Below are 72,089 nucleotides of genomic sequence, written 5' to 3'. Positions count from 1 at the left end.
TATTTAGGTGCAATATCATCTACAATGGAATTTTAACATTCTCCTTTGGATCCATGATAATAGGAGGTTCATACAACTTTAAATTTTCAACATTTACAACTAAATATATGTGCATGTGTGGAGGCAAATTTAACCATAATGCATTGTGCCCAATCTTTTCAACAATTTCAAAAGGTCCATACCTGATCTATTTTAACTTTTTACCTTCACCTTTCATCCTTTCTTTTCTAATGTGTAGCCATAATTGATCACCAACTTGAAAGTGATGATCCACCCGATTCTTATCATGGCGCATTTTGTACCTGGTTTGACTTTTCTTCAATTGATCCTGCACTGCTTCATGAATCTTCTGCATTCTTTGAATGAATTTGATTTGTTTATCGACATCTCCATGTCCACCCTCCTGAGCTTCATCACCAAACAAAAAGTCCTTTGGTGATTTCAGTAGGTACCCAAAACATGTTTCAAAAGGAGATTTGCCTGTAGAAGAATGCATGGCCCGATTGTAAGCATGTTGGACATAGTGTATAGATTCATCCCACAACTTAGGATGTTTGCTATAATAGCCCCTTAGAAGTTGTACCATTGTGTTTTTCACCACCTCTATTTGATCGTCCGTTTGTGGATGAAAAGTTGTGCTCTTTTTCATCTTAGTGTCGATGGGTCCCCACAAAGTGGACCAAAAATCTCCCATGAAACGAGACTCCTGATCTGAAATGATGGAAGTAGGAAACCCAAAATGAACCGATACATTTGAAAAGAACATATGTGTAGTCTGTTCAACAGTTACTTTCTTTCTACATGGAACAAGAATACACATTTTACTAAATCTGTCAACCACAACATATAAATAATCATGCCCTTTTCTAGACATAGGAAGTCCTCCTACAAAATCCATAGATATATTGTCCTGTGCTCTAGAAGAAACTGGAAGTGGCATATACAAATCCAACTTTCTATTGCTTGGTTTTCTTGTGGAACACATGATACAACCTTTAATGTACTTAGCAATTGTTTCATTCATTTGAGGCCAATATCAATACCTTTGTAACTCTGCCATTGTCTTACCTACACCAAAATGCCCTGCAACATGAGAAGAATGTGCTTCCTTGATCACATGCACTCTTTCTCGCCATGGTATGCACAACTTGTCAAGATGATACAATAACTTGTCATGAACATGGTAATTTACTTCTTCCACTTGAGCACCATGAGTTAGTGATTGATAAACTACTTTATTTGTGCTACCTTTCTTATACTTAATCACTAAGTGGAATTGCTACAAAAAGCCCATCCATCTATAATGTCGAGATTGCTGCAACTTAGTTTGAGATTGAAGGTATTGAAGTGGTTGATGATCTATGTGAATCACTGTTACTTTACCCATTAACTAATGTTTCCATTTCTTAACACTTTCTACTAATGCAAATAGTTCTTTGTCATCAGTTGGATACTTTGCAACTTCTTTAGAAAATGTTTCTGAATGAAAACAAATAGGCTTTCATTTTTGCAATAGCACTGCACCCATTGCATACCCACTAACATCAGTTTCTATTTCAAATGGTTGTTGAAGCTCTGGTAATGCTAATAGTGGAGTTGTCACAATTTTCTTCTTTAAAGTATCAAATGGTTTTTGTTGTTTTCCTCCCCATTGGAAAGAAACTTTAGAACTTGTTAAAGCATGAAGTGGTGATTCAATAAAATAGAAATGAGAAATGAATTTCCTCCAATACTGAACTGCACTCAAAAAACTTCAATTCTATGGTCTTGGCTACTTAACAATCACATCAATTTTAGCTAGATTGATTTTAAGCTGCCCATTTCCAACTATGTAACCAAGATAGATTAAGGAAGTTTTTCCAAATTCACACTTAGAAATTTTGAGATACAGTTTCTGTCTTTGCAACACATAAAAAACCTATTTAACATGCTTTACATGTTATTTCAAACTTGAACTAAAATAAGAATATCATCTAGATAGACTATGACAAACTTATCAAGAAAAGAATGAAACACATCCTTCATTGCTGTCATAAATGTTTTTGGAGCATTGCATAAACCAAATAGCATAACCAACCATTCATAAAGTCCTTGTCTAGTCTTAAATGCATTTTTCCAAACATCATTCTCTACCATACAAATCTGATGATAACCACTTCTTAAATCCAGTTTTGAAAAGTAAACAACATTCTTTAATTGGTCAAGCAAATCATCTATTCTTGGAAGATGATACCTATTCTTTATGGTGATTTTGTTTAAATCTCTAAAATCAACACACCTTCTCCAGGTTCTATCTTTCTTAGGCACTAAAATGATTGGTGATCCACATGGAGAAGAACTTGGTTGAATCCTTTATCAACAAAAAATCCTGAATTTGTTTCTTAATTTCTTCATTTTCCATGACCGACATATGATACATGACAATATTCAGAAGAGGGGCATCAAATTGTAATTGTATCTCATGTTGTATTTCTCGTTTTGGAGGTAGACTTTTTGGTTCTTTAAACAATTCTTTATAAGAATCAACTATTTCAACCAACTTATCCTTAAACTGAGAATCACACCCTTGAAAAGCATCAATCTTATCTTTAGGTTGTTCCTTAACAAACATGAGAACATACTTTTTACTTGAACTTATGAGTCTTTTCATCTGACTTACATTGATTAAATCCAAGCTTGTTTTAATCTTATGTGCCCTGACAACATATTCAATTCCATCCTTAACAAGATGATATTTATTCTCCTTTCTATGAAATATGGCATCTCAATCATAAAGATAAGGACTACCCAACACAACTCCACATATGTCTAAAGGAATCACATCTAAATCAACTTCATCAACAAAATTAGCTGTGATTGCAAATCTTAACCGACATTGTTTTGTGACATGCATCTGAGTGTTTTCCTTTAACCATCCTAAAGGGTAAGGTTTTGGATGATTCTTAGTTTCCAATCCCAATTTCTTTACTAATTTCTCAGATATTAGATTTTCCTGTGATCCACTATCAAATAATGTATCAATCTTAGTGTGTTTGGATATTATCCTTATGTGAAACAATTCAATTCTCTTCTTATCTTCAATCACTTCATTAGATTTAGAAGAGGATGCAGAACAAGTAGAACTAGAACTTGCTTCAGAAGGATTACATGTCAGACCCATAGCGGTTATATTTTTTTCATCACTGGAGTTAGATCCCAAGTCTTGTTGGATTCCAGCATTAACTTTCTTCTTACCCTTCTTCTTAAGGAGCTTCTTTGCTTAAGTTCTGGATGTAGCTTCCAACACTTGGACTCATCATGTCCAACCCTCTGACAATGAGTACAAGTAGGCCTTTCTCCTTCTTTGGTAGCTGTTGTCGATTTCTTCCCCTTTGATTTTCTCTTCTCTTTGATGTACTTAAAATATCTGTTTTCTAAATGCTTGAATGGTTTCTTTGAAAACTGAAAGGGTCTAGCACTTGATTCAATATGAATTACTTGTACACATACTTCATCAAAGTCAGTTGGATTAAACATAAGCAATGTATGTTGCAAATAAGAATGCAAACTTCCAATATACTTTAACAAAGTTTCCCGTCTGTTCAATGGAATATCAAGTGATAAAGCCTTTTTCGTAAACTCCTGTGTAAAATCTTGCACACTCTTTCCTTTACTCCGCCTTAAGTGATGTCATTCTATTACATACTTTTTCATATATCCTAAAGGATAGAACTGCTTTATAAGAGCTTTAATAAACTTATACCATGAAGCGTTAATTTTTCCTTTATGCTTTAAATCTTAATGTGTTTTAATTTCCCACCAAATCAAAGTTGTTCCCCCCATTCTAAGTGTAGCTAACTGAATTTTCACAAAATCATCAACAATATTCTGAATTCTACAATAAACTTCAAGTTGTTTAATCCAATTATCTAACTTTTCAGGATTCAATTCACCATCATATTTCAGCAATTCAAACTTAACATCAAGCTTCAAAAAAGGATATTTCTTATGTTTCTTCTTTGATTCAGAATCTGAACTTGAATCATTAGAAGAAGAAGAAGATGAAGATGGAGGAGAAGGAGGTTCATTACCATCAGTTTTCTTCTTGTCCTTTTTCATGCCTTTAGAAGACGAAGATGGAGAAGGAGGAGATTCGTCACTATCAACTTTCTCCTTACCCTTTTTCTCCTTCTTACTTTTTGAAGACGACGCTGCATCTCTGGTCTTCTTGTCTTCATAAAGTTCTGCAATCATTCTTTGCATATTAAGGAACATCTACTGAAATTGCTCCTCACTCTTTGTCTCAGGAGCTTCTCCTTCATTTGAACCTGCCATCTTTTGCGAGAATTTCCTCTTTCCAATCTCTGGATTGGCCTCTTCAAGTTTCCCTTCTCCATGTCGCGACTTAAATCTGGTCAAAATTCACATTGGTAAATATCCTGCTTAAATATGATCAACCTCCCTCTGATACTAAAAATATGATCTAAAAACTTACAGGATTGTTTATTTGTGAAACTTTATAAACATTAGCTAAGGTTGCATAAGTGTGAATTAAAGAGGGAAACTAATTATTAATATGCCATAAACATAAACTTGAGTGCCATGAAAATAGAAAAATAAGAAACAAACACATCAAATTGTTGATGCAATTCGTCCCTCCTAGACTACGTCTCTAGGTCCGCTTCCAAATGGGCATCCATTGTATTAGGAAATGATTCGAATAGTTTCTTTACAAGAGATTTCACCAACTGATCTATGCACGTAGGCACTGCTGGTTACTGTAAAAAGAAATCCTCCTGTCTCAACTTTCCAACGCCTGTCTTCGTTCCCAATTTGACTCAAGGATGGACAAGATATGCTTACATGAATGAAAATTGTCAATGACACCATTCTATTTTGCAATTCACTAATTACTCCTCCAAGCACTGGTTCAATGGAAAAAAAATTATAATTCCCAGGGCAGGTTCGCGGATCGAACATCCCAGGCTATTCATGGCTTGCTGTTTTGGTTGGTTTCAACAAATTACATGGTGGCCAAATAATACATCTCAGTGCCAAGGTATGTATTTAATATAGTGTTTTTAAAACTATATGATATAGTTTGATTGGACCACGCCCGAGATCCGACTGTTCCATATTAAATACCAAACCTTCATATAAACCATAAATCATTTTAGCTTTGGCACACAATATTTTTTTTTTTTAACCACATCGTGAATTGGTAACTGCCAGGCCTAATCTATGGGAGACCAAGGATCAAACCTCATAGCTGCCACTATAACACCAAGATCATAACCAACCACCTGCAAGTCGGGTATACTAAATTCCAAGATTTTAGCAAGAGCAGACTCACGGGAAAGGGGAATCCGCCCCTCTAGCTGCCACCACAGCAGGTCATTGTACTCAATGAGATTTGAACTTCGGTCTGCCCGGGCTTCGCCCATGTGACTTACCGTCAAACCACACATCACTGTACTTGGCACACAATATTAAACCAAATGATGGCGCATAAAGTTGGTACACATGTCGTGTCATTAATGCGGTTTGTTTGGACGGATAGGGTGACCTTGACGGTCAACCGCGACCCGACCCATGGCATCTAACTGCGCTGTGTACCTAACACCTCCGCTGTTGTGTTCCTGCTGGCTTCCGAACTATAGTCTCACTGTTCATACCCGTTGCTGGCTCTCGTGTCAGATGGACCTCTGTTGTCACCTTAACCACTCCGCCATGTGGGTGCCAACATGGCATATACACATATGGTTTGACTCCGCACTATGGTTTGTTGTCCATGGTTTTGGATACAATTTTCACACCATAATATATCCAAACCATTTATCATTTGTGCCACCCTTATAAATTTTTGTTTAAATCATATGTTCCGCTCCAACTTTATACCATACCCTATAGTTGAATACGCATTTTCCACTCTTATGGTTTTAATAACCATAAACTTTGTCATATCCCTTATGCGCTCCAAGGTTTTCTTTTAATATAAGGTTTGATAAATATAAAGTTCCCCTCCAACATATGTGCGCCCACCATGAACACCATAGATCATCAAACTAGAGATATGCACCGGAAAAGAGATTTTACTTGTTGCCATGTGTTGAGCTGCTGAAACGCCACATGGCCAGAAAGGCCCCTTCGGTATCTAAAATTTGACGGATGTTTTCTCCTTCATCCAGAGACCAAATGAGAAATTGAAATTAATCCTGGATTTAGAACGACAAGATCTACTACTTGGCATTATTTCTAACAACAAATGAAACCTTTGGACTTGGATAAACTGGAGAATCCTCTCGGATCAATATCTGTGACTACAATGTTTAGTACTACACTTTTTACAAGGATTTGTGCGAAAGTTACAACTAAGTCGTTTATGAGTCCAAGACAAGGAACTTTCTTGGATTCAAAGGTGTACAAATCATGGTAAGGTTTATTAATTTTCAATTGTAATTGATCCATGATTATTTTGGGCATTAAGCTGTGAGAAGCTCTAGAGTCTAACATGAAGATATATAGAAGAAAATCATGAACTTTAAGAGTAAGATAGAAGGGAGGAATGTTCTCATCAATCATGTCAGAACTAGGACCAAACTCCACTAAAGGTTTTTCATCTTGTAAACTGATCACATCCCCTTTAGCATATATACTTGAAGATTGGATCCATTTTGATACTTGGTTTTTATATCCTGGGTTTTTAGAGAGTCGAGATAATGGAATAGGGATTTTGACTCTCTCTAACTCTATTTATACATTGAAAAATGTTGGAACAATTTTTTCAAAAGTATTCCTTTCATTGGGTTGGACTAATGGTTGAATTGCAATTGTTTGAGTTTGATAAGTTTATATTGTAGGCTCATTGATTGTAACATTCTTGGTTGGCCTACCAGGGCTTGGTCTAGGCCTGAAGTCATATCTTCTATTTAATTCAGCTATTAGAAATTCTGAGAAGGCTTGATATTTAGAAAACTGTGAAGTTTCCTGATTTTGAATTAAAGCTTGATCATTGGAAACTAGAATAATAACATTCTACTGTGATTGATCATAGAAATAATTTATGTCATTAGAAACTAATGATCCAACTTCTTCGGGTTCTTGATCATCAATCATCAATGGTGGTTGAATTTGTTGATCATGGTTGGGTCTTTGTAAAATTTGGGGTTGAAAAGGTCTTTTGAACTGGGCTTGAGGTCTATTTGATTCTTGATGTACAATTCTAGATTGATATTCAATCTTGGAAATCTTGTTTGAAAAAATTCTAAGGAAGTGATTTCATCAATTTTGTAATCCTCAGTTTTTCTTTTAGAAGAAGAACCTCTTTCTTCCCTAGCATTCATTTTTTTTCATCTTTTTCAGCCTTTGCTTTGAGATTGGTTGAGGCTGATCTATTTGCCTCAACCTCAATAGCATTAGTCTGCATGTCTATTAGGGTTACAAAAGTTCTTTCCCTAAGAATAACTGCAAAGTCATCATCAAATCCTTTAGAGAATTTGACTTTGGCAGTAGCTACTAGTGGCTTATAATCTGGTGGCATTTTAATGTAAATTTTATAAAATCTTTTTATAAAGTCAGCCATAGGTTCACCAGGGTTTCTTTTAAGGCCATCAAATTTAGTCAAATAGTATACTAGATCTTTTTTAACTCCCCATTGGTTTTTTAAAATAGTAACTAATTCATTCCAAGAAGGGATTGAATTAGCTCTTAATTGTCTAAACCATATCCTAACATTGCCTTCAAGAGATTCAATAAATAATCTCATGTAGACATATTCATGCTCTATATTCATGTTATCAACAAAGTCTAAAAAGGCTACCAGATGATCTTCAACAGGAAAACTAGTTTCACCATTGAATCAAGGTAAGTACTTGAGGTATCCATCTGGGAAATTATTTAGCAGATGTAGGAGAACTAAGGCTGCATAACGAGCTTGAATGATGGGTCGAATACAAGCCATTAGATCTGATGAATATGAGGAACATGAAGATGAAGATGATGATGAATACGAAGATGAAGGGGATGAGGATGAACTTCTAGGAGTTGTAGGGGGTGAAGATGAATTAAAAGGGTTTCTAGAAATTTTTATTTTTCTAGGTGTTTGTATTATTAATTTATGTTCTTTAGGACCAAAATTTCCTTGATCATCAAACAAAGGATTTGTATAAACATAAAAGTTGTCCTCAAAGCTAACAGAAGTAGATGGATAAGTGTGAACTACTAAAGAAATAAAATCACTAGGCTTTAATTCTGGTAAATCTAGACCTAGTTCTGTTTCTGATTTAGGAGATTCAGAAAGGGTTTCAGGAATCTAATAAGATTCTAACTGATAGACAAGGATAGATTATTGCAAATAAAATCCTTGAGATAGAAGTTCTAAAACTTTTAGTGGTAGATATCATACTTTAGGAGGAATTGGAAAAGGTCTAAAAGGATCAATTTCAGAAACAAATTCAGATGGATGAATTACAGAAGAAAAAGTAGAGGCTTCTAGTCTTTGCCTTGCGGAGGCAATTCTTACTAGTCTCTCAGGCTCTAATAGTGGAGAATAAAGTTGTGGGTTTGAGAGAGACCTAGTGTGTCTACGTGGAGCCAGTTTGTTTTTGTGGAATCACCAGGTGAATGATTTTAACCTACTAACCTTTTATTCACCATTAAAAGGTAATCTTTTAATTCTTATCCCAGGGGAAAATAATTCAATTTTGTTCCTCGGCAATGACGCCAGTCTAATGTTGTACCTCTTAATACAATTCTAGGTTAGGAATTATGTCAGAGCATCTAAAATATTTTATTGGTTTTTAAAATGTTTGGATGACCAATGTTTTAAACTATTTCAAGCAGGTGTTGAATCTTAATTAATCATGATATAATTAAAGGGCTATTTCTCCACCTCTTCAACAGAAATTTGCTTTAAAAGAGATTTGTAAGGTAGAAATAAAAGAGTCTATGGCCTATCAAAAAATCAGAGAATTATTTAATTAACCATATGGAAAATATGCATGTAACCAATGTTTATAGCCCAATAAAAATATATTTAAATTGATGAAGAAGTGATAATTTAAAGATGTAGAGGAGTTATTTTAGACAAATAGCCCAATAAACTAATCTTTGTAATATATTATAACTTCATAGGGGATTTCAGGCAAGTTGATACTCAACCTTATCTTACCCAAATTTCTTCATTCAAAATTAAACACATTCAGAAATTTACAGTATGAAATGAAAAACAATGAATAACTCACAAGAACACAACAATTTTGAAGCAAATTCAGAGTCCTTTCATTAAAATCATAGAACTTCATATGGATACAATTCTTCTTGATAGCTTATCCCAAGGGTTCAACCCTTTGTACTTCGATATATGAAGTATTTATACAATTTTCCCCAAAATATCTTGATAACATATCAAGGATTCATTACAAAATATCTAAAAATTTGTTTACAAAAATGATACAAGAAAATAGCAAAATTAAATCGCTGAAGCTTTTTGGCACTGATTTCGAGGATTCTAATGATGACTTGGATTGAAAAGGTTGTTGCTTTCTTGTTGAAGGTTAATACCCATTTACTCAAAAAGCTGGCATAATTTATCCCATCTTTCTTCATCTAGGATGGAAAATTTGATTAACTTTCTATAAGTTTCATCCACTTCAATATATTTCTGGAAAGTGGGCTTGACTAAAAACAAATGTTTTATTTCATGCTTGATAAATAAGTCGAACTTAAAGCCTTCCATGAAAGATTTCCTTGTAATAGTTCCCTTTATGGTAGAAAATTTGGATTTATCTCTTGCTATGGAATATACTTTCTGTTGATAATCTTCCAGTGGAGCTAATTTGTCTTCCATTCCCTTGAAATCTGGAAGTGCTTTTTGATGCAGAATATTAAACTTTCTATGAAATTCTTGAATGTTGACCTCCAGATTCTGACATTTATTAACTAACTGTAGCATTAAATTTATTTTAGTAAGAACTCCTCTTACTTCAATAATGATGTCAGTTCTATCTTGAATTTCATATATTGCTAGTTCTTCTTGTCTTTGAATTTAAAACTTTAATCAAATCTGCAACTTCTCCTGATTTCTGATCCAATTCTTCCTTTACTTATTCTATGGATTCCCTTGATTTCTGCACTAACTCTTCTTGCTCGAAAATAATTTCAATTGAAGGTCAAATTTCAGACACAACCACATTAATCTCTACCCAGATATTCTCCTTTTCTTGTGCAATTGTCTGTGCCATGGCAGATTCATTTTCTAGAAATTCAATTCTCTAACTTAATCTGTGAATTTTCTGAAGCTCTCACAAATATACATTATCATTTTTTAACTTTTGTTCTTGGATATTATTAAGTCGATCTTTCGTTTTTTCAATCTCCAACCCTTTGATAGATAAATCTTCCATAGCTTTGATTAACTTAGTTGATGCATCTGTAGACTCTGTCTCCACTATTCTAGTAGCTGTTGAACTAGAAGCCCCTGCTATTGATGTACCTGTGATTGGAACTGCTGTTAGAGGAATGACTGCTAATTGACTTGATTGTTGTTCTTTTTCCTTTAGCAATTTTTCTATTTCAGTCTCCATTTCTTTAATTTGTCTGTTCTATTTAATGATAATTTTCAACATATCTTCTTTCTCCTTTTCTAGTTGACCAACTTCCTTTGTTTGTGGATCTTCAGTAAATGGAAGTTTGAGCTTCTTCTTTAAGGCTTCAATATCATCTTTTTTTCTCTCAATGACCTCCTTAGCAACTTTTACATTACTGGGATCATATCCCAGTTTAATTAGCAAATCTTATAAGGACTTTATCTTTGTGTCTTTAGCCAAAGAAGATGTTTTTTCTAATTTTAATTGAGACTAAATATTGTTAACTAAAGCCTAGAGTTTGGATGCTGCCATTGTTGAATTTGTCAGAGTAGAATATATCATTTCACTTGTCTGTTTATGCAAGTCCATTTGATCAATAGGATGAATTTGATCAATTTTAAAAGAGAAAATGGACTTTTTGTAGTCATCTATAGTCTTAGGAAAAGGAACTTCGGCTTCAAGGAAAGCTATTTACATTTCCTTTCTCATTATCAAAAGCAGAGAGAAGTCTATGCTATGATGATGTTGTTTGTTTCCATAACTGAGAATAGGTTGTAGCTTTCATAATTTCATTCTTCTTTTTGATTTACCTATATCTTGTAAATATACTTGGTTCAACCTGATCACGAGCTAATTCTCCTGATTGAGATGTTTCCAGTGGCTCTTGAGAAGCTGAAGATGATGGTGAACCTATAAAAATTTCTTCATTTCGAGGGAAAGTATAAGCATAGGGACATGTTAAAACTATTGTAGACTATGTATTCTCTTCCTACAAAGACTCTTCTGCTGGATTGGTTTTCTGCCTCTTTTTTTATATTTGGAATTCTTTCCCTTCAATTTCTGAGACTTGAAGGGGAAACACTTTCCCTTGGTCTTTTATCCTACTTTTCCTATTGCACTGGAGTCTGTGATGAAGAAAGTACTTATTACTCTGCCTCATGCAATGTATTTTCTTACCATTCATATTGATTCATATATTGCACAATTTCAGGTCTAGAAGTGTGAGTATAGGGAGTAGTTTTCTTCTCTACTCTCAACTTTGAGGTAATTCCTAAATGATCATATGACCAAGTGAAACTGAGTTTAAATTTCATTTGTTTAAGGATAAGATCTACTTCTTTTCATGTTGTCCTGACATTACAAATGAAAGGCCCAACTTGTGTTTTGATTTTAAACTGAGATTTCTTTTTGGTTGACACAAAGTGCAGCTCATCCATATTTATCGTTTTCTTAATATACTCTAATGAAAAAATTCTTATGGGAACAAGTTTAGGCAATTTATATGGAGGCAATTGGCATCCATACACTCTAATATCAGTGTAATTCTGATATAGGTACCGGTCACCTGTCTTTATCTGTTCACTGAGATGTAGAATTCTCTTAATCTTAGGTCCAATTCTAGGTTCAACATCATTGTTAAGTAGGCAAGAAACTCTATACAAAAACTGGTCTACATAATCACTGAATGTGAATTCATTGGTATTCTTCCTTACCAAGGAAGTCCAATAAATTAAAGACTATACATTTCCCTATTCATCCAGTTTTTGTAGTGGAAATTGAAATCTATCTGCTTGATGAAATAAAAACAAGTAAACCAAGACTGAAGCATGCTTGAAAACTCCTTCTGTAGAAAATTTAAGAAATTGTTCATGGATGAATTCTACTAAGAATGATCTATAATGAAAAATAATTGAAGGGTTTTCTCCTGCTGAGAATACTGATAGAAAACCTATAATTTCTTCATCAACCCATTAATCAGTTTGATAGCCCAATAAACATGAAACTATAAAAATGATTTATTTTGTCATTTATGGAAACATTTAGGATGAATAAGGAGGGTTTCTTTTGTGAAATTGGACATTTTCAGGAAGAAATGTCTCAACATTTTTGGCTATGTGGGGAAAAGTCAGGTTTTTGTAGAGTTCCATGAGGGAATCTATAGAGAAGGGGTGAAGAGAGACTGAATTTTGGATATGGATCATTTGACTTATGGAGTCGGCAAGAAATTGTGAACAGGATATCATTATTCTGGGAAATAATAACTCTTTTACTGGGTATGTACCTTAAATAGCACCATGAGACGAATTCTGAGAAATGGTGGGTTTGTGGAAAGATGAATTGAGGTAGGGAGGATTCCCACAAGCTCAATTCGTCATTGAGGTAAACAAATTTTTGCTTTAACCAATTGTGGAGTTTGCATAGATTAAACTCAAAATTGGTTTCAAAATTTGTATAATGTTGATCTACTAAAAGATGGTGGTCTACGTCAATTACAGGGGGGAGCATGTGGCTTTTGATTTACCCTTTGAAGACATTTTGAAAAGAAATTGAGTAGAGGACTGTAATTGCCTGAGAGTTGGTTGGTTGAAAATTGTTTTGGCTCGATTCTTGGTTGCAGTAGCAGTTTCAGGCATTCAGTGTCATGGAATAGTAGACAAAAGGAAAGTTGAACAAGGTTTTCTTTTGTTTTATAGGCGAGATCATTTACCGTTGAAACTGTTCATTTAATGGAGTGAAGTCATTAATTTGGAAATGATTATATCTTAGAATGGATACTTAACGGTAAAATGATAGGTACAAGGGATGTGACACCTAGCAGGAGTGGATTGAAGTGGAGGGAGTAGGGTTTATAGTTGTTATTAGGTGTGAAGGAGGAAGGCAGATTTCAGAGGGCGGGTGAGTTGTAAGCGGTTTAGGCAGAGTGGGATCCGAAATCGATGAGGGGTGACATGTTGATAAAGTGGGATTGATAGAATCCACCTTTCGGATTCCCCCTTTGATTAATTGTCAGAGGGGCAAAGGGGGTCCAAAGTCATTGGGAGCCCTTGATCTAGGCGGGATAGATTGCTGCTCTTGATTATAGTGCGATCATTGATTACATATGACAAAAAATAGTCATCTCAAAAATAACTTTATTAACAACTTAAACTAATCATGAATAAAATTCATGATTTAACTAATTAAAACCAATTTATTTAATATCTAATGCAACATTTGAGCTAATTCGCATATTTAATTTTTTTCTAAGGGTTTTTCATCACTTTTTCTATTTTTTTTTTTAAATACCCTTTTTACCCTATATATATATATATATATATATATATATATATATATATATATATATATATATATATATATATATATATATATATATATATATATAGATACAATAAAAAATATTTCTTTCTTTTTCTTTTCCTTTTCATTTTTTTAGACAATAAAAGTAAAATTCAGAATAATTTTACAACCGGGTAATGGTTCTAATTTTTATTGTTACTTCTCAGTATTTATTGTTTATAAGGGCAAGCAAATGCAACTTTTTTTGGAGAAATGTGAGTGCTTTTAACAATATACTATTTGATGTTTGTATTATTTCTCTCGAGCTTTTTTTAGACTAAATCATTGGGACTATTTTTTCTCCATTCCTCCCAAGATTCTAAACAATGTTGCTCGACACCATTGTTATCCTTTTTTCCTATGACAATGTGATGTGTCCTACAAAGTGATTAGTGATATTCTTAGGAGGATGATCATAGAACCCTTTATCTGTTAAGTGGGTGTATTATGAACTCACTTGGGGAACTAAGGATTTTATCTAGATTTCCTTTATTTCTTGCTTTATCTTACTTATGTCCATCTCAATTCTAGGTATATTAGGATCATTAAAAATATATCAAATAATTCATTCTACAAAACTGGCTAAAATACAATTTAGTTCCAAATAAAATATGAGTATGAATAGCTGATATTGTTCACTATAAGTAGGTTCTGTATTCAGTACTCTGAATGACTCATAATATTTCTTTCTACTCAACTATTCAAGTTAATATTCAATCATAGTACTCCAAATGAATTATCTCATTATCACTGCAGTAGCTAAAGTCAAATATCTTTGATAGAACTCCAAATGGCTCAAATGCTATGCTACTGCATGTGGGCTAAAATTTTAGTTTGACATAACTATCATTGGGAATCCATCAACAATGTAGGTGTTTAAGTCCTAAATAACGCATGGGATTCATACTAAGAAATATAGTTCCATAGGCTTCAAGGCGTTTTTTTCCTTGTTTTCTAGGACTTCAGTTGTAATCATGGTGAGATTGTTGGATGTTTTCCTTTTGTCCTAGTTTTTATGTAATATCATGGTTATTGAATATTTGTTCTTGATCATTTTCCCTTTTAGAAAACACTTCAGGAAAAATTTAATTCATTTCCTCACCAAAACCTACAATTTTTTTAATGCATTAATGTATTTATTAGGGTTTCTTCACATATTGTTTTGGAACATAAAAATTTTCTTTCTGAAAATCAAGTTCATGTAGCATCATTAGTATTTAGCATTAGCAGTTAAGAGATGGCCAACATTATAATAATTTAATTAAAATTCTAATCAAGGGAAAAGAGGAGTCTCAATTTGGCTATGCTATGCCACTTGTGTCCTTACCCGTTGTTGGGAGTTGTGTTGTGAATTTTCCTTAAGGTCACAGTGAGTAGGTGCAGTATTCTCAATTATCTATTCACTATATTTTTATATTCTAAGTGAATTGCGACAATTTTTTTAGGATTATGTAGTTGATTGTATATATATTCTTAAAATTAGGATGTACTTGTGATGTAGGATACCTCTCTAAACATGATGCTTTTAATTCTTGATTGGGTTATCCATATTTCAAGAACAAAGAGAAAACTAATGGGTCCTACAAGGTGATTGGACACTGGGGCTTTAACTTAATTGAAAATAATAATAATTATATAGATGGTTTACACTCCTACATTGTTTTCTGTTGGAGAAGTGGACGAGAGAGGAATGTGATGGTTCTATACTGATCATATGAGGAGATTTCATCCTGACGGTCGCCTAGAGGTTATTGATTGTTAAAAGGACATCGTTAAACTTCAACGTGGGTAATATGTCTCTTTAGGTAAGGTATTGATTAGTCTTACCAAAATATTTCATATTTGTAAGTTTTCCAGTATTTTTCAGCTGCCACATCCCAAGACGTTTCCTTTGTGTTAGTGTAAGAAAGTTTGTTAGTGTGCCATTATTTGGACAATATCATGTTACATATGAATCTATTCCACAGTTACTATGTGGATTTTGTTGTTACATCCCATCAATCCCTTGAAAATTGGGCTCAAAAAGAAGGAATTGTTTACAAGGATTTTGCTAACATGTGTCAGAAGAGTGAAGCAAAGAATTTCAGAGCTCAATTTTACAGGTCTGTTATGGTGTCCACCACTTTTTTTCATTATACATTTGTAGTAATATTAACTCTAGTTTTTTTCTATCGTATTCATAATATCTTGCAATTCATATTTGTTATGGCACATGAAACATGCTCTCTTATATAATAATGTAAGAGTTTCTTTGTCAGGGCAAATAATAAAAGGTTGCATGGAGGCTTTTCATGAAAAATGATGAAATTGTTGCTTTTAATGACAAAATGTTGGCCAACTAATAGAATATCACTTTATGTGCATCGACTCGGAATGGAAAGAATACAAAATATATATATTAAGACTAGTCGGTTGATTGTAAGAGAGTATTAATTCCTATGGTTTGTGGAAAATATGGACGAGTTCTAAGATTCAGAGATATTGGGGTTGTCTTGGTTTTTGAAACATATATTTTTCAGGATGTAAATGAATATGAATGATGAAAATCAAGTGGGTACATTTGGTTAGATACATTGGAAGGGGGTGTAAATGACATAGTTTTAGAAACAATTCAAAAATTCCATTTGTTTGCATATCTAACATTTTTGGTAGGTATGTGGAGATATCATGCGAAAAGGATACTATGGAGTACAACTAGTCAAGGATGAAATTAATTTTTAATTTGTGGACTCACAAAGGAGAGGCAAGGCCAAGATGCAAGCAATCAATCATTATGTTAGCATGAGTTTTACTTCCTATGGACCCTAAGGATTATGGCATATTAGGGCATGTTACCCACCCACATGTATGGGTAACCATATGAGAAATGTTTTCTTCTATGATGCAATTTTCCAACCAACTATCATACATTATTTATTATATGTTGTCTTTTTCTTTCCATATTTTTTCCCAAGTTATCTATTGCCTGAACTTTTTAGCATGTAACTTAGATGACATGATTTTGTGTAAGCTTTTCCTAAATGTTGAATACTAATTTTATAAGGTCTTCTTTTTTATGGTGACATTTTATTTGCTTTGTGTATACTAGTCATCTAGCCACACGGTGGAAACTATCACCCAACTAAAGAAAACTTGTTCGAGTTTCTTACGTTTCACAGGAAAAATTGCATTGACATAGTTGACACTGAGGTATATGCTGTATATATACTTTATAGTCTATTTCAGTTTATATTCCAGTGTTCATTGTATTCATTTACTATACTTAGCATTGTATGTTATTTGATTTTTAGAAGAGGGACTTAGTATTGATGGTAAGTGGCAGGAATTGAAGAAATAGAAGAATAATAACACTAAAGCGACAAATGCGGAAAGAGAGAGAGAAGAGAACCAATATAGTGATACCCTTAAATAAAATATGATCCCACATGAGACGCACACATACAGACTAATGGTCATGTGTTTAGATTTGGCGATCTCACCTTTAGCCTAAGCACATTGCAGAGTAATTTATGAGGTGTGAAGTTTTATTAGAGGCACTACTTTATTGTTTTTTTTTTGTTAGAAAAGGGTTTACTCTTGGTTTTATTGACTTTCAATTTATCATTTGTAGCATGTTGAGAAATGGGAAAGAATAATGTGTGACATTTATCTTGCATAAATTGATGTTGAATGAAAGAATATAGAGTTTAACCAAGCTACAGTCTGCATTGGTAAAGGAAGAGGATCATCTTAAAAACGTCCCTAAGAATACACCATATACAGAGATTGAACACAAGTAATATATGGTTTTTTTCTTTTGCAAATAGGTTCTTTTCTCTACCCAAGATATCACAGCAAGAAAAATATTGATATTGTAGGAATTGTTTGAGGACCTCATTAAGGTCAATTTTTTCGACATCCTACTTGATTGATACCTTCTCATGACAGGAAGGTTTTAAATATGAATTAATATGCTCCTAAAAAAAATCAGATTCAAAGTTTATAGATATAAAATAAATAAATAAAAGTCAATGCCTTCGTTCGATTATTACTTGACACTAGTGTGGGAAGGTTACAGGAAATGGGATTTGATGCTCTTGCAGCCTATATCCATTGAAAACACTTGTGTACTTTTCTACAAGAACACTACGTAGAGAGAGATAAGAAGAAAGCACAACTATGTGATTCAAAGAAAACAAACTAGAAATGTGCTTTGAACAAGAAAAGAGTTGGAAGGGAAAGGCAATGAAAATGTCATCGCTATTCATAAGTGCAAGGATCCAAGTAACAATTGTAACCATTATAACCATAGACAATAACACCAAAGAAAAAAACTTGGAACCACGTCGTACATTGAATACAAGGAATTGTAAAGGGATCATAAGAAGAAGATCATGCTAGGTATGGATTCAAGAAACCAAAAGAGAGGAAATCAAATGTAGACAAAATTATTGAGGACATGAGTAGCCTCCCCCAGAGAAAAGAGAATGAGATGACCAACTCTTTCATATAAAGATACAATTCATGAGGACAAAGGTGGATGCTCCCTTCAAATTCAATTTGCAAAGAAACCACATGTTTACTATGTTTCCACTCTCATTGCATATGCCTTTTATTACATTTCCACTATTACCTTTTTAGCTAACAAATTTATCAAGTTGAAAATTACAAAAACTACTACTTCAACATCAAAATCATGGCTATTTTTAATATTGTACATTGTAAGAAGGTTCATCCCATCAAGGAAAACACCTTCGAGCATCTGTTGGCTCAAATTGACTAACTCCCATATTCCTTTTCTTACCATTGATTACATATGCACTACAACATGCAAGTCAACAAGTCAATTCAACTACTTTTGGTTAGAATTTTGTAGCATCTTCTAGCATCCATATACTAATGTGAAATAATAATCCATTTCCATAGGAGCTTGTGTCTAAATAAATTTACATAAAGACATAATTATAAAGATCCTAACATCGAAACCCCATTTAACCCCAATAATATAGACAACAGTTTTTTTCTTCCCATTTTGTCTAAATCAATTAAATGATAATTCTTTAAAGAGATCATGAAAGATACCATACAAAATTAAACTATAGGTGGAAGCATCTGCCTCTTTAAAGGTGGATACTGCTCAACACTTACTGAAAGGACACTTGATCAAACTATAAGAGAGATTGGGCACAATTCTGCCCTGTAAACCATAATTCAAATTTCAATTTGAATCCAGGATAGGCTGGTAAAATTTGGGATATCACCTCTCTTCCTCTTTCTATTTTCTTCTTTTCCATCCAAAAGAAGCTTAATCAAATCTGAAAACTAAAAGAGAGATTTGGCATAATTCCATCAGCATTTGGAATATCATCTAATTTTCATATTTTTGTATAGGAATAGTATAATCAAAAGTACGTCTTTTGTCTCATAGACCAATTGGTGTCGTGGAGGTTAATTTTTTTCTATCTATTCTATTATGTTTATCCTTTTCTTTTTTAGGTTTCTTCTATAGATACAAACACAAATGGAGTTAAATGTCGGATCTGACGAGTGTCTATTGTGTCAAAATTGTACGGGACATACACCCATGCTTATGATTTCTTAACATTCTATATGGTGTGACAGATCAAACAAAAATAAAATCCTAGCTCAGAACTTGACACTCCACCAAACATACCAGTGAATCAAGAACCCTTGCAAACCATGTCCATCTTAACATTGCAGTATGTAAAATAATCAAAAGTTTTGGAATGAGCAGAATAAAAATACCCCATTGTGATTTATTTCTCAAATTAAATGCATAGCTTTATTTTCCTTTAAACTCAAGGTAAGCATTACTGAACTCAAGAGAATCATTGTTGAGAACTCCATCACAAACTCTACCCATGTAGCAGGAATATTCCATCAAGTTCACCCAATACATGTCCCTACATCTTTACTGTTCTATCAAATTTCCCAGTAGCTACCCCTACAACTTTACTATTCCATCAAGTACCCTTATTATCTGGACATGGCCTGAAATACTTGTTTTTCTTTGGCATAATTGAATGTTGGTGAGAGATGGAAAAAAAAATAGAGTGTGCCACTACTACTGAAAAATGACCCCATTAACCAATCGCCACATAATAAATCGAGAAAGACTTAATTTGTTATGAAACCAGCTCACAAAAAGATAGAAAAGATAGTTGAACGCCTTAGAATTCAGCCTCTTCAAGGGGGAAACCTCCTTTATATTACACAAATGAACAATTCTTGGATAATTCAAATGACAAAACCTCCTTTCTATATATAGAAGTCTAAGGAGTCACAATATAACCCAGCCAACCTAACAATAATAATATAAAGCCACAAAAATAACAATAGAGGGATTCTATGGGGCACAATAATATTAATAAGGGATACAACTACAATAGTAATGGGGTAATCACTAGTATTATAGGGACCTAACATGCCCCTCTCCTTCAAAAAAGTGTTTTCCTCAACGCTTGAGTAGTTCTGGATGCTTCTGTATAAAATTCTCATCCTCCCATGTGGAATCTTCAGCGGATAAGTTCTTCCACTTGATGAGATACTCTGAAATTGATCGATTTCGTAGCTATCGAGTTATTGTTTCTGGTTCCAATATAATTTTTCCTTCCTCGTCAAGTTCTGGTAATATTTTTTGAACTGGGAGCTTGTCCCCTATAACCTTCTTTAAACATGAAACATGTAAAACTGGGTGCACTCGAGAAGCTCCAGGAAGCTCCAATTTGTATGCCATAGTACCAATCTTTTGCAACACCTTGTATGAACCATAATACTTTGGTGGTAATTTATTATCCTTCTTAGCTTGCTTGAGGGACATTTGTTTATATGGTTGTAGCTGTAGCAATACCCAATCACCTACATCAAAACTTCTTTCGCTGCGGTGTTGATCTACCTGTTGTTTCATTCTATTCTGTGCCAACACGAGGTTATCCTTTAAGAGTTGGAGGACTTGTTGTTGATGTTCAATGTGATGTTCCACTGCTTGAACCTTAGAATTTTCTCTTAAATATGATGTGATGGATGGTGGCTAATATCCATAAAGTGCCATAAATGGGGTCATTTTTGTTGTTGTATGGAAGGAAGTGTTATACCACCATTCAACCAGAGGCAACCATTTGACCCATTATGTCTGTTTATCAGATAAAAAGCAACGAAGATATACTTCCAAACATTTGTTTACTATCTCAGTTTGCCATCAGATTGAGGATGATAAGATGAGCTATGAGCTAACTGAGTACCAAGACAAGAAAATAATTCTGTCCAAAAATTTCCAGTGAAAATGGGATCTCTATCACTTACAATAATCTTTGGATTTCCATGTAGCTTTTGAATTGTTTCCATAAATGCAGTAGAAACTGTATTGGCTTTAAAGGGATGTGATAATGCACAAAAGTGTGCATACTTGGTAAGTCTGTCAACTACCACCATGATGACACTTTTTCCCTCAGATTTGGGTAAACCTGTGATAAAATCCATTGAAACCTCCTCCCAACGTTGGCTTGGAATGGATAAAGGTTGTAATAGACCCAGGGTCTTAATTGTTTCACTTATTTTGTTGGCAAACCAAACATTCTGCCACAAACTTTTGAATATCCGATTTAAGGCCATCCCAAAAAAATTCCTTCTTAATCATATGGTAAGTTTTTAAAAATCCTGAGTGCCCTCCTAAGGGAGAAGTGTGCAATTCCATAAGAATATTTTGTTTGACTTGGGAATTCTTACAGAGGTATAAGCGATCTTTGTACCATAATGAATCATTTTTCCAGCTAAATGTATCAGATGTACTAGAATCTTGTTGTAACTTTTGAATAAGTGCCCACACTTCTTCATCATTCTTCCATTCCTCCCTTGCTTCATTTATCCAATTTGGTTGGATAATAGAAATGGCGCACAACAATGCTTCCACATCCTCATCCTTTCTTGAGAGTGCATCTGCCACCACATTTTGCTTCCCTTTTTGTAGATGATTTCAAAGTCATAACCCAACATCTTTGTGACCCACTTTTGTTGCTATTCAGAGGATAATCTTTGTTCTAAAAAGTATTTAAGGCTATCATGATCCATTTTTACCTTGAAGTGTCTTCCCATTAGGTAGGGTCGCCATTTCTTAAGTGCATGTAGTATTGCCAACATTTCCTTCTCATAAATAGCTTTGTGTAAAAACTTTCCCTTGATTGGATGATTTTCAAAAGCAATGGGTCTTTCATCTTGCATTAAAACAACACCAAATCCATTTCTTGAAGCATCACATTCCACAATAAATGTTTTTGTGAAGTTCGGGGTAGCTAAGACCGGTGCCTAGCACATTGCCTCTTTAAGATGTTCGAAGGCCTTTGTTGCTTCTGGAGTCCATGAAAATGCATCTTTCTTCAATAATGTTGTTAGAGGTGCTGCTATTCTCCCATAATTCTTAACAAACTTGCAATAATACCTTGTCAACCCAAGAAATCCTTGCATATGCTTTATGGATGTGGGGATTTTCCATTCCTTAATGGCTTTAATTTTGCTAGGGTCTACCTTAACTCCTTCATGAGATACAATATGACCTATATGTTCCACCTCTTGTACTCCAAAGAAACATTTGGATCCTTTTGCATATAATTGTTTCTCCTCCAATAGTTGTAGCACCCTGTCAACATGTTCAACATGATGCTTCCAAGACTTGCTGTAGATTAGTATATCATCAGAAAATACTAACACAAATTTTCTAAAGAAGGGTTTGAAAATGGAATTCATCAAGCCTTGAAATGTAGAAGGTGCATTGGTAAGGCCAAAAGGCATGACCAAAAATTCATAATTACCCTCATGAGTTCTAAATGTTGTTTTCAGAATGTCTTCAGTCTTCATTCTGATTTGATGATATCCTGAACGAAGATCCAACTTGGTGAAGTAAAATGATCCATGCAATTCATCCAGTAATTCATCAATGACAGGAATGGAAAACTTATCTTTAATAGTGAGCTTGTTGAGCTCCCTATAATCCGGACACATGTGCCATGATCCATCCTTCTTGTGCACCAATACTACTGGAGCAGAGAAAGAACTTTGACTAGGTTGAATTATACCAGCCTCTACCATTTCTGCAACCATACGTTCAATTTCACTCTTTTGGGCATAGGGATATCTGTACGGCCTGATGTTTGGAGGAACACTTCCTGGAATTAGATGAATATCATGATCGTGATCACGAATAGGTGGGAGACCTTTGGGAGTCTCAAATACCTTGGAATGATTGTCCAAGACTTTTTGGAGATCTGGAGAAATAGATGATTCCGATGTGGAAACATCTAGCGAACATAATTGTGCAATTACACCTCTTTGTTCCTTTTTTAGAAGCTTTGTCATACCGTTAGAGCTGATTATCATTCCCGGTTTCCCTGCAATACCACTTAATTCAACTTCCTTTCCTTCTGCAGAAAATTTCATGAAAAGTTCTTGAAAATTAAAAGCTATTGTACCCAAGGATTGTAGCCATTGGACTCCTAGTACAACATCAACACCTCCCATTGGAATGGAAAGCATTGGGCCAGTCAATACATATTCTCCCATGGATAGCTTGATATTATGGCACTTTCCAAAGAAATTTATCATTCCTCCATTTGCAACCATCACTTGACACTCTGGTGCTGGATATAGGAAGCAATTCAATTCTTTTGCTATCTTACAATGAATAAAATTGTAGGTACTTCCTGAATCAATCAGCACTATTACCTTTTTCTTCTTGATTTGTCCTTCTATCTTGATGGTTTGAGGAGTGGTAATTCCAGCCAATGCATTACAAGATATGGTCAGATTCATTTCTTCTTTATCTAGGCTTTGTTCTTGGAGTATATCCTCTTCTTTTGACCTTTCTTGCTCCTTTTCTTCTTCCTCTTCACAATCTATGTAGAATAATTTCTTCTCAGCACACTTACGACCTTCAGTGTATTTTCTATCACAACTGTAACACAGCCCTTTTGCTCTTTTTTCTTCCAATTGTTGTGGTGTCAACTTTATAGGTTGTGGAAGACTAGGGGCAACAACACTTCCATCTTTATAGTTGTGAGTGGTATGCTTCCTGATTGCCATAATTTTGATTTCCATTTTTTTTGCTAACCTGAATGCCTTCTCTAATGAATCAGGTTCCCAAAGGCAAACATCATGTTGGATATTATCCTTTAAAGTCCCTATGAAAACATCAATCCTATGCTCCTCTGAAATATTTTTAACCCTTATGTTAAATTTTTGGAACTCCTCAATGTGCTCCATTATTGAACCCTTTTGTTTCAGACTTATCAATTGGCTAAAAAAAGTGTTGCCTTTTGTATCCTCATAATGTGCTGTCAATTGTTCCATAAAAATTGCCCAAGTGATAATTTGTTTATGAGAGCAAAACAATTGATACCATACAAACTGATTTGGTTCCAAACATAAAGTTGCAATACGTACTTTTTGTGTGTTTTGCACATTATTGAGATCGAAAAATTGCTCCATTTGTAATATCCATGTTGCAGGATCCTTGCCATCAAACTTCCTCATATCGATTTTTGGAATATGGTGGGTCTTCGATCCAACATTAGAGTCTATGAAATCATGATTAACATTTCTTTTGTTCTCATCATGAGTTTCCTTTACTACCCTTTCACCATTAGTAAGCATTTCTTGTAGAAACTTTGTCAAATCTGTCTTCAAATCTTCCATGTCTGTCTTCAAATGCTCCATGCCTATCTTTAAACAATCCATCTTAGCTTCTATACCTTTCTTTAAACCATCCATCTTAGCTTCTACATATTTCTTTAAACCATCCATCTTAGATTCTGTTATTTTTTGTGCGAGTGACACTTGTTGCACTTGGTCTCGTAATTTTGATATATCATGTTGCATTTCTTCCTCTTCTTCATGAGTCATGCTAGAGCTTTAGGTTGCTTACTAGGTGTTTGCATTTTATTTCCTCGGGGCATCAATTACCGATAATAATGCTTTACTATGCCCTTTGAATTCCTTCAAACTATTTTTCCAAACCAAGCTTATGCAAAAATTTAAAAAAAAACTACACACCTTTTTTCACTTTGTAGGAGCTTGATATTGAATTTGATGTATCTCTATAATTTCAGATCATCCAGTTCTAAAATTGCAACTTGCGGTAGCCCTCTACGTCCTCTTTCCAATGCCACCAGTTTGATCCAAATTGGATTCTCCAGGGAAGAGTTATGCAAATCTCCCACGATGACCTGATTATAGACTAGTTCAGTAGAGCGAACTTGTACGATGTGCCACGAGTCACTGTTTTGACCTTTGGCTCTGAAAAATATATACAAGAAACTACAGTCCGTCCTCTTTCTGTACCTTCTTATGAAATTTCAATCTGATGCTCAGAGAGAAAGTTATGATGATTTTCCCTAGGTCACCTATTTGTAATGTAATTCAAGAGTCTGCAAAAAGACCAACATCCTCAGATCATATCTCCGGAAATATATTGCGAAAAGCTCTGAAATTCGGACCTGAGGTTCAGTGCAATTTCGTCTCAAATGGGTTTTTTCTTTTTTTAACTTCTAAAATGTCGCAGAAAAAAAGTTATAGAAAAAATGCCACGATGAACTATTTGGAGCAGCGAAACCCTAGAATCCAAAGCTCTGATACCAAATGTTATGAAACCAACTCACAAAAAGATAGAAAAGATAGTTGAACACCTTAGAATTTAGCCTCTTCGAGGGGGAAACCTCCTTTACATTACACAAATGAACAATTCTTGAATGATTCAAATGACAAAACCTCCTTTCTATATATAGGAGTCTAAGGAGTCACAATATAACCCAACCGACCTAACAATAATAATATAAAGCCACAAAAATAACAATAGAGGGATTCTATGGGGCACAGTAATAACAATATGGGGACAATAGGGGCACAACAATATTAATAAGGGATACAACTACAATAGTAATGGGGTAATCACTAGTATTATAGGGACCTAACATAATTAGATGTTTGTTGGACACCTAATATGATAAGGGTTAAGGTGTGGACGTTGAACAGTTAAAGGGAGTCCAAGAGACCACTTGGAATATGAAACCAAGGGTCACTCCAATGTATTATAAATATGTATCATTGTGAATAATAATGCATTCAATGCTTATCCTTCGTATTTGGTCTTCGGCACTCTCATGTCTAACATGGTATCAAAGAGAGGCCAGGCTTGGACATTTTTCATAGCTTGTCAGCTTTGCAGATTTTCCAAAATTTGATTGTTATTTCTCTGTTTCGCATGTCAGATATATGCGCTCCACCTAGGTGCTCTTCTGGTAAACCAATTATTTTATTTGTGTGCCATTACACTCAACGTTCTATGACTATGTGGAGTTCTTTGGTTTATGGCATTGTAATGAGTGTTCTGTATCTGTGCTCATAATATTTATCATTCTTACCTGAGTGTTTATCTCTTAGTTGTTCATTGTCACTTTAGTTGGCCAGAGCCCTTCTGTCAAACTTGAAGCACTACTCTTCCTCTATTATGAGCAGACCCATTCCTGTAAATGTAGGCAAATGTAGAGAGAAATGTTGTCAATTTATGTGAGCAGCGATATATATATATATATATATATATATATTTTCTTCACCAGCGCAAGTTACATTATTATTCTCTCTATCAGGTAAAAGCATTTATGTGTTAAGAGTTAGTCTCCCTGCTCTTTTTCCTCTTTGCGCTTGTCAAAACTTTCTCTCCATTCTGTCATATATGTGTTCCTCTTAAAATTTTGGCACACCCATAATATTGAAAACTCTCAAGCGTTGGTATGTTTTCATCCCCTTATCAGTTATGAGCACTCTTATTCTATGATTATGTAGGTGAGTATTTTTTCCTGCGCATAGTAATGCCCTCTCTCCAAAGTTTTTTTTTTTGTGCCTTCTAAAGGCTATGCATGCCAATTCTCATGCATGTCACTTGAAGAGATATGATAAATTCATATACTACTAACCTTGTTTCTTTGTGATTAAGGGCAGCAAGATAACCACCATATTACTGTCATTGCTTCTACAAGCTATTCCTATTTTCCCTTGAGAAATTGCAGGGAGCATTTCATTTGTTGACAGGAATAAAGTGACATGTTGAATCATGCCCAGACGTTTGAGCTCTGATGTGTGGCCTTTGTAAAGCATTGTGCATGATATGAGTTTATGAGAGTTTATGAGTTTCACAATAGATTCTATGAGAGTTAGTTCTTGGGCAATGAAAGTGAGTGTTGTTATGTATTAGAGAGAAGGTCAAGGGCCTCTGCAAGAGTGGAGTGTGAGTCAAAAATCAACACTGATTGAGAAATGGGCCATTAGAAGTAAACCCCGGTTTTGGTAAAGCATTGGAACCCAAACGAATGGCTAAGGAGAAACTGTTGTAGGAGTGGAATCAACGTTAACTAAAGATCAGATCGAATCCAGGTGTAGTGAAATCGAAATAGATCCGGTGCCGAGACATATTCAGATGTGGTAAATTTGTAGGCCTTCACATTTTGAAGGCATTGAAGGTGGGTTCAATCCTGGACCGGCAGATCAATAAGCTCACATAAGAAAATTCTGGGTGGACCCCAGCATTAGTCACAAGAGCTTCGGACTGGAATGAGATATATCAAACGACAAACTATTGGTATCTCGTAATACCACCTCCTACCACCAGTCCTCACACCGCGGTTTCCTCCAAACTACCATTCCTTACACCACCAGTTTCCTCCAAACCACTAGTTGGCTGAAGTCACTGAATTTAGAACTATTTAGCATCCTTTCAGTGAGCTCACATTCCCTACTATTGATTTATGAGGCAGAACACCCTCCAGCCATTGCAACCCCTCTTCTCCAAAACTCATTCAGGCTCCCACATTTAGATCTGAGGCCACATCTGGCCCAAATCATCGTTTTTAACCCACAATCGACCAAGCCTTTCAGACCTCCATCCCATTTATCCATATTTTTCACATAAAATAAAATATATAGGATTAAAATCCTATGAAGAGCCATGAAAAAATTAGCAGACGAAATCGATACAATTATCTCTCTCGCATTGTGGACATGCGAGTCAAGGCATACATTTCACATCAGATGACAATCATTCGTATCTGGGTCAATTAATGAAATCACAAAACTGTGACGTCATTGAAATTTGATTTGTTCTGGTATCAGTAAGTTTTTGCCTCCTTGTTGTGCTCAATTCACGAAGGCTCTTTGTAGTTAATCATTTGGGTGCATTTATAGAGGGTCATTTCATTATTTAGAGTCAGTTGATGCTAAAATTGTCATTGCTATTCTTTCACTCTTCATATGCATTGGTTGAGGCTGAACCATGACATGTCAATGCATAAGATTGATATAAATAACTTAGAGTGCGAGTGGTGCTTGTTGCATTTTCTATAAAAGCCAATAATATAGCCCATAAAGTGCATTGAAGTTTTAATATATGTAGCATGGTGCATAATTATTTTGTGAATTGAGCCATATGGTATGTTAGAGTATATATTGTTTTGGTGGCCATATTATGTACGGAGGCACATTTGAAGAGCCTACATCCTTAAGTGATGATATTTTCTTGAAGACATAGCTAGTGAGTATTTCTCATCCTTATTATTATGTGATTCGTTGATTGTTTAAGCATGGGATTACCAACATGGCTCATATTAACCCTTTGCTAGATTTATTGAGAACTTAATTCATGTCTACTACTGAAAGAATAGTTAATGTCAACAAATACACTCTCACATATATTCAAATCTGTCTACAAAATGCACAAGAAAATATATATTTTTTGTAGATTGAATCTCTACTACAACAAGAGGAGCTACAACAACGTAGTCATGATTCCGAACTTTTTTTTGTTCTGAATAATCCCATTTATGAGTCCAAAGTTGACTATAAGCAGTAGCCAGAAATTGTTCAGATCACTGAACCCAATAAAAGAGAAAATTTGAATGCAGAAGCATAAGTTTAGTATACACTTCCTAAGCCTATCATTAGACCTTGGGAAGAGCTTGTCTATAACAAGCACAAAATTCGTCTCGGATATGAAAAGGATGTGTCATTTCATATTCCATATTACTCAAAGGCCATTCGGTTTCTGAGTGTTGGATTCCTTCATGATGATACACCTTCATATGTTCCAGTTTCTACCCTTCCACAACAACAACAACAGAATGTTAAATGCCAACATTGTGACAGAGTTGGCCATGTGAAAGATCATTGTTTTGATCTTCATCCGTGCAAGAATTGTGGTAAACATACTCATTCTTCACACAGATGCTTAAAAAACAAGCCTCCTGCAAGAACAAAGATTCATCTTGGATGGATAGCTTCTTGGTAATGGGCTTCAACAACCAAGACGATATTTCTTTCATACAAAAAGATTTGTTCTTGAATATTGAAAAGTCTTGCAGTTGATATCTCTTCATCTTCTAACCTTGTATCTGATAGGGGAGGAAGTGACAGTCATATACAAGCTTCAAATCCACATCAAGAGAGACTAAGCCACAACTTTCCATACCAAATTCAGAGTTGTAGCCAGAGACAAAGATGCCCCTGAGCATGCCATTTTTTTGGTGGTCAGTCTTAAACCATATATGCAGGACGAGACCTCCCTTTTTAGGTTGAGCTTCTCTCTCTTCAAATAAATGGGGACACTTCCTCTAGCAGAAGACTTCAGCTTCTTGCCATTTTTGGAAGAGTTCCAGGAATTACATTAAGCATTCCACAGTTGGTTGTCATCCTTAAACCACCACAGGTTATAGACCTCCCCTTTCCATGTTGAAGGTCTCCCTCTCTAAAGCATTAGGGACACTTCCTCTAGCATAAGACTTTAGCTTCTTGCCAGACTTGGAAGAGTTCTAGGAACTTCACTAAGCGTTCCAGTGTTGGTGGTCGTCCTTAAACCACCCCCTTATACCAACAATTTAGAGAGCACATTCAGCGTAGTGTTGCCATGGAAATTTTTGAACATTTTGTATTACAAATCTCTTCTTGGACTCATACATACCCCTTCGGATTAAGGGGGGAAATGTTGGACACCTAATCTGCTAAGGGTAAAGGTGTGGAAGTTGAACAATCAAAGGGAGTCCAAGAGACCACTTGGAATATGAAACCAAGGGTCACTCCAATGTATTATAAATATGTATCATTGTGATTAAAAATGCATTCAATTCTTATCCTTCGTATTTGGTCTTCGCCACGTTGATGTATAACATGGTGTCTAATAAATGTTATTATTTACCTTCGACGAAGCAGTGCTCCGTAAATGGACGAAGTTGTTTGCAGTTAGCAAATCCATAGCATTGAGAATGGGATACTTCGTATCTTGGATGAAATTCAACGTGACAACCGATTTTTTTGTCTAACTCTTTGAAGTTATGCTCTAAGTTGTACTAACTAGACTGGTGAAATCTATAGTGTAAAAAATAATCCATTTTGTCTTCACAATTTGTCTTTCCCAACATAGCAGTATACTAAACCAGGAATTTTTCAATACTCCAAGAATTAAATAAGGAATTCTATAAATTGTGTGGGCATTTACCTATTTACCTACCTAATTTTCCATCAATCATGTTACTTTAGGCATAATCAAATGTTGTAACCATAAATTTTCTATCAACAATTAAGAAACAACTAAAATAGAAGATTTCTCGTAGAGTTTTCTCAAAATAAAATTCAAATAGTATTTTATCTAATATTTGTTCCATTATATTTAGTGATTTGATTTTTCAATATGATCTTCCAAAATATTTTGTTCCTTTGGTGTATCTTTGCACCTTTAGGATCAATTGCTAGTATTTTTATTTCTAATATAAAAAAAAGGGGAAATAAGTGTGCCTAGATCACTATAATTTTGTTGCCTTAACAAGTCAAAATGGTTGGTAGTGTGGTAGATGTTTTGGAAATGAGAACGAAGCTGAGTAAGAGCCTGGTAATCCAAGAGAAAGTGTTTTTCATCTTCAACCCTCTTAGTATTGCAAAGGTGACAAATTATTTCATCCCAAGTTGTTTTGGGAATAGACCAACACCCAATTTCACTTTGAAGCTCATGAGAATTAGTTATTGTCTTCACAATGTTCATTTTCTTCTTGGCAGTGGTCAAGACAAAAAGCTAAGTTAGCAAGAGTGGGGTTGATTACCTCTTTATAATATCTCATCTTCCTTTTCCCCTCTAGCTCCTTAGCATCCCATAATTTATCCTTAAAATTGGAGGTAATAGTATTTTTAATACTATCCTTATTCTCCAATATGGTCTTCTCCTTTATCCCCCAAATGGTTGAGCCAAGAATGGGCATCCTTATGTCATCCTTGTTTGAGCTAGAGGTGGGGTTTTTAACTAGAGTTAGAAGCAATTTTGTGGAACATCTTGGCTTCCATGTGTAAAGCTTCTTCTTATACATCAAGTACCTAAACATAGCCATGCTTTCAATGAGGGAAAGGCTAGCTTCAATCAAGGGGATAGGATAGGGAGTATTTCCTTCAATAATGAGGTTGTATCTTATAAATTTATTTTGGATCAATTCGATCTCCCTCCGTAATTCTCTAGATATACTACAACCCCAAACCTCACAACCATATACAATAACAGGGGTGACAAGAGTCTCAAAGAGGATTTTTTTTACTCTAAACCTAAATATCAGTTGACTTACAATTATTTTCAAGCTTATAATAAGCTTTCTAGCCTCCAATAGTAATTTTTTCAATGTTATAATTCTAGTCGAGTTGATGATGAATGTCAATACCTAAATATTTGTATGAAGAAACCTTCTCCAAGTAATTGGTATCATAGATAAAATTATCAGAGTTGATATTTTTGGATTTAATTATCATCACATTAGTCTTGTCGGTATTAAAAATCATACCATTATGGAGCAATAATCATGGAGGTGTAGGTTTTAACCCTGTATAGAAATTACCTACATACGAATTCTAAAACACAGAAAATAAACAATGTGAGAGAATAACACATAAAACACATATACATAGATATTTTCCCCTGGATCCAAAAACCGGGACTACTAGCTTGATTTTTATTATATTCCTTTCAATGTTAAAATACATATTTATGCATGCTGAAGCATCCAATACCATGGACCAAAAACCATCGTGTCCAAAACCATGGACTGAAAACCATTGTGTCCAATAACCATGTGCAAAAATCATGCACAAAACCATAGGTGGGTCCGCCCAACCTAACATAGGGTCCATAGCCAAAATTTTCTAGGGCACTACCCTGGATCCCATAAAGTGGTGTTACAAGTACCCCTCAAACCCCCTGTGACCTCCTGCTATGCAAAGAATGGGGGGCTCTGCCCCCCTTCTAACCCCCGGTTAACTACGTGGGCTAGTCGTGGAAAGAATATAGAACAACCCAATAGGAAGATTTTAAGCTGCTTTTCGAGATAATCGTGGCTTATGGCTAGGAGGACAATATCGTCATAAGGATAAGAGTAATGGCCATACTAGTGAGCTTGGGGACATTGCATCTCGCAACTTCCAAACAATTTTTTCGCTTACAAATGTAAATGCCAAAAAGGGTAGGGGATAGGGGATACCCTTGCTTAACACTGATATTGCATATAATTTCTTTAGACCAACCCTCGGTGGTTGTATGCTTGGAGACAACACTCTTAGATCATCGAATTATAGCAACCCTCAACTAAGAGGAACCATTATATGTTCAAGTCTTTTCCGTAGCTTATCTTGAGGAACTGTGTCGAAATATTTTTGAAAGTCAATAAAACAACATAAGAGATTAGTTCTACTATTGCGACATTCTTCGGCAGTGGTCTCTTTAAGAGTGAAAAAATGGTTAGTAGTTGAGTGATGTCTCCTAAAGTCAGTGTTCCCTTTAGCTCTTTTACGGTGGCTTTCGAGCCATAGGCTAATCTTGTTTTCCAAAATGAGCCCATATAATTTGGCTAAAATGTGGCTAATCAGTATTGGTCTCTTTAAGAGTGACAAGATGTTTAGTAGTTGAGTGATGTCTCCTAAAGTTAGTTTTCCCTTTAGCTCTTTTACCATGGCTTTCGAGCCATAGGCTAACCTTGTTTTCCAAAATGAGCCCATATAATTTGGCTAAAATGTGGCTAATCATAGTGGTCTTATAGTTGGAGGAAATGTTTTTATCTCACTTTTAAAGATGGGGACTATAAGATTTTGCCCTCAAGGCTTAGGGAAACCATGTTTTATTGTCAAATTGAGAAGTTTGTAATATGAGGGATAGAAATAAACTTTACCATTTTAAAAATTTGAGTTGAGCATAAATCTATATGACATTTATGATATAAATTTAAAATAATTTTGGAAATATAGAAAAGGTAAATATTAATCATTGATTTCTTGTTTTTCTATTATCTTATTTATTGAAAAAAATATTATAATAACCCATAAATAAAACAATAAAACAATCAATTTTTAATATTTATAAAAAAAAATAATAATACAAATTAAAATAACTCATTAATATGCATATAGGTTTCTTGCAGGTTTATTGGACATTTGCAACTGTGATGGAGTCTGTAGGTTGTCTATATACTTTATATCTAAAACGAAAGTGGCCATGGTAATTTTCGTGATTTTCTTTGATCAATTTTCCAATTCTCCTAAGTCAGAGTGTATCCGGATTTTTTAAAACATTTTTCTAATTAATCGTTGGGTCATAGTAATTGTTGATTGATGATATACTAAAGCAAAACTGCTGAATTTACTGTAGTAATGTGCGATGTGAATGATTGCATTATTTTCTGTTTAATTATTAAATATTTGGGTCATCGTAATTGTTGCTTGATGATATTCTAACGCAACACTGTTGAATTTACTGTAATAATTTGCAATTTGAACGATTGCATTATTTTAGGTTTAATTATTAAATATTACATACGCACTCAAATATATATATATTTAATTGATAAACATTTAATCATCACACTAACCACCTATGCATTAGTTCCAATATTAAATGGTTCACATAATCATTTCAAGCTTGCAAAATTTAGACCTGTAGTAGTGCTTGCTTGCCCTGTTACTGGAAAGTTGGAAACTGAAGTGACGCCATTCAGAGATTAAGTAGGTGATATCATCCAGCTTGGGTTTAAAAAGATGTTGTTAAATTATTTAGATTTTTGAAATACCTTGGAATCTAAGATTTACACAATTCTGGTTTTTCAGAGCGATATTTTTAATTTTAAAATCACAATCAACATAAGAACACTAAAAATACTAGTAAAACTGTGATATCACACCTCACAACTATAAAATTGCTGATTACAGAATGCCGTGAACATATTAAGGAAAAGTCAGCTATACATAGCTAAAAAACAGCCCAGTAAGTTTAAACCTATATACGTCCAAGTCGCAATACGGCCATGACGTGATTACATGTATTTCATAATTTCTCGTTGAAGGCGGACTTGCTCCCACGCCTGAAAAGTTTGCGGTACGCTCAAAGGCAATATGATACATCCTACCAACGTAGATACTGCAAGCCATGTGGAGCTTCGGCCCTTGGCCCTTTATGCTCCAACCCACTTAAACTACAAGGCAGGTTGCAGTGGAGAAGCGCTTCATCTCTTGCAGAGGAAAAGATGGCCAAGAAAGATAAGGTAGATTTCCATAACTCGACACCATCAGGGCGGAGGGCATCAGCCAGAGTTTTTATCGTATTTGGTCATTGTTGTTTTATCCAGTACAGCAGTGATGCCATGTCAGCAGAACTCTCTCAGTTGTTAGTCTTGTTTGTTTGTGCCCTTTTTCTCATTGCCCTCATTTTAGTTGACATAAAAAATGCCATGAAGAAGAGAATTTCCATCTAAAAAATGCCATGAAGAAGAGAATTTTCATCTGGAATCCTGGGATATGGTCTAACAGTTAAGTGGGAATTTTTATCCAGAATTTTGAGAATTTGATCCAATGGTTAAGTGGAGTGATCCAATCTCTGACAAGACAATTTATGCCCTTAAAATTGCTCCAAGCAAGATTTCTTAGAGAAAAAAAAAATGAGTAGAGTAAGGTGAAGGCCATTGTGGAGTGGTAGAGATTTGTTGAAGCTAATGGAGAATATCCTAGAATAGTGTGAGTTGGTTCGCGTGACTTCATAATAGAAATCAGTTTCTATTTCTTAGGTTATTGTTTTAACTTCCCTAAAACCATGATTACTATTTAATGTGTGATGTACATGAACAATGTAGAGCCTTTTGTAGACTCTCTTTTGTAGAGCTAACCAGTGGGTTTTATTTCTTTTAATACAACATTGCCATTTTTATCATGGTATCAAAGTGTCAGGGCTGAGGATCTTGTAAGCGGAGAGGAGAGTGCGACTAAACAGAAATCGTCACAGGTTTCAGGAGAATAAACGTGACAATTACTCAGATAGCTACGACGACGTTGTAGATAAGTGGTGTACATCTGTGACGACGTCTCAAATAAGTGGTGTATATCTGTGACGATCATGTAAACAACAAAAAGGCTCTGTGGAGGCCGAGAGAAGGCTACATCTTGGAGAAGGTTGTAGAGGCTGACAACAGAAGGTTGTATGGAGGCTGTGAAGGAAGCCACGGTGATCTGCGGGTGTGTTGTGAGATCAAGCATCATTGAAGATCAGTGATCTGTCTTTGTCACAGATCTGGAGTAAATCTAACATCTTCTTTTATCTGTCAAATTTTTTTTGTGTAAATCGCGAAGATGAATAATAATATGTTTGAAGCATGCTTGAATGAGCATAACAAGCTCGATGGTTCCAATTATGCAAATTGGAAATTCAAGATTCAGACTCTATTAGAAGTGCAGAGTGCTTGGACAATTGTAAATAGGGATAAGCTAGCGGCTGGATCAACATCAATCCCAGATTGGGAGAAGCGAGAAGGTAGAGCAAAGACATTATTGAATATGTTAGTAAAAGACTACATCATACCACACATCAGAGAGTGTAAGACAGCTAACAAGATCTGGGGAATTCTGAAGGATTTGTATGAGATCAGGAAATCAAATCGTCTTCTATATCTAAAGAGCAAGATCTTATCCCTAAAGATGAAGGAGAATGAAACAGTTGTTGCCTTCATAGCAAGGATCAAAGATCTAAAGAACAAATTGGCAGACATTGGTCATACAGTTGATGATACAGATCTTGTAACAATTACCATGAATGGTGTGACCAATGACTACCAAATGTTCATCACTGGGATAAATGCGAGAGAGAAAATCCCGAAGTTTGAAGAACTCATAGGAATATTGATGCAAGAAGAAGAAAGAAGATCAACTCTGAAGCCCTAGAGTGCCGATCTTGCATTGATGGCGAAGAAGAACTTCTTCAAAGGGAAAGGAAATCTGCAACAGCAAAATGGAGGACATTCACAGAAAAGACCGAATCAGACCCAAGGTATGCATCCGAATAGAAACAACTTTGAAATTAAATGTTTTTATTACGGAAAACTTGGTCATATTGCCAGGGAGTGCAAGAAGAAGAAATATCATGAAGAACAACAGAAGCAGAAATGACATGCAGGTCATCTCGCGAATGAAAATCATGTGCAGAATTTCAGATTGTTTATGGTAGATTTTGATGAGAATGTTGATGCAGACATCTAGTATGTAGATTCAGGAGCATCAACACATATAACAGGGAACAAACATTGGTTCAAATATTTTAAAGAAATCAACGAAGGAGCACAGATTTACCTAGGTGATGATAGAAGTCATCAGATCAAAGGGTGTGGGAAAATTTTTGTCATTCTACTTAATTGTAATGTAAACCAAATTCATAATGTCATGTATGTGCCTGGTGTCACAAAGAACTTGATTTCTATATCCATGATCACAGATCAAGATCTTAAAGTTGAATTTTTGAAATCTAATTGTTATATTAAAGATCTGCTAGATGGCATGAAGATAATTGCTACAGGAGGTCTGTACAAGTTGGATGTAAGACCTACACCAGTTCGAGCCTTGACAGCTACAAGTTTGACTATAGAAGAGCTATGGCATCAGAGGTTTGGCCATATCAACTACAATGATTTGCTGTTACTACAGAAGAAGGAAATGGTAAGAGATCTTCCTATGCTAAAGCAAGTACATAATGATTTTGATGCGTGTACATTAGGAAAAATGCATAGAGAAGAATTCCCTGTTCGAGTAGAAAAGAAACAAAGGGATATACTTGAATTAGTGCATACAGACCTGTGTGGACCGATGAAAACAAAATCATTAAGAGGTGCACTATATTTTTTACTATTTACTAATGACTGCACAAAGTTTTCTTGGGTATATTTCTTGAGTAAGAAGAGTCACACATTTGATAACTTTAAGAAATTCAAAAACATGATTGAAAGCCAAACAGGGAAACAGATAAAAATTCTCTGGTCCGATCAAGGGGGAGAATACAAGAAAGATGAGCTTATCAGGTATTGTAAAGACCATGGAATATTGCAATAGTTCACAATACCCCATACTCCATAGCAAAATGGATTAACTGAAAGAAAGAACAGAACACTGGTGGAATGCGCTAGGAGCATGTTAAAAGGTAAGAATCTTTCGAATGGTTTTTGGGCTGAAGCATTGAATACTGCAGTTTATTTGAAAAATAGGAGTCCTACAAAGAGTCTTGAGTTTAAAACTCCTTATGAAGCATTATATGGATTTAAGCCTGCAATAAAACATTTTAGAGTATTTGGGTCTAAAGCATTTGCCCATATTCCAAAGGAAGACAGAAGAAAACTGGATTCCAAAGCCATCAGATGTACCTTTATAGGGTATTGTTCACAAAATAAAGGTTATCGATTATTTAATCCCTCTACTCACAAAATTTTTTGTTAGTAGAGATGTCAAATTCCATGAACAGGATCATGAAGAATCTGATGAGCACAATGAGGAATGGGATATTCCGTACTTGGTGGAAGAAGAAGCAGAAAACAATTAGGATCAGCAATAGACAAAGGCAGAAGATGAACAACAGCAGCAGCAACAACAACAACAGCAGATACAGCAGCAGCAACAATGGGAAGAAAAAGAGAATGATGATCAGACAAGGTTTGAGGCTACCCCACCTCTCAGGAGATCAGGTAGGAAAGCTCAATTGCCTGCAAGATATAGGGAAAATGCTTTTATAACTAGTATGATGAATGTGGTTGAACCTTCTAGTTATAAAGAAGCAAATGAATGTAGAGAATGGAAAACAACCATGGAACAGGAATATGAATCAATAATCAGGAACAACACTTGGGAACTAGTTGAACTTCCTAAAGGAAAACAAACCATAGGTTGTAAATGGTTATACAAATCAAAGATTAATGCAGATGGAACCATAGAAAAATGAAAAGCTAGATTGGTAGCAAAGCAGTATTCACAAAAACAAGGTATAGACTATGAAGAAACCTTTGCCCCTATAGCTAAACTAAACACCATCAGAATGTTAATTTCTTTAGCTACTAGGAAAAATTGGATGATACACCAACTAAATGTAAAGTCTGCATTTTTACATGGAGAACTAAAAGAGGAGGTTTATTTAGAGCAACCTAAAGGGTTTGTCTAGAAAGGGAAAGAACATTTAGTCTGTAGATTGAAGAAAGCACTTTATGGACTAAAGCAAGTACCCAGATCTTGGTATGAAAAGATTGACTGATTTTTTCTGCAAGCCAGCTACAACAGAAGCAAAAATGACCCTAATCTTTACACCATGCAAGATGAACAAGGGCACATAGTGATGATTTCCCTGTATGTAGACGATTTGATTATTACAGGTGATGCTACATATCTGATCAAAGAAATCAAGAAACATATGTCACAGGTATTCAAAATGAAACACCTTGGAGAATTAAGATACTGTTTGGGTCTTGAGATCTAGAGAGATTCAATACAAACATTTATGTCCCAAGGAAAGTATGTCAAAGGCCTATTAGAGAGATTTAGGATGGATCAGTGTAAGCCTGCAACAGTACCATTACAACAGAACATCAAACTGTAGAGTGAAGATGGCTCAAAGGAGGCAGATGTGACACTTTACAGACAGCTGGTTGGGAGTCTAATCTACCTAACCACCACTAGACTAGATTTGGCTTATGCAATCAGTGTGCTAAGCCAATATATGTCCAAGCCACTTGAAAGCCATTGGAATGCAGCGAAAAGTGTTTTGAGGTATCTACAAGGTACTGTAGATTACGATATTATTTACACTGACTCTTCTGATGTTAGATTGACAGGATTTGCAGATTCAGATTGGGCTGGAAATGTAGATGATCACAGATCCATAACAGGTTATGCATTCAGCATTGGATCTGGGGTGATCACATGGAGCAGCAAGAAGTAGAACACAGTCTCCTTGTCCTCAACAGAAGCAGAGTATCAAGCCATGTGTGTAGCAACGTGTGAGGCAGTTTGGTTGCGAAGACTTTTCCAGGATGTCGGGGAAGAACAGATAGATGCAACAATAATCAGATGCGACAATCAGAGTTCAATCAAACTTGCTAATAACCTGGTGTTCCACAAAAACACTAAACATATTGATACACAATTCCACTTCGTCAAGGAGAAAGTGCAATCTAAAGAAATCCATTTGGTATATTGTAATACATGTGATAATGTTGCAGACATTTTCAGTAAGCCTCTTGGCAGGTTTATGTTTGAAATGTTTAGGGAGATGTTAGGCATATTTGTGAACCCCTTCTCCATTAAGGGGAAGTGTTGAAGATAATGGAGAATATCCTAGAATAGTGTGATTTGGTTCACGTGACCTCAAGATATGAATTAGTTTCTATTTCTTATGTTATTATTTTAACTTCCCTAAAACCATGATTACTCTATAATATGTGATGTACATGAACAATGTAGAGCATTCTGCAGAGCCAGACTCTCTTGGTTCAGACTCTCTTTCGTAGAGTTGACCAGTGGGTTTTACTTATTTTAATACAACATTTCCATTTTTATCAAGATTAGTAAAGGGGATTATAATATTGTAGACTTCGTTGTTGTGTAGTACAATAGTTTTGTATGCGTTTTAGCAGCTTCAGATTACATGAATCCTCGATGCAAATTCAACGTTGAGCAGAGGTTGATATTCTCAGCATGCAGCATCTAAAACCACTACAATAGCTTATGACAGAAGAGGATATCGAAGTAAAGATGTGGTCATAGAGAGTGGTGTGAAGAAGAATTATCGTGGTCATAATTTTGGTTGTAAGCTCGGTGAAAGGTGGATTGGATGCAGTCTAGTTTGGTGTAGATGTTGGTGTTGTTGGGTTTAATATCTTTATTCATAATTTTAGGATTCTACTGGGGTGTGAAGTTGCCAATATAGTTATTGTTTCGAGTGGTGCTCTTCATATAAGGTCTCCTAGGATCGAGAGGGGTACGTAAGTTTTTTTTTTCTATTGGTTACAGGAGGTCTATCAGAGATACTTGCCGAATAATTTCGATTCACTTTTGGAAGGTGGAATAGGAAGTTTAGTTCTTGTCATACATTCAACATTGGTTGAGTTTGCACACTGGATATGTTCATCGATTGGTGTAATCAATCCTATTGTTTGGATTGGTAGGGGCACCACAACCCGGGTGAAGTTTCTTTTATATCTCCTGCACTTGCCATTTATGGATGGGATATTTCGATGGTTGTAGATCTTCTTGATATATTTTCATTGACATTTCTTATTAAGTACAACTGGTTTTTTCTCCCACTAAGCATCATCATTCCTTTTCCCTCCGAGATCGTTGTCATGGACCTTATGGCATCACTCAGAATCTCCATCCGGATTGCGTTTTTTCATCCTATGTGGACACCTAGGGACATGTAAGAGATGTCGTCTCACTCATCAAAGACGTTGATTGAGATTACCATCCTACAGAACAAGAGGCTCTTTCTCGACACACAACACAATCGGTCACTTCATCTGTCCCATGGAAATCTCTGGAGGCTAATGGTAGTGAGGCTCATGTTGGTGATGCTATGTTTCAGGTACATGTGCCACCAATGGTAGGTTTTACAAAGAAGAAACATAAGCCACATAAGTGGGTGGTGGGGAAAAACCTCTTTTACTTGGTGCGGGGTCATTCTGGGAGAATATTGAAAGATTAAAACTTAGGATGACAAAGGAACATGTCAAAACTTGTGTTGAATCTAGCTACTGAAATATTAGCCAGAGGTGAGTATTTTTTTCAATGGGTGGTTCTGTTTCAATTTTCTTAGTTCTTAAGATTCTGAACAAATTTTGCAGTCTCTTTGGGTTAAGGGTAGGGTTTTTCTTTTATTGCAAAGGTGGAGTGCAGGGTTCAATCTATTTAAGGAAATTCCAAGGATAAAGTTTGTGTGGGCAAAGTTGCGAGGCTTACCTTTAGAACCATGGAATGAATCAACGATTAGGGAAATCACAAATTGCATATGTAATTTCTACTACTGGGACGAGGGCAGTTAGACAAAAGGATGGCATGGGTGTTGGTGGAGATTGATTATGGTAGTGGTTTGTTGGTGGAACTTGATCTTTCTTGGGGCTCTTTCACTTACAAGCTTCAAATTAACTATTGGGGGGTTTCATTTGGGTGTTTATAGTGGCATGAGACAGGGCACTTGTTGGCCGCGTGCCCAAATAATTTCTATGCTTCACATTGTCCATGCACAAAGGATGCTCGTCAGCCTAATCAAACGTAACATTTCGAAATTTCTCCCAAATGGTTGGCTTCTCCCTGGTGTTTAGTACCAGGTAACTCGAAAACCCCAACTTTGTGTGTTCAAAAACATGGTTTTCATTAGTCCTTGTCACACAAGATGGTCTACCCTGTGGGGCATCCAATCCTAAGCATGGACATCTCTACCTTGTCTTCGGGTTCTTTCTCACAACATCATGGATGCTCTAAAGCCTAGACTCTGTCGAAATTTCAACTACATGAATGAGAGAGTGGGGTTCTTTGGATCCTTTTTGTTCCTCTTCCTTGCCCCTCCCTATGAATTTGGGGGGGTCCGATCATACTCTTTTTTCTGGTCTTAGCCTTTCAAACCCTAAGCATTTCTTAGTTTTAGGGGAGGATGCCATGTCAATGTCCCCTGACAAGGATTTGGGGGCCATAAAACTATACTCATCCTTTGAGATAGAGCCTTTGAAAATTATGAAGTCCTTCTTCTAGCCCCCGAAGGGGTTGGATAAACTCGCGTCTCAAAGAAATGGATAGGCTAGGAAGAAGAGGATGCAAAATTTAAAAATGTATCCATGTGCAATCAATAAGGTATTCCCAATTCGCTTGGGTCAGAGGATGCTCCAAGCTTAAAGTTTCTTGTAGATCTTGATTACATCTCTCAAAAAATGATGATTTCTTATTTTAATGGCTCTCAGGACCTTAGAGGGGATATGCCTGATTTTCAGGTACCCCCTGTAACCCCCTCCTCCCACATTTACCCATGTTAACCAGTTTGCTAGGGTAAACATGTGACGAGAGGCTACTATGATCTGATTCAATTCTCCATGTACAGTTAAGGAAGTGGAACCAACAGAACAGACCCAATCTCACCTTCTACACATGTCACAAAACCTCCAGGAGCCAACCAACCTTTCCAGGTGATCAACCTGTGAGACAAATTGACATTTCACTGCACTAGAGCCTCAATCGCTCCCATGACATGGGCATGCATGCGATTGGCACCCTATAAACTCTCTCATAGCAAGGGAATGCAAGTGACTGGGGACTTTTTCATCTATTTTAGAGCCATTGACCACAGATTATATGCCACTTTTTCAGGTCCAAGACAAAGGCCACTGCCCAGAACTCCATGAAACTTCCAAAAATGAAAAGTAACATCGAAACAACGATACTAATGCAAATACTTGAATGAAGACTTGATTGGACCCCTACTAGCAATGACAGGCATTTCGTCAAACATGTCACAAATATGCATTCTACAAGTCATAACAACAGATCTGAGCATAGGGGTCTCATACTTATCTGAGAAATGCTAAGAAGCATTGATGCCTTATCACATTAGCTGAATTATCATCTATTAGGTCATATATTCATTGTTCATTCATTTACAAATCCAAACATGATGAAAGCCATACATCAGCAGTGTCATATAACATGCTCATAACCAGCATATAACCAATACAAATAAAAATCATATAACAGACATAAATATCACATATAAACAAGTATATTTACCCGTCAAAGACAAGAGGAAAGAAGCTCTTATTAACATATGCAAAATGAAACTAGTTATGGGACTTCCATGAACCACCCAACCATAAACTAGGCTAAACCAAATCTCTCTTTCATCCAATCACCCCGTGTGTCATGTTCCAAGCATTAATGTGAGATCTCATGAAACAAATCCAAAAAAACCAAACTACAGCTTCTAGAGGCGAAACCATCTCAACCCTCAACCAGTGATTCCACCTCTCGGTCAAACATAACGATCACCATATTGGTCTCCACCCAAGTTGTCCAAGGCTCAAGAGTGTTTGTTCCAACCAAGGATTTGAGGACTAGTAACTCAACCCACATCTGTTGCTAAGCTAAAGAGTGTTTTTCCAACAAAGGCTCCAGGACTAGTAACTCAACCCACAAGGACTCCAAAGTGTTTTTCCAACCAAGGCTCTAGGACTAGTAACTCTACCCAAGTTGTTACAAGGCTCCAGAGCATTTGTCCAACTAGGGCTCTAGGAACTAATAAATAAACCCAAAACTAAATGAATATGAGAACCAACCAAAAAAAGAAGGAGGTAAAACGCAAAACACCATGGCTATCCAAGAGATGGAAAGGCTAAGTAAATCCACTCTCAGTCCAGGCATTCCTCCATGCCAATCACATATCATAACCAATAAACCACATGCATATTCCATGCATCCAAAACTAGCAAAGAAATCATACATGTAACTCGATACCTACAAGCAAAATCCATTGTAGCTTCTTATCTCGATGTCCTATTGCACTTTCCTTCTTTTCCATTTCCTTCTTACTCCTGAGCCCAAGTATGCCACACTTCTCGAAGGGTGATCCAAGAAAACTCTAAGTGTCCAAGAGTATGAGAGAGAGAGAGAGATAGAGAGAGAGCTCTAACACTGAATTGAAAAAAGGTAACAAACTGATCTTCATAAGCATTTTTATTAAATGAGGTCTCTGTTTTCTTCAATTTTTTCATTATTTTCCTTGATTTTCGTCCTCATATGAAACCTTTAACCTTTCACTTTCCTTTTCTCCTAATTTCCATTATTTTCATAAATAAAATTTCAATTAATGCCACAAGCCTTTCCAAAGTCTTTTCCATTGTCTTTGTCAATTTCCATAGTCATTAATTAATCATAAGTGATCCCCATCACTATGGTTTGTCCAATATTTAGCTTGGGATACGTGTCCCATGACCAAGGTCTTATTTCGCCTCTATTAACTTCTACATGGATTTTTTATTGGGGTTGTTACACCCCCTTAATGTTTTATCACTAAAAATAAGGGGTTTGGGATCGACCCACAAATATAGCCGCTCTTAGGGGCCTTATTAGAATGTGCAATCCCTCTGTAGTCCTCATTGAAGAGACCATGCTTCCTAGAGGAAAAAGTTGGGAGGGTTTACTTTTGATTGCCCAGAATGGTTTGTATATGCTTAATATGTCGAGGGTAACTCCGGTGGGTTGGGTGAGATGTGGAATCCTAAGGTCATTAATTAGAAGCTTATGTCTCATGTGCAAGGATTATCCTGGCTAATTATTTGTCCAGAACTAACCATAGGATCTACGTCATCAACTCATATGCGACATATTTTGGTCGGAGCATTTTCTGGGAGCATATCATCGACTTTGTCCTACTAGGATTGAACTCTTTGATTATTGCAAGGGACCTTAATATGACCTTGGGAAAGGACGAAATTTGGGGGACTGGGCCAAGGAGGATTAGCCACATTTTTCAATATGATGGCTTCACATTCTCTTCAAGGCATTGCTCATGTTCCTATTGCTCCAACCTGATGGAATGGACACACAGGGATAGAAGGGATATCCAAACGATTGTATAGATTAATTATTAGTGAGTCTTTCTTGAATGGTCTATCTATAATTTTTTCAATGATTATTCCCTCTTCATTTCAGGCCACCAATTTATAATGTTGTCTCGGGTGGGACTGGATATGAGGGGAAAGTATCCTTTCAAATTCAATTCTGCATGGCTGAAGTTAAAGGACATTGAAACATTGTTTTCTAAAGTTTGGAATTGGAAAATTTCCACCTCCAATGGACCATATGGGCTTCGTTTGTGCTAAATTGAGGTCCCTTAAAAAAGAAGTCTGCATTTGGGAAAAAAAAGGTTGTTGATACTAAGTTTCTTTTGGTTATCGAAGATGCTCTCTGGTATTATAATGACCCTTGCATCCCTTATTTTTTTTAGTACTATATAGGTCCAAAATTTTGGCACTGGAGGAGGAAAAATGCAAAATTATCTTGGCTAAGGAGGCTAAATGGAATATGAAAAGTCAGGCTATTAAGGTAGTTGTTGGAGGTAAAAACATGAAATTATTTCATATGGATGTGAACGGAAGGAGACAAAGCCAATGCCATCATTGAGATTCAAGACGAATATGGTAACTTTTATAATGCACAATTGTATATTGAAGATGTTGTAGTTTGAAATTTCAGTAAATAATTTAGAGAATCTACACAGGTTTTTTCATCACAGATGGAGTTCATTTCACACATGCCTAATATGTTTTCTGAGGTAGATAACATTCTTCTAGGTCAACCGATTACGAGGGAGGAAATGTCTATGGTTTTGAAGGACTGTGTGAAGGAGAAAATCCGTGGGCTCGATGGTTGGGGGGTGGAGTTATTCATCCATTTTTGGAGTTGATGATCCCAGGCCTACTAGTGTTTGTTGAAGAGTCCATGACTCTCGGCCACATTTCTAGGGCTATTAATGCTACTTTCATTGCACAACTTTCTAAGGAGAATCCTATGAATTTTGCAGACTTCCGACCAATTTCCATGTGCAACCTAGTTTACAAGATGATTTCAAGATTAATTGCATCCAAGCTCTAAAATACCTTGTCTCTTCACATTTCTCGTGAGAAGTTTAGGTTTCTAGAAGGTATACAGATTGAAGATGCCATCGCTATTGCTCAAGAATGTACACATTACATGAAGGTCCAAAATATGAAGGCTTGTATGCTTAAATTTGATTTCGTTAAAGCCTATGATAGTGTGGATTGGGAGTTTATGAGGATGGTTTTGTACAAGGTGGGCATATACCCTTTAAATATCAGATGGATTATGGCATGTATCATTTTTGCAAAAAAAAAAAATTATCATCAATGGATTCTCGAGACTTTTTCAGGGCTTTGAGGGGGTTACGATAAGGTTGTTGTTGTTGGGAAAAGTATCTAATACGGAATGACCCTATCCCACTCTAAGGGTGATAGTTCCTTAGCAACAATCAAAGCAAAGCTATCTAAGATTACTTCTTTATGAGATGTAAAAGAGGGGAGAAAGAGATCCACTAACCGATGTCTTTCACTAATGGTTGATCCAATCTTCTCTCCTTGCTGCTTGCGCCCAGCTCCTTGCTCTTTCACTGACCCAGCTACACCAAGATCCTGCAAAATGGCAAGAGAGGGAAACTACAAGAAGCATACATTCACAATTGATTCAAGGATTAGAGTAAATCAAATACACAAGTATAACAATACACCATTGAGACACATGCATATAGAATAACCTCAAATGCTTTATTAATGGAAGAAGTAAGGTTCAGGAAGTGATACAACCATAAGAGGCCCAATCCAGCATCACCTTCCCAGCAGAAAGAAATCTCCTCTTCACCTCCTTCAAAGCAAATCACCCAATAGTTCTAAACTCAAACCAACAACAATTCTTTACATTCACAAGATTCCAGCCCCTGGATCTCATGGGAGAGAGATCCATATATAGGAGTTTGGAGAGAGGATGAGTCAGCCTGAGATGTGACTAGTGTCCTTTCCCACTCCATTTCTTCTTCAGTTCTTGAGTCCACTTGGAGGTTCTTACTTCCACTTGGAGATCTAGAACCTCTTACTCATCACCAGTCGAATTCCTTGATCCAAGTGTCATTTTGGAAGCTTCCTGGGCATTGACTCATTGAGGAATGAGACTTCCACATGTCAAAACTCGCTCAGCGCAGGTAGCCTTTGTTGGAGTTGACATTCAACGCAGGTGGTCCATGGAGCAGTTGACATTCAGCGCAGATGCTCAGTGGAGCAGTTGACATGATCTAGAATTGCCTTGTTTTTGAGTAATTTTCAGTGGAGAACTTGTTTGGATTGCTGACCTTGTTCCCCTAGGGGTAGGAAAAACATGTTTAGGGACTTTGGATCCCTTAGATTATGGACATTTCATGTTTCATGCTGTAAGGCACAAAAATGTCTATAACAGTTGCCCCCTAAAGTATGAGGTCGTTTATCAGGTGAAATGCTTTATCAGGAGGATCCGAAGTTCATTCAATCGCTGAGAGGTGACCTGTAATAAGATACAATACAATACATTATTTTTCATACTGCTTTCATGATCTAGCTGAGGCGGGCATTCCCATGCTCAGCTTTATAAATACATTTTCTGTATATAGAACAGACAATCGTCTGATGGTAGACTGATAATTCTCTGTTGAAATTATCATCCTTTGAGTAGGATGATCATTTGTTGCACATGTCAATGTCTTTATTTTCTGAATATATATCGCAGCCTGGATGGATGAAACTAGATCCGGGGTCTTCAAACTCGTCCGATCTTCACTCTAAGTACAAGTCGATCCATGTGAGAATTTCTTGGAGTCGAACATGGAAAGACATCGCTTGATTACCAGTCAATGATGTAAACTGTTAACAAGCGCGAGAGGAATCACCGATAATGATGATGACCCTCAAGGTACGGCAGTACAATCCACATGGTGTGAATAAAGGACTTGGCGTAGAACACCACGCAAAATCTTTCGGTCGAAGGTCATTGATGTATACCTGTCGCCGGAAGTGAGAAACTTGCCATTGAGGCATGCAAGCTTCAAAGTACTGAGGGGGTTGTTCCTAGATCAACTTCTTGGATAATGAGCTGAAGTCGACAAGAAGCGATCCGTCAAAGGAGGGCCTTAATGAATCCCACATCAGTGACACGGAACAGAGCTAATGATTGTGATGAAGGTGAAAACGATCTGTGAAATATGATTCAGGGTGGCGGTCATGAAAGGATGAAAGATGATGTATGGTAGTGGATGGGACACGGTTGACTCTTTCTGAACAACATCTCTTGAACATATAACGACACTGATGCGATGGATCGGTAGCATTACCCCAAATGTGGATGGTTTGGCGAGACCATGGTGATGAGACCGGTAAATGAAACAACCCAACCCGATGTGGTACGGAGGACAAGTGTCATGTTCAAGAGCGACTCGCTACCATTAAAGCTTTGAGGTTCTCCCAATTTTTCCCCAGTCATTTCTGACCAGTACCTCTTTATTTTTGTCAAGCTTGAGGAGGATAACATATGCTTGTTCTATAACCTTCCCTTCGGGCAAGCCCATCGCTATGTTATAACGAGCCTAGCGATAGGGAAACTCGTTCTCGTCTAAAGACAAGTTTGTCGCTATTTAATGCATTTTAACGAGTCTAGCGACAAAGACAACTCGGTCCTTTTCATTTTTAGAGAGTCTGAAAAGGTACGTAAAGTTAACTCCAAAGATCCTTTTTCGTCATCTAATCCCTTAAGTCCGAAAAAGTATAAAACATTATAGAAGGGATGAATGTTCGATATTTTTATCGAGCCGAACCAGGCAAGCACTCGATCTTTTTGTGCAATAATCCTTCAGGTCCAAAAAGATTAAAATCTAGAGGAGGGATAGCTCTTCCAGTCATTTTAACGAGCTAGAAGGCCAAAACTCGGCAAACTTTTCATATTTTACGAGTCAGAAGAAAAGAGCTCAAAGAAGACCCGTATTTTGAGGAACGAGTGATAAACAGGGATAGCAACTGATTCCAGGTACAGGTTGGAATTTTTCAATCACGGCAGTGTCACAAGGATGGCTAGGTGAAATCACTCTTCGCAGCTGTTCCTCAAAATGGGTAAACAATCATATGGAGGTAAACGATTGGCCAAATGAAAAGTGGAGGTGACGGTGCACAAACACGACCAAGGCTTTTATGGTTGATCAGGTTACATTCTTAATGGTTATTTACCGGGATGGGTTCATTTTTTAACGAGCTTGAATGCGCCAAAACACTGCTCAATCTTATGTTTATTTTTTTTAACGAGCATGAACTATGTGCTAAAACTGCTCGGATCTCGCTTTTCTATTTTTTAACGAGCATAAATTCCGCGGTAAAACTGCTCGATTCTTGCGTTTATTTTTTAACGAGCATGAACTTTATGCTAAAACTGCTCGATGATAAGTTTGCATGCCCCCAGCATAACAACGCAAATCGAGGTGCATGCCCCCCAAGCTTCATTGCATTCAACTTGGTGGTTGGAATGAAGGTTTACCTTTGAGATTTGGAAAGGGGATTGTTTCATTTTTTAATGAGGTTGACTCAGTAAAAGAACTATCCTAATGACTCCTTGTTTCATTTTTTAACGAGGTTGACATGAGATTAGAACCGTCCTCGGAGCCCACCATATTTACAGTATTTCTATCAGGGCGATGATCCATGCTGACAAAATGTTTAGGAATCTTCCGAATCCATTAGATATAGAAGATTTCATATTGTAGGTTTCCACTGTGGCCACTTCCGCCAGATTACTTGCAGGTGGTAGGGCAAAAGTACCCATTAAGGCAGGGTCTTTTAGGAGACCTACTCCAATATTTTGAAGCAAATGATTTTTTCCATGGATCATTGGAATGCTTCCCGTAACTTGTGAACTGTCGGGGAGGAAAGTTTGTTGGTCGATGATTGTAATTCCTCCTTGAAAGGGAAATGCAATCTTCCTGAAGTAGGTCGACACAACTGTGGCCATGGCATATATCCAGGGCCTTCCCAGTAGGATGTTGTAATCGAGGTTTCCATCGATTACTTCAACATCAACTTCTACTGTTTTTCCCCCGAGTTGAACTTGCATGTTACTTAAAATCCCGTATGGATTGTATGATCGTCCATCAAATGCTTTTAACGTCGTTGACGATTTCGACAAGGGTGGTGAGCCTAAATTTTTCCAGCAACTCATCGACATAAGACATGTAGATGCCCCCTCATCAATAATTGTTCTATGAACAGTTTTGTTGAGGGTTTTCACTTGAATAAGGAAAGCTAGTTGAGCTGGTAACTGAGGGTCATATCCTTTATGATCAAAGGCCACAAGATTGGAATCCCTTGGGCCAATCCCACCTATTGCTGATAATAAAGCTTGCTCTTGGGAGGTGCAATTTTGCGGTACCTCAAGTGTCGACATAGCGGACGGCGATTGGGCCAGGTCCTCTATCTGTGCTATTTTCGCACAAGGATTAAATGTCGATTTGTGTACTGCTCCCTTTTGCGACTTTATCATTGGCTCAGGAACGATGGGTGGCACAACTTCGGTCAAAGTTGTTGTCGAACTACTAGGTTGTTCGTTAGCCTTGTTGTTTGATAGCTTTGGATTCCTGTAATCTTTATTCCTCGTCAAAGCATCATTTTGCTGCTTTGATACAGACAACATAAGCACTTGGGATCGGGAAGCATTTTGATTAGCAACCAGTTCGGTTCTCGGGCTTGGAAATGGATCAGTCAACACAGCTGAGGTTTTCGAACTCTTAAAGAATCTTTTAAGCTCAGCTTTGTATGGACAATCAGCTGTCCAATGATCCTCATCGCATATATGACACCCCGTAGGGGGTTTCCTTTTTCTCCCTTTCTTTTTCTCCTTGCCCCCTAGTTGCTTCAGTTGTTTGCCCTTGTCGTTCAACACGACACTTACTTCCGAGGCAAGAAGTTCCTCATTTGCATTTTGACCGAGAATCTTACGAGCCTTTTTAGATATAGCCTTTGTCGATTTCATGTTTGTTGCACCAATCACGCCATCGCCGGCATGAGAGTCATTGTTTGATTTAGGAGGAGGAGGAATTGAGAATTCCGATCTAGGGGCATTAGGTATTTTGTCGTAGAGCGTGCCAGACTGAGTGTAAACCAAGTCCAGATATTGCGCATGAGCGATGACTTGCTCTTCCGTTACGACTCCCCCTTTTGCCACATCTTCCGTGATGGTAGGAAGTAATGACTTGATAAACCATTCAGCTAATAGCTGATCGGGAACGTACGTTTTTACCATCCTACGACGACGTCGCCACTCATGTATATGATCAGATATGTGAGTGGCCGTTGTCTGTTTGAAGTTGGTTAGGAGTTCCGTTCCCGTTTCATACCTTATCGGTAATTGAAAATGGGTTAAGAAAGTCGTGGCTAAGGTACTGAAATTGTCAAACAAAGCTCTATGCAATTCAATATACCATTTTGCCGCTGGACCCATTAACGTCCTCTGAAAGAGGTGAAGTCTTATCGAATCATCATTCAGGGTGTTTGATGAACACCACAGATGAAATGTCATCACATGATTCGATGGATCTTCACCCGGATTTCCATTAAATTTAGGAATATCTGATGGAAGTTTATGCGGAATCGTTGGCCACCAAGGGGCATAAGCAATTGGATCATTCGTCAGCCGGTTTAGATCTGGTAATTCTAGAGTTGCTACAAAGGGCAACTGTTGGTTCAGGTTAGGCGAAGCATACCCAGGATAAGATGGAATCGCCTGAGCAGTGGGTCTTTGCATACCAGCATAATGCTGGCAACTTTGACAAGGTTGATGGGCATAACCACTATAATATGGTTGCCCATTACTTACAAAGACTTGTTGCTCAGGTCCTTGATATGATTGCTGGAATGGCGGTTGTTGAGTTTGAACCAGCTCTGGTTGTTGAACCATTTGCTGTTGACCAATACTGGATGATTGACCAAGATGAGGAGTCACAGTACTTGTTTGATCTTGAGTCGCTCCAGATAAGGAGGCACTAACCGGAGGTTGTGATTGAGTTGTCGAGACAAGAGGCTGTTGTATGGCAACCTGAGAAACTTGGGGTTGACATACAACAGGTAGCGCTTGTACTTGCGACGCAATCACCATACCAGGTATAGTGGCAACATTCGACACAAGGTGGACTGGTTGCATTGAATATGCAACCCTTGGTTGCTGAGGTAGTATCGGTATCCATCCGCTGGATGTAATTCCAGTTTGACCTGAACTTTGTTGTAAACTCACATATGGTTGTTCTCCGAGGGGGGAACAATGAAAAGGCATACTGCCCTCCATATGGTGGCAATCCAGTACTTAAAGGGTAGATTGGCCTTTGAAGACACATTGGATCAAGTTGTTGAGTTTCAACATAAGAAATACCAGATGATAATCCGGATGAAGAAATAGGAACTAACCATGTCGTCGAAACAGTCTCTGATTGGACTCCAGCTTGTTATTGACAATTTGCCAGGACAGATGGTATACCAGCGAACATCATTGGAGTAGCAGCAGGAGGCTCTGCCGCTGCTGTGTCGGATGACACAGTCCTAGATGTCGACGGTTGTTCAGACATATCTAGTCTATCCAAAAGATTTCTTAGCGATTCTACAAGAACTTACGATGCCAAAAGACTAACTTCGAAGATCAACGAGGGAATGGTGATGATTATCCCGTTTAAAATAAATTTTAACGACGCTTAGACACAACTTGCTTTTTCACTTTTAAAGAGTCGAGAAAAAGCTAAAGATGACTCTAGTCTCCTTCGATGTTTTAACGAGCCCGAAGTGACAAATGCTCGGATGGACTTTTTCTGTTATAGAGTCTGAAAAAGGCCAAAAGAAACTGCTCTGGAGTTCTAGGCAAAGGGTGTGCCAAACTTTTCGCAAAACCATAGAATACATTTTACGGTACGGGTGGTCGATCTTCGTGAATGCTGTGTTCACTGCATTGCGATCAGTAGGGCGGCCGACACAGCTTCCTATGGATAAAGGCTTTATTCCTATAGGGGTCTCCCAATATATACGCGACGGTACGTGGGAGCACAAGTCTGTATTGATACTTATCGCTTCACCCTGGAGGAATCACCCAACCACTCAACGCTAAGATATCACGTTTAACGACGCCGGAACACGTCTCTAGCTTAGAACTCTATGTGTTTGCGTTATGTTTCAAAGCGTTGTTATGTAAATTCAATTTATTTTAGGTTGATCTTGTTTAGCAGTTTGCCTTTATGGATCACCACGAGATGTATGGTACAACTCCTAAATGCAGTCTAAAGATGAGAAGCAAGCTTTTTCAATCTTTTCAACTTATGAAAATCTTAACTACTAAGGGAAAAGAAAGACATCATCTTTTCACACAGATCATAGAGCACACACTAATGCACTTTTTCCTAAATCAACATGCAAGCTATCAAAATGCACATGCACAATGCAGGTATTTCTTTTCTCTTTCTTAATGTTGATGTACTACAAAAAGAAAGCTGTTGTATAACTCTGAATTCAATTTCAAGTGAAAGCAAACAAGCTTTTGTCCAAAATCAAAAGACACCTTAAGATTTACTTGTTTCAACACTAGAAATACATAAATTCAAACCATATGACGAAAGCAAAAGCTCAATCAGCTATGAACAGCAAACAAACTAACTCTTAAGATCAGAACGACACTTATCACAGGTCTAGATCTAAGAGGCCACAGCAAGACTAGTTCACTTTCGTTATGGGAAACTGCAAATGATGTAAGAAATACACAAAGAACAAATACAGTTTCTTTATACAACCGAGGCGGAATAGTGGCAAAGAAAGGTGGTTTCAGATAGGTACATTGACTGATAACAGGCTGCAAAAACAGGGATGAAAACAGGGCAACAGAAAGCAGAGAACCCCAGTTGCACAAGGCCACACTGGTTCAGCGCAGGTACAACACTGTCAGTTTGACATTCAGCGCAGGTAGCCCCTTCGGGACCTGCGTTGAAATGCAGACTGCCTTCACAGTGTCTGCGCTGAAAGGGAAAACTCTCGTTTCCCTTGGTTCTGGGTCACAGATTGCTCAAAAATCAACAGTTTTTGGCCAAATCAAAGCTACCAATCAAGTACACACTAAAGGATGATTCAAAGGAGGATGAAAAGCTATCACTAAGAGCTGTTCAGAGTCCTTGTGGATCAGCTCTTCAAATCATAAACATGCCCAGAAACTGAGCTAGAGTAGCTGCCCTCTACTTTGCATTTGAAAGATCCAAATGCACTTCGATTCGGTACTCCCTGTGTTTAGGAAATGAATAGCAAAAACACAAACAACCAACAAGATACGATCCCCAGCGGAGTTGCCAATTTGTTGTTTGGAAAAGTATCCAATACGGAATGACCCTATCCCACTCTAAGGGTGATAGTTCCTTAGCAACAATCAAAGCAAATCTATCTAAGATTACTTCTTTATGAGATGTAAAAGAGGGGAGAAAGAGATCCACTAACTGATGTCTTTCGCTAATGGTTGATCCAATCTTCTCTCCTTGCTGCTTGCCCCCAGCTCCTTGCTCTTTCACTGACCCAGCTACACCAAGATCCTGCAAAATGGCAAGAGAGGGAAACTACAAGAAGCATACATTCATAATTGATTCAAGGATTAGAGTAAATCAAATACACAAGTATAACAATACACCATTGAGACACATGCATATAGAAGAACCTCAAATGCTTTATTAATGGAAGAAGTAAGGTTCAGGAAGTGATACAACCATAAGAGGCCCAATCCAGCATCACCTTCCCAGCAGAAAGAAATCTCCTCTTCACCTCCTTCAAAGCAAATCACCCAATAGTTCTAAACTCAAACCAACATCAATTCTTTACATTCACAAGATTCCAGCCCCTGGATCTCATGGGAGAGAGATCCATATATAGGAGTTTGGAGAGAGGATGAGTCAGCCTGAGATGTGACTAGTGTCCTTTCCCACTCCAGTTCTTCTTCAGTTCTTGAGTCCACTTGGAGGTTCTTGCTTCCACTTGGAGATCTAGAACCTCTTACTCATCACCAGTCGAATTCCTTGATCCAAGTGTCATTTTGGAAGCTTCCTGGGCATTGACTCATTGAGGAATGAGACTTCCACATGTCAAAACTCGCTCAGCGCAGGTAGCCTTTGTTGGAGTTGACATTCAACGTAGGTGGTCCATGGAGCAGTTGACATTCAGCGCAGATGCTCAGTGGAGCAGTTGACATGATCCAGAATTGCCTTGTTTTTTAGTAATTTTCAGTGGAGAACTTGTTTGGATTGCCGTGGTTTGCTGACCTTGTTCCCCTAGGGGTAGGAACAACATGTTTAGGGACTTTGGATCCCTTAGATTATGGACATTTCATGTTTCATGCTGTAAGGCACAAAAAAGTCTATAACAGTTGTGCCCTACCATTCTCCTATTTCTTCTTGTCATCGATTGCCTAAGCCGTAAGATGGGGGATGTGAGGATTAGGGGGTTGATTTTGGGTTTGCATGTGACAAGGCATATTGCTATTACTCATTTAATTTTTGTGGATGACTTGATATTTGGAGGCGAGTCAAACCTAGATGAATGGGTGCACATTCACAATATTATTAAGTATTTTGGTGAGGCTATAGGCTTGTTTGAGTAAATTAAAGTCTATTTTGATTTCTGGGGACAATGAGGATTTGGTGATTAAGGATATTTGTAATCGTTTTGAGATATCTTACATTCATTAAAACCCAAAAAGTATGGCAATAAGGATTGGAAATGGATTATTGATAGATTTGATAAGGAACTAGTTGGATGGACACATAGATGGTTATCTATGGGTGGTTGTATGAATCTGATAAAGTTTTTCCTACAAAACATTCTAGTATTCTCGATGCATCTATTTTTGTTTATGATGGAGATTTTAAACAAGATTGAATCTATAATGGCTAGGTCTTATGGTCTGGTTATGAAAATAGGGGGAAGATACACTTAGTTAGTTGGAATGTTATTGCTTGTTCGATATCTAATGATGGATGGGGCATATTGCACATGTTTCCTCCAAATAGACCTTTGATTATTAAAAATCGTTGGAGGGCACTAGATGGTAACTACATTTAGGCTCCAATTAGAAGAGAAAAGTATACGAGCAAGGAACATTTCAGAAAATGTATCAGGGATGGAGAAAAGAGGAAACCATTTTCATTCTATATATGGTGCAACATGATGAAAAAATTTCAGTGGTTGCTTGGTTTTATTTGATGGGATGTTGGAGATGGCACGTAGGTCGAGATTAGTTTAGATGCTCTCAAGGGATTTACTGGGAACCACTCATTATCGGTTCCCCTTATTTGTTTCCTCCCTGGTTACCACTTTTGGTAACATATCTGCGGGATGTTGGCTAGTGTGCATCTTTTCCATCTTCAACTTTCCATCTTCCAACACCAACCATATGAAATGGTACTTGAGCTATATATTTTTAGTCTGTGAATGAAATGTTGAGTTCTTTGCAAGATCAATAGAACTCTGGATGTCACTATATAACTTGCCAATCTCCTACTTCTTTCCCAATTCATCCATAAACCTTTGTAACTAAATCATCTATTTACTAGCCTCTGTAGCAACAACATACTCTACTTCAACTGTTGAAAGTGCAACGATGTTTTACAATTTTGAAACCCAACTAACAGTTGTTCCACCTATAGTAAACACATACCCTGTGGTGCTCCTCATCTTATCTCTATCACCTGCCATATCTACATCAACATATCCATATAAAGAAATGTTTGAACCACCAAAGAATAATGCTTGATTTGTGGTACCTCTCAAATACCTAAGAATCCACTTCACTACCCTCCAATTCTCCTTTCCTCAATTGTTCATATACCTGCTTACAACTCCCACTGCATGTGCAATATCACGCCTTGTGCAGACCATTGCATACATTAAGATTTCAACTACTGATGGATATGGAACTTTACACATATAATCCATCTCTTTCAGAGTCTTGGGAAACATCTCCTTACTTAGTTTTAAATGAGTAACCAAAGGTGTACTAAGTCGTTTTTCATTCTGCATATTAAATATTTCCAACATTTTTTCTATGTACTCACTCTAAGATAATGTTAAATTGCGATTTTTCATGTATCTAGTTATTCTCATAACAAGGATTTATTTTCAATACCCAAATCATTCATTGCAAATGAATTTTCCAATTTTCCTTTGAGCACATTTATTTCCTATATGTTAGACCCCGCAACAAGCATGTCATCTACATACAATAAAAATATAGTATAGTTGTCATCATTTTTCTTTTAAGATAAACATAGTGATAAAAATGACATCTAGTATAACCTTATTTAGACATAAACCTCTCAAATTTTAGATACCATCGCCTCGGATCCTGGTTTAAGCCATACAATCTCTTCTTCAATTTACACACTAATTTATCCTTCCCTTTGACCTCATACACTAATTTATCCCCGTGGAGAAAGGTTTCTTTTACATCTAACTGCTCAAATTGCAAATTTGTTGTTGCCACTAGACTTCAAATGGTTCTTATTGAAGTCATTCTAACAACGGGAGAAAAAAAATCTTCAAAGTCTATACCTTTTTTTTGTGAAAACCCCTTCACCACAAGTCTAGCCTTATACCTTCGTTTACCTCCATATTCTTCCTTCAACCTGTAAACCCATTTAATATGCAATGTTGTTTTACCTGCAGGAAACTTGACTAAGACAAAAATCTAGTTATGCACCAAGGAGTCCATCTCTTCTTCCATGGCTTACTCCCACTTCTTCCTAGTTTCTACCTGCATTGCTTCTTCATATCTTTTTGGTTGACCAGAATCAATCAAAAATACATAATATAATGAATGAGAGTATCATTAAAGGGGTCTACTTATCCTAGTAGATCTTCTAACACCACTTTAAGGTGTTTGAGGTGTTTGTTGCTATTGTGGTTGATGTTGTTATTGTGGCTATTGATCATTATGATTTTCAGGCACCTTTACTTTTTCTTTTATCTCATCAAGCACTATGTATTCTTTGTTTTCTTTTTCCTATTTATTTTCCTGCATTTGATCCTTATATAAGATTTTTTCATTGAATATGACATCTCTGCTCTTAATGATTTTGTGATTTTCATAATCATATAAGTGATACCCGAAATCATTAACACCATATTCAATAAAGGTACATTTCTTTGACTTTTCCACAAGCTTCTATTTTCTTTATTGACATGGACAAAAGCTTCACTACCAAAAGTCTTTAAAAATGAGTAGTTTAACTTTTTACCCGTCTATGCCTCTTCTAGAATACCACCATCCAAGGAACTTGAAGGTCCTTTGTTTATTAGATAAATAGAAATGTCCACACCATCTGCCCCAAATTGTAAGGGAAACACTACATGCAATCTCATACACCTTGCATGCTCCATGATTGTCCTGTTCATCCTTTCTGATACACAATTTTCCTATGGTGTTCCTTGAACTGTCTTCTCTATGCAAATTTTATGTTCTGAATAGTAGTTATCAAACTCTTTGTTGCAATATTCCCCTCCATTGTCTGATTTGAGACACTTCAAATTCTTTCCTATCTCATTCTCATACAAAATTTTTTTATTTCGAATACAATAAATGCAAGTTTTCTTAGTTGCATCATCAATAAAAGTAACATAATAGAAAAAGCCACCGAGAGATGATACTTGAAAAGGTCCCCATACATCTGCATGCACAAGCTCTATTTTATCTCTCTTATTTTCTTTCCCAACTCTAATAAATTTTACTCTCTTTTGCTTTTCATAAACACAATTCTCACAGAAATCCAAATCAACATGGTTCAAACTTGGCACCAGATTTCTCGAGTGAAGAATTTGCATCCCCTTCTCACTCACGTGCATAAGCTTATAATCCACAATGTTGTATCTTCTCTCGTGAAGGTTAAAGCATTAACAAAATTAGAAATACCATTTCATAAATACAATGTACCAACCTTTTCTCCTTTTTCTATTACTAAGGCTCCTTTAGTGAACTTCTAGGTTTTGTTAGTGAATGTAGTTACACAACCTTTATCGCCTAACTTCACTATTGAAATTAGATTTTTCTTCAAATCTGAAACATGCCTTCCCTCCTTCAATATCCATTAGTTTCCATTTTGTTCTTTTATAAAAACCTTACCCATTCCAACGATTTTATATGTTTTATCATCACCCAGACGAACTTGTCCAAAATCTCCTTAAACATAGTCATGCAAATGTTTCCTATCAGGTGTAGCATGGAATGAGGCCCCTGAATCTACCACCCAAGAATCATTAATAATATTTTCTAATGAAATAATGTGAGAATTTTACAACACATCACTTGTCACATTCGCTTAATGATTGTTCTCTTTTTTTCCATCTCCTTCTTTTCCCTTCCGAGATTTGCAATCTTTCTTCTTGTGTCATTTATTCCTGCATTTCCAGAACACTATCCCTGATCTGAATTTGAATCTGACTGCTCTTGACTTACTTTGATTTCCTTGGCTACTTCCTCTTTCCATTTTTCTTCCCCTAGTCTCTATAGTTAAAGCATTACCTGATGTCCCACCAGAGCTTTTTCCTAAGGATGACACCAACAATATTATCAAACTTTAAAGTACTAGATTAAGAGACATAGTTACTAATAGCCATAACTAACCCATTCCAACTTTCTGGCAATGACCACAGAAATAATAGAGTTCTAACTTCATCATCAAAATTTACCCCTACATAACTTAATTCACTAGTAACTGTGTTAAATTCATTTAAATGATCAACAACAAATCCACCTTCTCAAATATTCATATTAAATAGACGCTTCATAAGAAATACCTTATTTGAGGCTGAGGGTTTTTCATATAGTTTGGCCAATGTCATCATTCAACATTTTGTTGTTGCTTCTTTTGAAATTTTGAAATCCATCGATGCCACGAGACATAGTTGTATTGTTCCTAATGTCTTTCTATTAAGAATATCCCATAATCGGTCCATCATAGTGTTTGACTTCTTTGATTTTCCAATCAATGGTAAGTACAGATTTTTCTGATACAGATAATCTTCCATCTACATCTTCCATAGTTGGTAGTTTTGGCCGTTAAATTTCTTGACCTTAAACCTACCATCTTTCGCAATTTCTCCTACTCGAACTAGAAACCCTTCTCTCCTATGAGTTTATCATCCAAATAGACATTCGATTTTGATACCAGTTGTTAAAAATTAATTAATGGAGCAATGAAATATACAAAATATTATGGAAATAAAAATACAGAAATGCATAAAACAAGCGAAACACAGATATACATGGTTCACCAAATTTGGGCTACATCCATGGAGAAACAACCAGTCCTTCCACTTATATTATCCATCAAAATGAAGAGATACAACCCACAACGAATCTGCTATAATTCCTTCTTCGCTTTCACACAATTTCCTCTATCTTTCTCGCTCAAAATCATAATACATAGATGCAATACAATACCCTCATATAAACTAAGTGTTGCCTTCTAAGGCAAAAAACCCTAAATTAACATAAGTTCTACCTTTAGATCATCCACGTAATGAATGACATAGATTGACTATGAAATTACAATATTTTACAAGGCAAAAATTCATCTATTTTTAGTTTTGGGGGCAATGGCCTCGAGCCCCCGATTAAATGGGTGGTGTTCCTGCCCCATTAGGAACAAGGATCTAACACAACTGAAACCAAAAACCTTTGAACAATCATGAAGATAATTAGACTCCACAACCTACAAGTGGAGGATGTGAATCACCTATTACGGAGATGTCATTTTGCTATGGTTGTATGGGATGGGATTTTGGACGCTTTAAACATTGTTGCTGCATGGGACAATATTTCTTTGGAGGCATCCTAAAACAAGTTCAAAACTCAAAAGGAACATAGAACCCTACCTTTCTACATTATCTAGTCCTTTTGGCGCAGTAGGAATTCATACATGTTTGATTAGGAAGTGGCCATTATCACGGACGTTATTATTAAATTAGTGGTATACTATGTAGAAATTAAGCTCGCAAAGAAGAGTTCCTACAAGAGGGTGATAAGGTAGAAGGACATTTGAAAAGATCTTCCGACAAGGTTTTTTGATGGAGCTTGGCTTCAAAGGAAATGTGGGTGTGGTGTTATTATCGTGTTAGAATCAAGTAGATATTATCAGTTCTAGTGGGAGGACGGATATGGTATAAATAGAAGAGTAGAAATTATAGCTTTATGGGGGATTCTCATTTGCACAAAATCATTAGGCTTGGAGACACTACAAGTTCATGGTGATGCAAAAGGAATTATTAAGTGGGTAGTGAATTATACACAGTTTAATCCTCTTATCCTATCAAACTGGATGTGACACATTCATAATATGGTTTGTTCTTTCCAATATATTTCTTTTCGGCATATTTATAAGGAGCAAAATCAAGTTGTGGATCTTCTATCAAAGAGAGGCATTTCTAAAGATCCAGGGAAATTCTAATTTGCAACTTTTTTGAGGATTCCTTGGTAAATGCTGACAACATTGATTTCTTTTAAGATGCAAATTTGGGCTATTTTTGCTTATATCCTATGGGACAATGTTTTTTTTAATGAAATTGCCATGTGACAACCTTATGTCTTTATCAATTTAATGAAAGTTGGAACATATGTAAGATTTTTTGGTCGCACTTATTATTATGATATATATGCTATTATAGATAGGTCTATATTATGAAGATAAATGGAGAGATTTTGTATAATTTTGTCAAAACTTTAGGTATGCCCAACAAGATTCATGAGTGAATGATGATTTAGGTGAGATTGATCTCTTATTTTTGTATTCTCTTTTCATTGAAAGCGTTTTTTTCCTTATGAAAAAGAAAAAAGATATTGCCAGCCATGCCCTCGGGAAATACTTTTCCGTTTTTTCTTATGACCAGAAAAAAGATATTTCAAGCCATGCCCTTGAGAAATACTTTTCCTTTAGATCTAACACATATCATTATATATTCATAATTTGCGTAGAATGTTATGACATCATCCATAGAGGAAGTGATTGGTTCATATTCACTCTCCCCCATTCCTTCCTGCATTTCGTTCGACACACTGGCCACTTCTTCATCACATCAGCGATTTTGTTTCCCTTTTGCAAACAAATGCCTCGAATGCCACCGAAACAAATTTCTCATGATAGATTTTGTTATCTCGTCCACTTCAATCGTGGGTAAGTGAAAAGTGTAGCTTCTGTCATCGAGACGAATTTCGTTGAGATGCTCTACGTGTGCAGCCAACTTCACTCCTTTTCTTCGGAGTTCCACCACTGATGGGAGCGCGATGTACCTCCTTCTCTTCCACATATGGTTATGTTCAATAGGACCAGTGGAATCAGAAGAACGAATGATATTTTCATACCCAAACCCTAAAAGATGTGAATCCGGTCTCAACGAGGCCCTGGCTAATACATGTGATTCCATCCTATCACGTTTGTACAGAAAAGGGGAGAGAGTGTGCCAAACGTGTCGTAGAATCAACTTGAGATCAAGATCTGTGCTAGCATGGGTATCTGATTTTCTAGGTTCATAATATCTGCTTGCACAGCCGCAAACATAGTCGTTTGATTTTTGAACTTCGTAATATCTTCCTCAACTGCTGATGGTAGCTCGTTTTGATGAAAAAAGAAGCGAGTTGCTTGATCACAGTCCCAATTCCGGTTGAAGATCTTCCTAAATATACAAAATAAAAACAAAAACTATTTATTTACCTAGCTTATTTCATTTAAACAAAAGATTATAGATAATAAATAAAAAAATCAAACAAGATCCAACTCCTTTTGTTGCACACAAAGAGCTTAATAGTTCCAAGAATTAGACTTCAACTATTTACATGTTAAGAAAGGACCGCCCATTTCAAACTACCTCACCATCACATCTTCCTCTTAAGTGCATATTTTGAAATATTTTGGAAATTTCATTTATAGAGTTTGACTGGGCTACTTCTTTACTTTCTATTAGATTTCTGAAATATTGAAAAATCTACAATCCAATCAGATTCTTAAACTCCAAAATATCTTTAAACAAAATTAAGAACGTTAAAAAAAATGTATACTTATAAGTTATAAGAATGAAAATTGTTTGACAAAATCTTAAAACATTCATTAAAAAACCACACCTTAAGAATTGGAAAAGGAATAAGCCATCTCGAGCCAATATCGAGGTAAGTTCTTTGTCAATGTTGGGACAAATCTGGAAGAACTTATACCATTGTCGTATCTTAGTGCATTGATACGTCATGTCCTCAACCAGCTTCATGAAGGGAGGCAGGAGAGCCAGCTCTATCGGTTACTATGTCAAGGAGCTTTTTTTTTTAAGGTTTCATATTTGGCAAGTTGGGGCCGATAGCAACCAGCTGGGGCATGTAAGCTTTAGACTTTTCAAGGGGCAAGCGTTTCAATATGTGGGAGACCCAATGGCAAGTTGGGGCCGAGAGAAACCACCTGGAGCATGTAAGCTTTAGACTTTTCAAGGGGAAAGCATTTCAATATGTGGGAGACCCATTGGGAGACTATCTCAACCTCATCGTCTGTGTTGTCAATTGAGATTGTGTCAACCTCATCCTCCGTGTTATCAGTTTGCAGTGATAAGGTATAAAGAATCTCAATCTTGTGGTTGTCCATGATGAGACAAGGCCATGTCCCTTCAATATTAAACCTCCTTGACTTCCAGGAAAACCAATTACAAAGGATTTACAGAAAGTTATATGGTGGAGCACTTTCTTGAGATTGCAAGGACAGTAAGACGCTAATTATTGGCTCTTCAGAGATTACAAAGACAAATCCAGAAAAGATAAACAACCTAGACTGTTTATCAACATGAATGAGCGATATTGAATGTCTTCTATAACCACTTTTCCTGTGGCATTGGAATCTGTGATGAAGAAAGTACTTATTACTCTGCCTCATGCAATGTATTTTATTACCATTCATATTGATTCATATATTGCACAATTTCAGGCCTAGAAGTGTCAGTATAGGGAGTAGTTTTCTTCTCTACTCTCAACTTTGAGGTAATTCCTAAATGATCATATGACCAAGTGAAACTGAGTTTAAATTTCATTTGTTTAAGGATAAGATCTACTTCTTTTGATGTTGTCCTAACATTACAAATGAAAGGCCCAACTTGTGTTTTGATTTTAAACTAAGATTTCTTTTTTTTGGCTGACACAAAGTGCAGCTCATCCATATTTATCATTTTCTTAATATACTCTAATGAAAAAATTCTTATAGGAACAAATTTAGGCAATTTATATGGAGGCAATTCACATCCATACACTCTAATATCAATGTAATTCTGATATAGGTATCAGTCACCTGTCTTTGTTTATTCTCTAAGATGTAGAATTCTCTTAATCTTAGGTCCAATTCTAGGTTCAACATCACTATTAAGTAGGCAAGAAACTCTGCACAAAAACTGGTCTACATAATCACTGAATGTGAATTCATTGGTATTCCTCCTTACCAAGGAAGTCCAATAAATCACAGACTATACATTTCCCTATTCATTCAGGTTTTGTAGTGGAAATTGAAACGTATCTGCTTGATGAAATAAAAACAAGTAAACCAAGACTGAAGCATGCTTGAAAGACGAATTGAGGTAGGAAGGATTCCCACAAACTCAATTCGTCGACGAGGTCAACAAATTTTTGCTTTAACCAATTGTGGAGTTCTTATAGATTAAAATCACAATTGGTTTCAAAAAATTTATAATGTTGATCTACTGAAGGATGGTGGTCTACGTCAATTACAGGGGGGAGCATAGGGTTTTTCTCTGTGGCTTTTGATTTATCCTTTAAAGACATTTTGAAAAGAAATGAAGCAGAGGACAGAGGACTATAATTACCTGAGAGTTGGTTGGTTGAAAATTGTTTTGGCTCGATTCTTGGTTGCAGTAGTAGTTTCAGGCGTTTAGTGTCATGGAATAGTAGAGAAAAGGACAGTTGAAGGAGGTTTTCTTTTGTTTTATAGGTGAGATCATTGACCGTTGAAACTGTTCGTTTAATGGAGTGAAGTCATTAATTTGGAAATGATTATATCTTAGCACGGATACTTAACGGTAAAATGATAGGTACAAGGGATGTGACACTTGGCGGGAGCGGATTGAAGTGGAGGAGGTAGGGTTTATAGTTGTTATGAGGCGGGAAGGAGGAAGGCCGATTTCAGAGGGCGGGTGAGTTGTAAGCAGTTTAGGCAGAGGGGGATCTGAAATCGATGAGGGGTGACATGTTGATAAAGCGGGATTGATAGAATCCACTTTTCGGACTCCCCCTTTGATTAATTGTCAAAGGGGCAAAGGGGATCTGAAGTCATTGGGAACCCTCGATCTAGGTGGGATAGATTACAGCTCTTGATTATAGCGCGATCATTTATTACATACGACAAAAAATTGTCATGTCAAAAATAACTTTATTAACAACTTAAACTAATCATGATTAAAATTCATGATTTAACTAATTAAAACCAATTTATTTAATATCTAATGCAACATTTGAGCTAATTTGCATATTAATTTTTTTCTAAGGGTTTTTCATCACTTTTTCTATTTTTTTTTTAAATACCTTTTTTACCTTTTTTTTTTCTTTATATATATATATATATATATATATATATAGATATATAAAATAAAAAATCTTTCTTTCTTTCTTTTTTTTCCTTTTCTTTTTCATTTTTTTAGACAATAAAAGTAAAATTCAAAATAATTTTACAACATGGGTAATGGTTCTAATTTTTATTGTTACTTCTCAATCTTTATTGTTTACAAGGGCAAGCAAATGCAACCTTTTTTTTGGAGAAATGTGAGTGCTTTTAACAATATACTATTTGATGTTTGTATTATTTCTCTCAAACTATTTTGAGACTCAATCATTGGCACTGCTTTTTCTCCATTCCTCTCGAGATTCTAAACAATGTTGCTCGACACCATTGTTATCCTTTTTTCCTATGACAATGTGATGTGTCCTACAAAGTCATTAGTGCCATTCTTAAGAGGATGATCATAGAACCCCTTATATGTTAAGTGGGTGTATTATGAACTCCCTTGGGGAACTAAGGATTTTATCTAGATTTTCTTTATTTCTTGCTTTATCTTACTTATGTCCATCTCAATTCCAGGTATATTAGGATCATTAACAATATATTAAATAATTCATTCTACAAAACTGGCTAAAATACAATTCAGTTCCAAAGAAAATAGGAGTATGAGTAGCTAAGATTGTTCACTATAAGTAGGTTCTGTATTCAGTACTCTGAATGACTCATAATACTTCTTTCTACTCAACTATTCAAGTTAATATTCAGATGTAGTACTCCAAATGACTTATATCATTATCACTGCAGTAGCTAAAGTCAAATATCTTTGATAGAACTCCAAATGGTTCAAATGCTATGCTACTGCATGTGGGCTAAAATTTTATTTTGACATAACTATCACTAGGAATCCATCAACAATGTAGGTGTTTAAGTCCTAAATGACGCATGGGATTCATACTGAGAAATATAGTTCCATAGGGCTCAAGACATTTTTTTCTTTGTTTTCTAGGACTTCAATTGTAATCATGGTGAGATTGTTGGATGTTTTCCTTTTGTCCTAGTTTTCATGTAATATCATGGATATTGAATATTTGTTCTTGATCATTTTCCCTTTTGGAAAACACTTTAGGAAAAAAATAATTCATTGCCTCACCAAAACCTACAATTTTTTTAGTGCATTAATGTATTTATTAGTATTTCTTCACATATTGTTTTGGAACATAAAATTTTTCAATCTGAAAATCAGGTTCATGTAGCATCATTAGTATTTAGCATTAACAATTAAGAGATGGTAAAGATTATAATAATTTAATTAAAATTCTAATCAAGGGAAAAGAGGAGTATCAATTTGGAGCTATGGCATGCATGTGTTGAGCCACTTGTGTCCTTACCCATTGTTGGGAGCCGTGTTGTGAATTTTCCTTAAGGTCACAGTGAGCAGGTGCAGTATTCTCGATTATCTATTCACTATATTTGTATATTCTAAGTGCATTACGGCAATTTTTTTAGGATTATGTAGTTGATTATATATATTCTCTTAAAATTAGGATGTACTTATGATGTAGGATACCTCTCTAAACATGATGCTTTCAACTCTTTATTGGGTTATCCATATTTCAAGAACAAAGAGAAAACTAATGGGTCCTACAAGGTGATTGGACATCAGGGCTTTAACTTAATTGAAAATAATAATAATTATATAGATGGTTTACACTCCTACATTATTTTCTGTTGGAGAAGGTGGATGAGAGAGGAATGTGATGGTTCTATACTAATCATATGAGGAGATTTCATGATGATGGTCACCTAGAGGTTATTGATTGTAAAAAGGACATCGTTAAACTTCAACGTGGGGAATATGTCTCTTTAGGTAAGGTATTGATTATTCTTACCAAAATATTTCATATTTGTAAGTTTTCCGGTATTTTTCCAGCTGCCACATCCCAAGACATTTCCTTTGTGCTAGTGGAAGCAACTTTGGCAGTGTGCCATTATTTGGACAATATCATGTTACATATGAATCCATTCCACAGTTACTATGTGGCTTTTGTTGTTACATCCCATCAATCCCTTGAAAATTGGGCTCAGAAAGAAGGAATTGTTTACAAGGATTTTGCTAACATGTGTCAGAAGAGTGAAGCAAAGAATTTCAGAGCTCAATTTTACATGTCTGTTATGGTGTCCACCACTTCTTTTTCATTATACATTTGTAGTAATATTAACTCTAGTTTTTTTTATAGTATTCATAATATCTTGCAATTCATATTTGTTATAGCACATGAAACATGCTCTCTAATATAATAATGCAAGAGTTGCTTTGTTAGGGAAAATAATAAAAGGTTGCATGGAGGCTTTTCATGAAAAATGATGAAATTGTTGCTTTTAATGACAAATTGTTGGCCAACTAATAGAATATCACTTTATGTGCATCGACTCGGAATGGAAAGAATAAAAAATATATATATTAAGACTAGTCGGTTGATCGTAAGAGAGTATTAATTCCTATGGTTTGTGGAAAATATGGACGAGTTCTAGGATTCAGATATATTGGGGTTGTCTTGGTTTTTGAAACATATATTTTTCAGGATGTAAATGAATATGAATGATGAAAATCAAGTGGGTGCATTTGGTTAGATACATTGGAAGGGGGTGTAAATGACATAGTTTTAGAAACAATTCCAAATTTCCATTTGTTTTGCATTTCTGACATTTTTGGTAGGTATGTCGAGATATCATGCGAAAAGGATACTATGGAGTACAACTAGTCAAGGATGAAATTATTTTTAATTTGTGGACTCACAAAGGAGAGGCAAGGCCAAGATGCAAGCAATCAATCATTATGTTAGCATGAGTTTTACTTCCTATGGACCCTAAGGATTATGGCATATTAGGGCATGTTACCCACCCACATGTATGGGTAACCATATGAGAAATGATTTCTTTTATGATGCAATTTTCCAGCCAACTATCATACATTATTTATCATATGTTGTCTTTTTCTTTCCATATTTTTTCCCAAGTTATCTATAGCCTGAACTTTTTAGCATGTAACTTAGATGACATGTTTTTGTGTAAGCTTTTCCTAAAGGTTGAATACTAATTTTATAAGGTGTTCTTTTTTATGGTGACATTTTATTTGCTTTGTGTATACTGGTCATCTAGCCACACAGTGGAAACTATCACCCAGCTAAGGAAAACTTGTTCGAGTTTCTTACGTTTCACGGGAAAAATTGCATTGACATAGTTGATATTGAGGTATATGCTATATATATACTTTATAGTCTATCTTAGTTTATATTCCAGTGTTCATTGTATTCATGTAATATACTTAGCATTGTATGTTATTTGATTTTTAGAAGAGGGACTTAATATTGATGGTAAGTGGCAGGAATTGAAGAAAGAGAAGAATAATAACACTAAAGCGACAAATGCGGAAAGAGAGAGACAAGAGAACCAATATAGTGATACCCTTAAATCCAATATGATCCCACATGAGACACACATATACAGACTAATGGTCATGTCTTTAGATTTGGCAATCTCACCTTTAGCCTAAGCACATGGTAGAGTAATTTATGAGGTGTGAAGTTTTATTAGAGGCACTACTTTATTGTTTTTTTCTTGTTAGAAAAGGGTTTACTCTTGGTTTTATGTGACTTTCAATTTATTATTTGTAGCATGTTGAGAAATGGGAAAGAATAATGTGTGACATTTATCTTGCATAAATTGATGTTGAATGAAAGAATATATAGTTTAACCAGGCTACAGTGTGCATTGGTAAAGGAAGAGGAACATCTTAAAAACATGCCTAAGAATACACCATATACAGAGATTGAACACAAGTAATATATGGTTTTTTCTTTTGCAAATAGGTTCTTTTCTCTACCCAAGATATCACAACAAGAAAAATATTGATATTGTAGGAATTGTTTGAGGACCTCATTAAGGTCAATTTTTTTCGACGTCCTACTTGATTGATACCTTCTCATGACAGGAAGGTTTTAAATATGAATTAATATGTTCCTGAAACAAATCAGATTCAAAGTTTATAGATATAAAATACATAAAAAAAAGTCAATGCCTTCATTTGATTGTTACTTGACTCTAATGTGGGAAGGTTACAGGAAATGGGATTTGATTCTCTTCCAGCCTATATCCATTGAAAACACTTGTGTACTTTTCTACAAGCACACTACCTAGAGAGAGATAAGAAGAAAGCACAACTATGTGATTCAAAGAAAACAAACAAGCAATGTGCATTGAACAAGAAAATAGGTGGAGCATTCTAGAGGAGCGCGGAGGGTTTGGTCAAGGGAGCTAGGGTTTTGGCTACGGAAGGCAGGGCCAAGGGCTTAAGGCTCTGCAGGCAGGAGCTTAGAGCATGTGACAGTGACATGTGTGTACGGGAGGAGGACAACAGTGAGGCAGCAGGAGAGCAAGTGGAACGAAGTGGCTCCAAATGGGTACAGCTGGAAGGTCGTAGGTAAGGAGCCTAGAAACATGGGCTACAAATGCCCCCCCTCTGAATATGGCAGCAGGAAGACTATCGAGGGTTTGCTTCCCGGTTATCCTTGCACTGTCACCGTCTCCGGGTTGCTCTAGGCTACTCCTTATCAACGAAGGAGGGAACAGACCGTTTGCAGACATCGCATTAACCTGCTGCAATTTGTTTAATCATGGTCAAACCCAGCGAAGCCATCGATCTCGATCCCGAGTCGAAAGACATTCTGTCAGTATGGGGAAAGGAATTAACTGCATAGAATATTGAACGATTCTTCGGGCCAGCTGGACGCCATGGGAACTCTAAATCTGGTTCGGAAGTGACTTGGAGAAATAGGAAAGAGATAGGCCTTCTGGAGGAAAGTTTGGGGCTGGCCGTGTTGAACAGTCAAGGAGCTACAGCATTTCCCGACCCTCAGGAGCCGATATCCTAGGAGGATATTTACTCTCAGGCGGATTCACAGCAATATCTCCAAGTAAGTACTGTAAAACCCCTCTCACCTGAGCACTTTTATTCTGGAGGTCTTGAGGACATTGTTTTCAATTGCAGGTTGAGGAATTTGTACTGGAATAGCCCGGGAGGTGGTCTTAAAGCAGATTTAGGGTTTTCCAAGGAAGAGTAGTCGTCGGCTGCTGATAGAACCATACTTGCCAGAGATCTGTCAAACCCTAGGTTGGCATTTGGGAAGGTTGGCATAGGGTTTGGCTGGGGTTCGGGCCACAAAAGGGAAGCCCCTGAAAATGAAAATGGAGGAGGCCTTCCCGAACAGCCAAGGGACTTGGGGTTTTCAGAAGGGCTAGCGAGAGGATCGGGAAGCAGGAGTTCAGCAGACAAAGTTGAAAGAGGAAACCCTACCTTAGGCGAGAACTCGTCCCCGCAGCAGGAAGAAGCAACAAATGGTGCTGCAGTCACCCAAATCAGGGAGGAGGTTTCAAGCAAGAGGCAGACAGGGGAAAAAAGGAAGAAGCAGAAAATCATAAAGAAAAAAGAGCCTACAGCGAATCTCATTTTGAGAGTGGATGTTCAGATAGAGGATGCCATTGAGGTGGCTAAGCGTACTTTGGTGGGACAAGCAAGGGGTAAGAAAGATTCTGCTCAATTTATTCAAAATTGGGCCTTGCAAAAATGGCAGTCGGCTCCAGACAAAGGTTTCCAGGTTACAGTCTTGAAGAAAGGTTGGTTCATGGTTAAATTTGAGGAAAAGGAAGCGGCGGATTGGGTGCTGGGCAAGAACTGGGCTTTCGGCAGCTACCTTGTAATGTTCAAGTGTTGGACACCCTTGTTCGATGCGTAGCGAGAGAAGTTCGAGGTCATCCCTGTTTGGGTGTGCGTACCAGGTTTACCACCTTTCTTATGAGTGGATTCAGTCTTCAGATCCATAGTGAACCACCTCAGATCATACTTGGAAACAGATATGTCTTTTCTTCAAACTAGGGACAAGGCAATGGCTCGGATTTTGGTAAGTTTGAATCCCAGAGAAGGACTTGTGGAAAAAATTAAAATCCAATATAAAGACTACATCTTTGATTAGCCTTTGGACTATGAAAATCTACCCTTAAAATGTCATAGATGTCATGTGTATGGCCATCTAGCAAGGGACTGTTCTCTGGGATTTCGACGCAGGCGGAAACAGAAGAAAGCCGAGGTGGATTCTTTGGAAGCAGAGAAGGAAAGGCCCTCGGGGTTAGATGAGGTTCAGGAGCTGGATCCCATGGAATTGGACAGGAGTAAGGAGGAAAAGATTATGGAGCAGGCTCATCAGGAGGTTTCAGCTCGGGAGGGCACACCTGTACAGCCACAAGAGCCCGAGAAGTTTGTCCAGGACTCCTCTTAAGCTCTGGCCGCAACCCTCTTTGAAGACACAAAGGGTATGTGCTTGTACTCAAGTAATCCATCCTTATCTCCATCATTAGCAATTAAAGATGCAAGCTTCAATTCTAGTGCTCTTATTAGTAATTGTCCAATATCTGCTGAACATGCACAAGTCGATAGCATCATTACTTCCATCCCCAAATTAGATCTGAACTGTGAAGGGGTTCCGGCTAAGAAAAGTGAAGAGAGAATTGTTCCACTTCCAGGTTCAAAACATTATAACCTCCATTCTCATGACAAAAAACCGATTTCCCTGGAGCCAGTAGGGGGTTTAGGTATGGGTTTGACCTTCAGCTCCAGGTGGAAAACTCAGGGTAGAAAGTCTAACCTGTCAAAAGCTCAGGTGAAAGCGAAGATGGATGTGGCAGACGAGAAACAAATGTCTATCTCTGGGGTTCTTAGAGCTGTGAAACCTTGTGTGGAGGTTATAAAATGATCTTCCTTTCCTAGAACTATAGGGGTTTAGCCAGTAAACCCAAAAACTGGCTCTCAAAGATATGTTCCATCGATATAACGCTGATGTCCCCATGCTGCAAGAAACTTTAGGTAGGAG

General features: G+C 36.6%; 1 pseudogene; it reads right to left on the bottom strand.

Annotated features, from left to right (window-relative positions):
• Window positions 1-34,042: 34,042 nt before the first annotated feature.
• On the bottom strand, window positions 34,043-63,255 carry LOC149227031 (uncharacterized; annotated as a pseudogene).
• Between the last annotated feature and the right edge of the window lie 8,834 nt (window positions 63,256-72,089).

The sequence above is a fragment of the Pinus tabuliformis genome, chromosome J (genome assembly GCF_031772625.1).
Source record: "Pinus tabuliformis cultivar Carrire ecotype Pingquan chromosome J, CPIR1, whole genome shotgun sequence".
In the NCBI taxonomy this organism is placed as follows: Eukaryota; Viridiplantae; Streptophyta; class Pinopsida; order Pinales; family Pinaceae; genus Pinus; species Pinus tabuliformis.
The sequence above is the reverse complement of the archived record's forward strand: the minus strand, read 5'-3'. Positions and strand labels throughout refer to the sequence as shown.